Below are 72,089 nucleotides of genomic sequence, written 5' to 3' on the forward strand. Positions count from 1 at the left end.
TTTTCTCACTTCTCATCCTTTGAATTGGATCTCGGCTTAAATATTACCTTCTCAGTGACTCATTCTCACCACTGTTGCTTATTTCTTTCCCAGCATTTATTAAAAATTATAATAATTTAATTTTATTGTCTGTTGATTTGCCTTTTGTCTTCTCTTCTAGAATGCAAGATCCATGAGGACAGGAACCACATTTTGTTTCTTCTCCCTTATAGCTTTAGTGCCAAGTGTGGGTCTGGCACATCATAGGTGCTCAGTAAACACATGTGTGAATAAATGAATGAATAAAAGAAAATTCAGATTAATAATCTGAATAGTTTTGCAAAATACACTGCTAATCTGTAGTTAAACTCAACTAAGAGCATATCCTCTGCAAGTAAGACAAAGCTAGTATCAGGGTGAGGCCTACTCGATCCTATGGTGTTTTGTAATTCTACTTAAATTTAAAACTCAGGAAGACAGAATAAAATAACTACCTAAGACTTTTACAACAAATTTTTATATATTGTTTGATATATACTTAAGAGTATATGATATGTACTTCAGAGTATATGTAAATATGTGAAGCATACTAATAAAATATGTATTATACGCTGAGTGGCCAGATTATTATGACCGGCCAGATTATTATGACCACCCCATCAGTACTTCATTGACACTTCCAAAAATACTGAATATTGAAAACTTCCTAAGCAAATATTCTCAAGGTTTTATTATTATTATTATTTGCATAATTAATTCACTTCATTGAACTGATGAGGTGGTCATAATAATCTGGACGGTCATTAAATCTGGCCACTCAGTGTATATATCTTAAAATTGTATATTATTGAATCTTAATTTGCATTTCCCTGATGACTAATGAAGTTGAGCATTTTTCCCATCTTTTTATTGGTTATTTGTGTTTCTTTGTGAAATGCTTTTGTATTTCATTTGCTTATTTTTTCTTTGGTTGTCTTTTTCTGTATTGTAGGCTTGGAGTCTATGTATTCTGTATAAAAATCCATTGTTATAAGTGTTGCAAATATTTTCTCACATTTATGATTTTTTGAAATGATGCCTTTGGATGTGCAGAAGTCTTTAATTTTAACATTGTTTAATGCAATTTTTATAATTAGCACTTTAAAAGATCCCCTTCTGTCTGGAAATCATGACAGTATTCTATTAAAAGTTTTAAAGGTTTACTTTCATATTTAAGTCTTTACTTGATCTGAAATTGATTTTTATGTATGGTGGGAGATAGGAATCCAGTGTTTTTTCATGTGGCTAATCAGTTTTTCCAGTATCATCTATGTGCCCAAGAGTTACTTATATTTGCAGTACAAGAGTGGAGGACATAATCTCATACTAGTTCCTTTTTTGATCTTGTACTGTTTCTATTTTACAGGTTCTTTTTGTAATTTTGAGTAAACTTCCAGCAGGAGTATGAAAGATTATGATGAGCTTCTCAAATACTATGAAATATATGAAACTATTGGGACAGGTAATTGTTATTTTTTCTTGGGGAGAGATGATAGAGCAACTATTTGAGAGCCTAGTGTGTTTGGGCAGTCATGAGCTTTCTAGTCTAAATTACGTTGTTTTAAAATTCTTCAACCTACTTTAGTTAGAAAAAGTGGAGCAAAGGAGAGGAAAATAGTAGGAGAGGCCTTGTAAGTCATTTTATTTAGAATAAAAGTCATTTGGAGAGTGATCTGATCTTTGTTTCTAAGGGTCACCCTCTCTGCTTGGTTGTAAAGAGATTGGGTAGAAAAGGGCCAGGGCAGAAGCAGAGAGATGTTAGGAGGTTATTGCAGTAATTCAGTTGAGCAGTGCTAGAGATGATGGTGACTTCATCATCTGATAGTAGTGAATGAAGGTCGTGAAAGGGGTGGAATTCTGTATACAGACATACACATGTGTGTGTGTGTGTGTGTATTTTGATTTATTGAGGTATTACACAGTCAAAAATGCAAAGTGCACCAATCTTGATGGACTTTTACATACATATATATGCCTATGTTTCCTGATCAGATCAAGACATAGAGAGCATTTCCAGTCAGACCCTTTCTTTTAACCTCAAGGTAACTACCATTGATATAGTTTGAAGATATAGGCAATGGGATTTGTTGATGGGTTGGATATGGGGTAGGGGACAAAAGAGAAGGACTAAAGATGGCCCACCCTTTGGTTTTTGGCCCAAGCACCTGGGAAATGGAGTTGCTGTTTACTGAGATGGGGAAGGTCATGGAGGGACTATTAGAAGCTTCTTCTTAGAAATGTGAAGTTGTCACTTTCTTTTAGATACTTAAGTGTAGAAATTTTCCCACTTTTGATACAGTTTTAAAACATAATTGTTCATATTCCCAGTTTTAAAACTGAATGGAAGTTTCATATTACTTGACTTTTGTCTCAGCAACTTTACATTGTGTTCTAGCAATATTAATTATAAAGCAAATTTTATTGCAGTGTTAATTATAAAGCATATTTCTAAAGGATGAATTCTGTTTGTTCATTAAAAAATTAAAAATATACTATCATGGTAAAAAAAGATCTTCAGCTATTCATTGGATTGAGGAGAGGGTAAGGTCATGGCTAACACCTTGGAAGCAACAGGAAGAAAGAGCCATAAACTTATAGGAAAGTAGGGATTGATAGAGCCTTTTGAAAGCATATGGAACAGTGTTTGTGCCTGAGTCCTCAGTTTGCTCTGCTATTGATATTTGGGTTAGTCTTGCTTATCTCTTCATAATTTTCCTACACTTAGGTGGCTTTGCAAAGGTCAAACTTGCCTGCCATATCCTTACTGGAGAAATGGTAGCTATAAAAATCATGGATAAAAATGCACTGGGGGTAAGTTTAAAATTATTTTAAAAATATTTATACATCGGTTTTGTGAATTGAAACCCAAATTTGTTCTAATGTTCTAGAATAATATTATTAGAATAATATTTCTCTAGCATTGTAAATTGCCAGTTCTGTGTAACTAGCAGGTTTTAAAAAGCAATCTGAGGGAAAGGGTTACTTTGTCCTTAATTGTAATGCAAGGCAATGGCATATGTATGAAACCTGAAGGATCCATTTGTCTGCAGTTGTTTCATGGTCTTGAAGATGTTTCTTGGTATTCAAATACTCTAACTCAGTGTTACCTATTTTATGGTATAGGTAGGTCTTTCGTCCTAGAATTTTACCCAAAATGACCTTAGTAGTTCTCTAATGAAATCCTCCTTTTCTTGATCAGCCTTTTTTTCCAGGATTGAGATGCTCATTACCTCCTAATGCAGCTCATTCAATTTGTGATCTTGGTTATAATGTACATAAAGTTTTTTGTTTTTATACTGAGGGAAAATCTGTCTCTTTTGATGATCTTTATGGGTCTATTATACCCTATCCCAGTGATGGCAAACCTATGACACGCGTGTCAGAGGTGACACGCGAACTCATTTTTTTGGTTGATTTTTCTTTGTTAAATGGCATTTAAATATATAAAATAAATATCAAAAATATAAGTCTTGGTTTTACTATGGTTGCAAATATCAAAAAATTTCTATATGTGACACGGCACCAGAGTTAAGTTAGGGTTTTTCAAAATGCTGACACGCCGAGCTAAAAAGGTTCGCCATCACTGCCCTATCCAGTATTTGTACTCACCCTGAATGGTCTTTTTTTTCTAATTCAATGTATCATCCTTCATATGGTTTAGTTTCAACTGATAATTCAGGCTCTTCTTCAATATTTTTGTTTATTGAGCTCAATAATATATTCACTAAGCAAATAAAAGGCATTAAAAACATTTTTTATTGAGCCCTCATGAATGAAATCAGTGATTATAAATCTGATTAAATTAATTTCCTTAAGCAATGTAAACTTCAGTTGCAACTTTAGTATGACTTATTCACATGAACACTACAAATACTTAAATAGCAAACAAAATGTGTATTGTTATTACAAAGTGTATTACCAAACTGATACTCAAAATTTATTCTAAAGCATCAGTGTGATAACATTAATTCATTAATTTATTTTTTCTAATTTTGTTTTTATATTTTCTGTTGTTAATGCTTATTTTAATTACTTCCTAGCACTTTAATAATATTTTGATTACTTCCAGGGTTTTAGTTATCTGACTCCCACTCTCCCCAAAAGAGAAAAAAAAAAGATTATCATATTAAAATAGTCAAAGTTACAATTGATTCTTTGTCAAGACCTGACATCTGGTTGCATGGTTCTAGATAATTGGATCTTAAGCCACAGATCATTAGATTGAGTCCCTTTTTATAATAAAGTTTTACATGTTATTTCATGGATATCTATATTTTTGTCTTTAATATGGACTTTGAAATTCTTTCAGCTTGGCTTATCCTCCTTCCCAACCAGCTTTTTATTTTGAAACATTTCAAGCCCCTAGAAAAATTGGAAAACTGAGACAGTGAATATCTTCATACCTTTCACCTACATTCTTATGGAACATTACTAAGAATAAAAGTGGTAGCTCAGGCATGCACACTAAGTAGTTTCTGTCATTTTCTTTGTTTGGAATGCAAACCTTCTAAGGGAATTGAGATTTAAAAATTTTCAGGACTTTGGCTATCAATCCACATTAAGTTTGTCTTTCATAAAACCCTCAAGGCCTTTTGTATGCACATACAAATAAGTTTTGTTATATTTTTCTGTATTGTGGAACACTGTTTTGAGGCTGTTGATTGCTTTTGCTACTTAGTATTAATCTTTTTATATTGATTCTTGAAACACTTCCCAAATTGGTTTATTGCACATTAAATACAATATTTTGCCACAGAGTGATTTGCCCCGGGTCAAAACAGAGATTGATGCCTTGAAGAACCTGAGACATCAGCATATATGTCAACTCTACCATGTGTTGGAGACAACCAACAAAATATTCATGGTTCTTGAGGTTTGTAGTACATTACAGAGACCTAACTGTGTTTGTTCACTGTTTTAATCTGTTTGAGCTGCTATAACAAGTATCACAGACTGGGAAGCTTATGAACAACAGACATTTATTTCTCACCATCTGGCGGCTAGGAATTCCAAGATCAAGGCACCAGTATGGTTGGGTGAAGGCTCTCTTCCAGGTTCTGAGCGGGCACCTTCTCACTATGTCCTTACATGGTAGAAGGGCCAAGGGATCTCCCTGGAGCCTCTTTTTTTTTTTTTTTTTTAATTGAATTTATTGGAGTGACACAGGTTAATAAAATCATATAGGTTTCAGGTGTACAGTTCTATAATACATCATTTGTATTTTGCATTGTGTGTTCACCACCCCAAGTCAAGTCTCCTTCCATCACTGTTTATTCCTCCTTTACCCTCTCTGATCTCCCGGCCGCCCGCCCCCCCCCCCCCCCCCCCACTCTAGAGCCTCTTCTAAGAGCACTGATTTCATTCATAAGGGCTTCACCCTAATGTGCTAATCACTTCCCAAAGGCCACCTCCTAATACATCTTTGTGGGTTTAGGATTTCAACATATGAATATTTGGTGGGAACAAACATTCATACCATTTCCATTCACTTTATCAATTGTTAAAAGTACGTTTCACCTGAAATATTAGAATAAATGTTAAGGCTTTACCTGTTTGAGTTCTGTCTATAACAATTTAGATCAAATAGACATCTATTATAAATTGGAGATTCATTGTAAATGTACCCTTTCTAATACACTCCTAATGGGGAGGTGCGGTTTAATAGACAGAACATGTTAGAATTTGTCCCTAGGCAGTGGTCGGCAAACTCATTAGTCAATAGAGCCAAATATCATCAGTACATCGATTGAAATTTCTTTTGAAAGCTAAATTTTTTAAACTTAAACTATATAGGTAGGTACATTTTTATTAACTTAATTAGGATACTCCTAAGGCTTAGGAAGAGCCACACTCAAGAGGCCAAAGAGCCGCATGTGGCTCGTGAGCCGCAGTTTGCCGACCACTGCCCTAGGGGGAAGGATTCACTTTAGTTTATATGATGTGTATGGTAACAAATTACCACCAACTTGGTGGTTTAAAACAACAGAAATTTATTGTCTCACAGTTCTGGAGGCTAGAAATCTGAAATCAAAGTGTGGGCAAGGTTCATTCTGGAGAATCTGTTCTTTGCCTCTTTCCTAATTTCTCATGGTTGCTGGTAATCCTGGGCATTCCTTGGCTTACAGATGCATCACTCCATTCTCTGCCTCTGTCTTCAAATGGTCCACCCTAATCCAATATGATGTTATTTGATTTGATCAGATCTACAAAGAACTTATTTACAAATAAGGTCACGTTTACTGGTACCGGGTGTTAGGACTTCCAACTTATCTTTTTTGGAGAACTCAATTCAACCCACAAGCCTTCAGCATATGTATTATGCAAACCAAACTCGTTTAAGTTTTCCCCTGCCCTTTATGGCTTGAAGCTTACTTAAAGCCTTTAGAACTTGCATCATTCATCTCTCTTTTTTTTTTTTTTAATATATTTTATTGATTTTTTACAGAGAGGAAGGGAGAGAGACAGAGAGCCAGAAACATCGATGAGAGAGAAACATCGATCAGCCGCCCCCTGCACATCCCCCACTGGGGATATGCCCGCAACCCAGGCACACGCCCCTGACCGGAATCGAACCCGGGACCTCCCAGTCCGCAGGCCAACGCTCCATCCACTGAGCCAAACCGGTTTCGGCCATCATTCATCTCTTGTTTCATTTTCCTTAGTCTCAGCCAAATAATTTGTAACTGCACATCATTTTCACAGATTAGCTCTGTTTTAAAAGCACATTTTAAAATTCATAATGCTGAAAGTTTTGGACCTAGAACCATTTTCTTTTTATTACACCGTAGATCCACCCACATGGTCAATAGTGGTGATTTTAAAGTCTTTTTAAAATGCTGATTTCCTTGTCCAAATTAAATACTTAAACACACACACACACACACATACACAAAACCACCACTAACAAAAAACCCTTCCATGAACCTAGGGCAAAATTGAAAAGGTATAAGAGAGTATATATTAAAAAGTAAAATTCTCTCTCTTCTGTATCCCTGTCATCCAGTTTCTTTCCCCCTGAGTAAATAACTTATGTTTCTTGTATTTCCTATAGATTTTCCATGTACTTACAAATGCCTATTTATATTTTATACATATGTATGTGTGTATAGCTTATTGGTTTCTGCCACACAAATGGTCACATATTATTCTGTACCTTGTATTTTTCTCCTTAACATTTTAGCTTGGAAACTGTCTATGTGCATTTATAGAGATTTTTGATGTTTTTGTTTTGCTTTACTTCGTATTTCTTTATCTGAAAATGTAAAGTAGGCTTTTTAATGTAAATCTTATTGGATAGCAGTGAAAAAGATTGATTATTGTGGTATAATTTATATATGATAAAATGCACATGTTAGGTATACAGTTTGAAAAAGGTACACACCCATGTACTTCCTACCCCAGTCAAGGTATAAAGCATTTTCATCACATAGGAAAAGTTTGATGTTAATCCCTGTAACCTCATCCACCCACTGCTCTTCTCAACGACCACTGATTTGATTTCTGTCACCACATATTAGTTTTATCTATTCTAGAACTTTATACAAAGAGCATCATATGGACTGTACTCTTGTGTTTAGCTTCTTTTGTTCAGCAGAATGCTTTTTGCAAGTCACAATATCAATATATACTCTTGTACCTTGCTTTTTCACTTAATAGGGGAGATTGTTTCATTTCAGTTCATGAAGAGCTTTTTTTTAAATTATGTTTTTGAGAGAGGAAGGGAGAGGGAGAGAGAAAGAAACATCAATGAGAGAATATCCATTGCTGCCTCCTGCACGCCCCCTACTGAGTATTGAGCCCACAACTGAACCCATAACCTGGGCATATGCCCTGATTGGGACTCGAACCAGCAACCTGTTGTTGTATGGGACAACTAACTGAGCTACACTCTCCAGGGCAAGACTTCTTTTTTATGGCTGCATAGAATTCCATTTTATACCTGTGCCATAATTTACATAGTGTGAACATATTTGAATTGTTGCCAGCCTTTTGTTGTTACAAACAGTGCTACTGTAGTGAATGATCTTGAACATGTGTTGTTTTTGTTGTGAGAGTATATCTGTAGGAACAATTTCTAAACATGGAACTATGAGGTCAGAGGCTATATACTATGATAGTATAATTTTAATTGCTAATATAAAATGAAGCCTCAAATGGAAATCCCAGTTTGCAGAAACATGGAGCTGCTCTGGAGAAGAAGGGATGGAAAGCCTAAAGCTTTGTGCTCTGGTGTCCATTCTCCACAACCTCTAAAGAGCCTCTGTAGAGCTGGGTTCCACGTACAGACTTAAAATCACCTGTCTTCGAGATGGAGAAGCAGTAATTGCTGCTGGGTTTTTTGGTTTCAGATAACTACACTAAATGTACGTGCCTTAAGATGAGAAGGGGTTTTAGTACTTTGCCATAAAAATATAAAACCCCGAATGAACTTAAAAATTAATGGTAGTTGGTTCTACTTCTACTTACTGGTAATAAAAGCTTGAGATCAAGAGCTATTGTTCTTTTCTGGAATAATTGTTGATTTGTTTGATCCTGAGAGTGTATTTTTTAATATGCCTCACTCAGTTCCCTTGCCTATTAGTTTAATTACTATCTCTAAGTGAAGTATGTTTTTAAAAAGATTTTTTAAAATTGATTTCAGAGAGGAAGGGAGAAGGAGAGAGATAGAAACATCAATGATGAGAGGGAATCATTGATTGGCTGCCTCCTGCACGCCCCCTACTGGGGTTCGAGCTGCAACCCAGGCATGGTCCCTTGACCGGAATTGAACCCGGGACCCTTCAGCCCACAGGCCACCGCTCTATCCACTGAGCCAAACCAGTTAGGGCTGAAGTATGTTTTTTATTTTCAATTCCTCGGACGCGAGTTTTGTAAGTGGTAACGATATCTGTGTGATTCTGTTGCTGTTAAGTATTGCCCTGGGGGAGAGCTGTTCGACTACATAATCTCCCAGGATCGCCTGTCGGAGGAGGAGACCCGTGTTGTCTTCCGTCAGATCGTTTCTGCAGTTGCTTACATGCACAGCCAAGGCTATGCTCACAGGGACCTCAAACCGGTAAGTGACTGTCACAGTGAGATGTCACCTGAGAGTTCAGCATTATTTACTTGTTGTGACTAGGTTCTTCCTGTTTAGAATCTATCTTTGCTCCCCCCATCCCCCGCTATAATATATCACTCCCTCCCTCCTTTTGACTTCTGGTAGGGTTTTTTCAATGGACTTATTATTGACATTCTGTTTATCTGCCAGTTGGGTGTGACATTATAAATGTCTTTGTAGTCAGCCATGGAATATAAACTTCAGAATTTTATCTCTAGGAAAAAAGAGTTTTAAGTACTTTCTTTGAGTATATTGTCATTTAATATTTTCCATCCAGTTCTCTTCCTAACCCCATCTTCCTTTAATTTTCATTCCATTATGCCTCAGACAGGAACAGTTCAGTGTATGGGCAGACTACTTTTCAAGGACAGAATAAAAATGTGAATACTCTTAAGACTGCAGGCTCTGACTAATGTGAATGGTGGTGAACATGGATATTAATGTTGCTTGGTACTAGGGTCAGGGACCTAGAAACGGCCCAACAAAATATGGCAGTGTTACTATCCTTTTCCTGTTGTTTATACTCAACCCTAAGATTGGAGCTCACTCTTTTGTTTAAATTTGCCTTTAGCATACATTGTTTGCTTGTAGTTGAACCTCAGAGCACTAAGGAGAAAATGGTTTATGCTAATGTGTCTTGAGGGGAAGTGGGATATAGTTATCAACATTCTCCTCTCTCCCTTTCTATACTTCTTGTCATTTCATTCTTTTTAAAAATGATTTTCACTCTATTATACCCAGGTTTTTAAATATAAAAACCTTAAATTGTTTTTAGAAATGGCTAGAGGTGGGATGTGTTATAAGGAAGTCATTATAGTTATGAAAAGATCTTTGTTTTTCCAGGAAAATTTGTTGTTTGATGAATATCATAAAATAAAGCTGATTGACTTTGGTCTCTGTGCGAAACCCAAGGTAAGTGCAGAAATAAAAATTCACCTATTTTTTTTTTGTAAATGCACACTAAGGTGTGTTATCTTGCACTGACTTCCACTAAGTATTTATTGAGCCTGGTTGCATCCATTGAGAAGGATGTTAAATTTCATCCCTTTATGAGTTCTCTAAATGGCTCTGACATATAACCAAGATAGAGAACCACCAGGTCCAGGGTTGGTCATGCTAAAGACCCCATGGGTATGCTGAGAGAATTTGCAGTGTTATGAGGCCATCACAGCATGAATGCTGAATTGATCATGTGTTTGCAGTTTGAGTATGTTGCCACTAGATGATGCCTTTGTTTACAGGAATTTGGGGAATTTATTGCAAATCTATTCTTTGTTATCCAAAATGGTTATATAACTAACAGTTAGTTACATTTTGAGAGATGGTCCCCTTTCCTTATAAAAGAAGGAAAAAGTCCATATGGGCTTTTAAATTTATACTGTTATGTGTTTTCTTAATTTGCACTCCACAATTGAGACTGGCATTTTCTAGCGTGCCTTCTCTCTGAGGTGACTTTGAACTTTCCACTTCTGCTGTCTGCAGCAGAGCTCCTGTGTGGCTGCCTGTTGGAGGCTGCCTCCTGAGTTCTCTAATGATGGCTCTCACAGTCTCTGCAGTGAGCTGTCTGCACTCATTAAGAATGCTGGAATTGCAGACCTATCTGAGCCCTTTGTAGCCCACGGTTATTTCCTGCCCCAATCAGAATTAGCTCGGTGCACAGGGAATCAGATTTTGCCCCTCCGGCTGAATGTCTGATTCTTTCTGATTTTTCTCTCCTTCCCTCGGTACTTCAGAAATTTGTCAGTGGAGCCTTGTGTCTTGACACCAGATGATAGAAGGCTTTTTTTTGATTGACAGGTATATAAAGATAAAACATACTTTGAGCAGATAAACTGGTTTAAGCCATGTTCTCCACAGGAGGCAGTGGAGAATGTTTGTGACAGACTCCATTAGCCTTTGCTTGTGGCTGCCACAGATTTGACACACAGACACCATCTGAAAAAGCAGTGGTGGGCAGAGAAAGGATTGTCTCAGCTTTCTGCTGAAGAGCTCATTTCTGGGCATGTTGTTACAGTTGTGAATGCAGCCTCACAATTTCACAAATCCTTTGCCAGTTGTAGAACTGTATGGCAAGTGTGGGGCAGTAGTGTCATTTTCACTGTGCCTTGATATTTCTGTGGGAGAGCGGAGGAGGCTGAGCAGATTCCTCATTTCCTGGATCTGGAAGCTCAGGTCGTGATTGGTGTTACAACTGAGACTAGAAACCAGACGCCCAAAGCAATGTTCTGTGTAACATATTGCTCTCTTCCCTCTAAGGAAAAAGAAAGCTCTTCTGTATTTACAGGAAAGGTTTGATATTGGAGATAGCATCCAGTAAAGAAATAATCTTTTTTCCTTGAGTACTTAGGGGTGGGAAGACATGGATGCTTGGAAGTATGCTAAGCTGATTATTATGCAAATGGATGTCTAGGGAAGTATGAACTGACTTGGCTGCACTCAGGGGAAAAGGATTTTGTTCGTGCCAGGCTGTGATGGTATTGGAAATCCAGAGAAGGTGAAACCACACATGCATGCATATAGGCAGAGAATATTGGGTTGGCCCCAGAAGTTTTTTATTATTTGGGGTAATTCTTCATCTAGCTTCTCTTTGCTTGTGCTGAAAGAATGATTATCAAGGTTTTAATTCTCTGGAGAGCTATAATTAATAAGTGTTTCATTTTTATCTTATCGGCAGGGTAACAAGGACTACCATCTACAGACATGCTGTGGGAGTCTTGCTTATGCAGCACCCGAATTAATACAAGGCAGATCGTATTTGGGATCAGAGGTAATTATTCATTGGTTAATTCAATATACACTTTTGGTGACCTATAGTGAGTCAGGCACTGTACATTGGGGATATAGTGATGAGGTAATCCTTGTGTTCAGAGAATGAGTATATAAAGTAATAAATAAAATGAACAAGTTGCAATAAATATAATACATAGTACACTTACAAAGCAAGGAGCTACGGTGTTTCTGAACTCCTTCTTGTGGTTGCTTTTGTGTTAAACAGCTCCATAGTTCCGACTGGTTAGTCCAGCCAGGTAGAGAGCACAAGGCCAGGGTGCAGGGTCAGTTTTCAGAGATGCTGGTTAGCACAGAGAAATCTATACTTTGTCCATAGCTAACTATTCAAGGCCAGCAATGTCGGAGGCCCAGCTCAGAAAGCCTGGTCATTCCCTGCTTTACCACTAGCTGCCTCAAGCTAGTTAGCCCCTTCCATTCTCTGGAATACTAACTTTGCTGATATTAATATTGTAAGAAATGTTTAGTCATCAAAAACTCAGGAAATGCTTGCTGGGATAAACAGTTTTCTTTAGTTCAGGACATCTACAAATCTGTATATGTTCTTGTACGGTCCGATCCTTTGGGAGGGGGCAATCACAGATAGCAGCTAGTTTCAATTTTACTTGCCTACAGAATCCACTTTTTATGTGGAGTACCTTTTGGAGCTAGTGTTAAAACTTTGAAATATGCCAGTTTACTTTATTTGTAACGCTAAGATGGGAGCTTGTTTTTGGTGACTTTTTATTTGGATATAATCTCAAACTTAAAGAATAGTTGCAAGTATGGAATGAGAAACTTCTGTATATATTTGGTCAAATTTACAGTTATTTATATCTTTTCCTATTTGCCTTATCATCTATCTTTCTCTTCATATATATATATACACACACACACACACACACACACACACACACACTGTTTTTTGAACCAATTGAGAGTGAGTTGGACATACCCCTTTATCATTAAATGCTATATATATGTTTTCTAAAAGCAAGGGTCTTCTCTTTTTATAACTGTACTTTAGTTGTCAAAATCAGGAGATTTAACATTGATACAGTTTATTTAGTTCACAATTCATATTCAAATGGTGTCAATTGCACCAATAATATCCTTTATAGCTATATTTTCCCTTCAGTCCAGGATTCAGTTCAGACTCATGTATTGCATTTATTTTTTTATTTTTAAATGTTTTTTTAAAAAATTGATTTCAGAGAGAGGAAGAGAGGGATAGAAACATCAATGATGAGAGAGAATCATTGATCAGCTGCCTTCTGCACACCCCACACTGGGGATCGAATCTGCAACCCAGGCATATGCTTCTACCGGGAATCAAACTGTGACATCCTGGTTCATAGGTTGATGCTCAACCACTGAGCAACACCAGCCGGGCCCATGCATTGTATTTAATTGTCTTGTTTCTTTGGTCTTCTTTAAACTGGAAGAGTTCCTTAGACTCTCTTTATCTTCCGTGATCTGGACATTTTTGAGGAAGTCAGTTATTTCGTAGACTATTCCTCAGTTTGAATTTATCTGATGCTTCCTTATGATTAATTCAGGTTAAGCATTTTTGGCAGAAATACCACAGAAGTGTTATCACCTTCTCAGAGCATTGTAGGAAAGGGAAAAAACTTTTACTGAGCATGTATCATAATTCTGGAATCATGCTAGATCTTCTCCCCCCAATTGTGGTAAAAAATACACATAACATAAAATCTTAACCATTTTTTTTATTAATCTTTATATTAATCTTGACATTCTTATAGATGTCCCTCTTTTTTCCCCCCATAGCTCCCCTCCACCTGGTTCCCACCCCACCCCAGGCCCCTGCCACCCTATTGTCTGTGTCCATAGGTAATACATACATGCATATAAGATCTTTGTCTAACCTCTTCCTGCACCCCCCCATCCCCTTCCTTCTGAGAACCATCAGTCTGTTCCATTTCCATGCCCCTTACATTCACCAGTTTATTCTGTTCATCAGATTTTTTATTCATTTGATTTTTAGATTCACTTGTTGATAGATATGTATTTGTTGTCACTTTTTTGTTCATATTTTTTATCTTTATCTTTTTCTTCTTCTTCCTCTTCTTAAAGAATACCCTTCAGCATTTCATATAATATTAGTTTGGTGATGAACTCCTTTAGCTTTTTCTTGTCTGTGAAGCTCTTTATCTGACCTTCAATTCTAAATGATAGCTTTGCTGGATAAAGTAATCTTGGTTGTAAATTCTTGCTATTCATTATTTTGAATATTTCTTGCCACTCCCTTCTAGCCTGCATAGTTTCTGTTGAGAAATCAGCTGACAGTTGTAAGGGCACTTCCTTGTAGGTAACTAACTGTTTTTCTCTTGCTGCTTTTAAGATTCTCTCTTTGTCTTTTGCCCTTGGCATTTTAATTATGATGTGTCTTGGTGTGGTCCTCTTTGGATTCCTCTTGTTTGGGGTTCTGTGTGCTTCCTGGACTTGGTAAGTCTATTTCTTTCACCAGGTAGGGGAAGTTTTCTGTCATTATTTGTTTAAATAGGTTTTCAATATCTTGCGCTCTCTCTTCTTCTGGCACCCCCATAATTTGGATGTTAGTACACTTGAAGTTGTCCCAGAGGCTCCTTACACAATCTTCATATTTTTGGATTCTTTTTCTTTTTGCTCTTCTGGTTGGGTGTTTTTTGCTTCCTCATATTTCAAATCGTTGATTTGATTCTCGGGATCCTTTAGTCTACTGTTGAATCCCTGTATATTCTTCTTTCAGTCAGTGTATGCTTAATTTCTGACTGGTCCTTTTCCATTTTTTTTTTTTTTTTTGGCATTCTCACTAAGATCGTTGAAAGTCTCATTAAGTTCCTCAGAGGTTTCTAGAAGATTTTTGAGTAACCTTATAACTGTGGTTTTGAACACTATATCCACTAGTTTGCTTTCTTCCATTTCTTTCATTTGTGAGATGTTTCTTTGTCTCTGCATTTTGGCTGCTTCCCTGTGTTTGTTCTATGTATTGGGTAGCTGCTAAGTCTCCTTAAGTTGATAGAGTGGCTTTGTGTAATAGGTGTCCTATAGGGCCCAGTGGCTCAGCCTCCCCAGTCACCTGAGGTGGACACTCTTGGTGCACCCCTTTGTGGACTGTGTGCACAGTTTTGTTGTAATTGAGCCTTGATTGCTGTTGGTATCACTGGGAGGAATTGACCTCCAGGCCAATTGGCTGTGGGGACCAGCTGCGACTACAGTGGGAGAGCTGCTGTGCACGAGACACCCTTATGGGGCAGGTCTTGCTTCAGTGGGGCTTTGGTGCTCACTGAGTCTGCCCCTTGAGTGTGTCACTTATGGATGTGAAGAGTTGTAATCTGGTATGGTCTCACACTAACCACTGGGTATACTGCCTCTTAGGTCTCCAGGAAGGTGCAAAGTCAGCCACTGCCTGGGGCCATCCAACAGGAGCTACAGAAATATCTAAATATTCCTCCTCTTTGTATTGGGTTTAGAAGTGCCCAGATGAGGCCCAGCTGTGAAGCAAGGCAGGCTGGTGCTGATGCTGGGTCTTGATAGGTTTGGGGCTCCCTGACCCAGCTGCAGCTTGTTTGACAGATTTTCAGCCTGAGAAAGGACAGACCATTCATATGCAAAAACAGCTGCACACAGCTTGGGTAAGGTAAATTGGGTGGGGCAGGGTCTCTGGGAATCACCAGGGCGGAGCAAACAGAAATGGCTGCCAGTAAGTTCTGCACTGGGGAGGTCCCAGCATGGGAACAATGAACAATGACCACTGGGAGCACCTCCGCCTGGAAGAAAGCCCCCCCTGAGTTCCTGCCCTGATGCCAGACAGTCCAGTTTCTCTCCATATGTGTCTGGGTCCCCAGAGCCTCGCTCAGCACTGGAGCTCAGAGGAAGTGGGAGCTTGTAAATTCAGTTCTCAGTGCAGGCCTTTTAAGAGGAGCAGCTGGGTTTCCAGCAGCCTGTGTGCCACTCAGCCCCAGTCTGCACTGGTTTTTACAGCCTGTAGTTCTTACTGCCCGTAGGGACTTCTTTCCCCAGCTCTGGAACCCTGGGCTGGGGTCTGGTGTGGGGCTGGGACCCCTCACTCCTCTGGGCTGCCTCCGTAGAGGCGATCTCCCTCCCCATTAAAAAAGCGGCACACCTGGGTGCCGGACCAGCCCGTTCTGTGCCTCCGCACCTCCTACCAGTCTCAATGCGCTTTCTTTACTTCTCTTGTAATGCGTCCACTCGGCCAGCTTTCCCGTGGTTCTGGGTGGTAGTTGTTCTGTATTTCAGTTGTAATTTTTTTTTTTTAAATATATTTTATTGATTTTTTACAGAGAGGAAAGGAGAGAGATAGAGAGTTAGAAACATCGATGAGAGAGAAACATCGATCAGCTGCCTCCTGCACACCTCCTACTGGGGATGTGCCCGCAACCCTGGTACATGCCCTTGACCGGAATCGAACCTGGGACCTTTCAGTCCGCAGGCCGACGCTCTATCCACTGAGCCAAACCGGTTTCGGCTCAGTTGTAATTTTGATGTGGTTGTGGGAGGCAGTGAATATAGGTGTTTACCTATGTTGCCGTCTTGGTTCTCTCTCCTTAACCATTTATTTAATCCTCACCTGAGAATATGTTTATTGATTTTAGAGAGAGATGAAGGGAGGGAAAGAGAGAGAAACATTGACATGAGAAAGAAAAAGTGATTGGTTGCCTCCTGTACACACCCCGACCAGGGATCAAATCTGCAGCCTAGGTCTGTGCCCTGATTGGGAATTGAATCCAAAACCTTTTAGTGTACGAGACGACACTCTAGTCGACTGAGCTACCCAGCTGGGCTTTTCTTGTCCATTTTAGTTTGATTTTCTATCCTTTTTTTGCTCTTTTTACCTCTTAAAATTTTCCTAAGGCTCAAAGGAGGGTGGGAGCTGTGACTTAGCCAACAGTGCTGTCATTATTGACAAAGACCAAATTCCGCTTGTATAAGTAGTTAGTGCTTAGGACTCATGGGACACCTGGATATCTTATATAAAGGTTAAGCTCCTTTCTGGGATTTTGAGATTTGTAGAGCTGTTTGTGCTGGCAGGCTCATTTCTGCCCTCTATATTTGAAAAATCAATTGTTGAACTTTATTAAGGTTTCTGTATATAGAGAGGACTTTGCAGAGCAGCTTATCACATTTGCAGATTATCAGTAGTAAATTTTAAGACTTGTTTTGACATCCTCATGTGTGTTTACATAACCCTCATATGTTATAAACCTTCAGTAGCATTGTAGAATTATCTTTCAGAATCAGAGACCTGCAGATTCCTCCTCCTTTTCCTTATTGTGCCTAATCCAGCCCAGTCAATTGGAAATTATCTATAATAATAAAAGTGTAATATGCTAATTATTGGACAGTCGAACGACCTTCTGGACAAAGCCATGGTGGCGGGGGCCAAGGCAAAGGTGGTTAGGGGTAATCAGGCAGGCAGGCAGAGGGGTTAGGGGTGATCAGGCAGTCAGGCAGTCAGGCAGGCAAGCAAGCGGTTAGGAGTCAGCGGTTCCGGATTGTGAGAGGGTGCAGGCTGGGCTGAGGGACCCCTCCCCACCCATGCACAAATTTCATGCACCGGGCCTCTAGTTTTCTATAAAGCATTAGAGTCCAGTATTAAAAGAGAGTGCACTGAATTGGATGTCAGGTGGCCCAGGTGACTTTGGATAAGTATTCCTTTCTGGGCTTTAGGTCCCCTGTCTGTAGAATAAGCAGGTTTAATTGGATGATCTGTGAAGATTCTGTAATTCTATTATGTGTACTGCCATTCTCAAATATGTTTTAAATTTTCTTTTTGGAATTATTTATTATTTTCTCCCTCTCAGGCAGATGTTTGGAGCATGGGCATACTCTTATATGTACTTATGTGTGGCTTTCTACCATTTGATGATGATAATGTTATGGTTTTGTACAAGAAGATTATGGTGAGTACTCCAAGGTATAAATTTCATTGTAAAAGTTTTCTATACTGCATATTAAATACTTCTACTTGTGAAAGTACAAAAACAGGCAAAAGTAATGTATGCTGTTAGAAGTCAAGGTAATGGTTACTCTTTGGAGGTGAAAGTGCCTGGAAGAGGGGCATGGGGCTTCGGTTTTGCCTTGATCTGGGTGCTGGTTATACTTGTGTATTCAGTTTTTGAAAATTTATCAAAGTATACCCTAATATGTACTTTTCTATATATTTATTATAGTTCTTCAATAAAAAGCTTAACAAAACAAAAAATTAAGGGAAAGTAAACATGTAAGATGATTTTCCTGGTAAGAGTTTTTGTTTTGTATCCTGAAATGATACTTTAGTTAGTTGCTGTGTTAAAATAAAATTTTCCTATAAAATAAGAAAAACTTTCTTTTTGAAGGTAAAATATTTGGTTATAAGGGATAATAAAACCAAGCTTTGTTAAATCATACGTGCTAGAGATAGAAAGTAGATTTGTGGTTATGGGGTTGGGGGAAAGGTGGAGTGGCAGTGGGGAGTGAATGCTGATGAGTATGGGATTTCTCTTTGGGGTGATGATACATTCTGTCTGGAATTAGTTATGATGGTTGCACAACTTTGTGAATGTACTAAAAACCACTGACTTGTATACTTAAAAGGGTGGATTTTATGTTGTGTGAATTATACCATTCAATTAAAAAAATTTCCCTAACTGGTTTCGCTCAGTGGATAGAGCATCGACCTGCGGACTGAAGGGTCTCAAGTTTGATTCCGGTCAAGGGCACGTGCCCAGGTTGCGGGCTCAATCCCCAGTAGGGGCGTGCAGGAGGCAGCTGATCAGTGATTCTCCGTCATCTCTGATGTGTCTATCTCTTCCTCTCCCTTCCTGTCTGAAATCAATAAAAATATATTTTAAAAAACCACCCCAAAATCAGATATAGCAAGGAAAATGGTAAAAGTCTTTTTAAAGAGTTAATATTTAAAATGTTTTTTTAATGCCCGGCCAGCATGGCTCAGTGGTTGAGCGTCAACCTATGAACCAGGAGGTCATGGTTCCATTCCCAATTCTATCCCTGGAGGGATAGAAACATCAATGATGAGAGAGAATCATTCATTGGTTGCCTGCTGCATGCCCCTACTGGGGATTGAGCCCTTAACCTGCGCATGTGCCCTGACTGGGAATTGAACTGTGACATCCTGGTTCATAGGTCGACGCTAAACCACTGAACCACGCCAGCTGGACAAAGAGTTAATATTTAAGGCAAGCTAGCAAAAGAAGATAGGCAAAGGTGAAGAAAGGGCACCATACTGAGTCTGTAGCAAACCAGGGTCAGACCAGCAGAGCAGTGTCTCTGAGTGCGTCTTGAATTCAGTTCTGTTGAACAAATGTTTCCTGAAGGTCTTCTTTGTGTGAGATGCTGAAAGGTTGTGAACAAAGATCTATGAAACTTGATCATTGTTCACCAGGACTTGCTTTCTTTTTTTTTTTTTTAAATATATTTTATTGATTTTTCTACAGAGAGAAAGGGAGAGAGACAGAGAGCTAGAAACATCGATGAGAGAGAAACATCGATCAGCTGCCTCCTGCACACCCCCCACCGGGGATGTGCCCGCAACCCAGATACATGCCCCTGACCGGAATCGAACCCAGGACCCTTCAGTCCGCAGGCCGACGCTCTATCCACTGAGCCAAACCGGTTTTGGCAGGACTTGCTTTCTTGTTGGAGACAGAGCCAAGGCTATCTATCTCAAAAGGGCAAGAGGTCAGGGATGCCATATTATAACAGGGATAAATGAAGGTAATACAGGAGTCGACATGGGATTTGAAAGGAAGTGAGGTTTGAGCAGGCTTTAAAAGAAGGGTAAAAGTGTTTCCGAAACGGATGTGGGACAGAGCATGCCTGGTGGAGTAGACATAGAGACATTAGATGGGAGAAGCATTAAGAGAAACGGTGAGAGGTTTACTGGTATGTGGCTGGACTATTGGGTTTGTAACACCATTTAGGTAGGACACCACCTAAATCAACTGTCATTTCTGGGAAGGTGTACAAGTTGAGAGTCCCAGGAAGCCCATTGCATATGTGATAGAAGTCTAAGGACACTAAGTTCAATCTTCAATTTTAAAATTTATTTGACTATGTAGTTTTCCCTATATCCCACCCTGGGAATTGCAGTAAAAAATTTCTAATATTCATGTAACCGTCATGATCATGGTCACTAGTGTTAACCTAAAAATAAAAGGCCAAAGTGAAAGGTAACAAGCATTTGAGATAAAAAAAAGAAGTTATTTGGGAAGCACTGATTCAGGTAGAAACCCAAATAGTGTTCTGACTATGAGGCAAAGGAAAGGGGTATTTATGAGAAAGGTAAGGGGAACAATTACATCAGTAGAGGAAAGCATTTCTTTTGGTGCAGATAGCTAACATAGTGGCACTAATTCAAAACATGTTTTTAATTTTAAGCCTGGTAGTCATCAGTCCAGTAGTTATAATATCTGCTTTCTTGTTATACTTGCAAATATAACTGATGGATGGGATGAGGGGAGTAACCTGAGCAACTAGGAAGTTGGAGTTGCTATCATCTGGGATGGGAAAGACTCTTGGTAGAGCAGGGGTGATCAGGAATTCAGAATTGGACATAATGTGTCCCTTTTGTCTAATTTTTCAAATTTATTGGCATGAGGTTATTTACCTAGTGACAGTGTATACCAGATTTTATGTATTTTTTTCAGATTAGTATATATATGGAATCATATTTTATCTCCTTATACCACTCCTTCCTTACTGAAATTGAACTACATTATATCCATGGTTTTCCTCATTTACTGACTGAAATCCAAACTTTGCTGGTTTTTTTAACCTATCCAGACCTAAACTTCTGTGCTGTTCATTTGCCTTCATTTGCTGGTACTGCAAGTTCGTTCACATTCATATGGCAGCCATGGAATTAATGCTCTTAATTATAAATTTATTGTTTCACCAATACAAGGTGAATGTACTAACATGCAAACTTCAGTATCCTCTACTTTTATTTTTTATTTGAGTGTACTACTGGATCCTGTATTAATCCTCCGGGAGGAGGAGAATTACCTTAAGATAATATAAAAGTGTTACATCCTAATAGTAGATATTGATATTTTTGGTAAATCAAGTACTTCTGCAGTGGATTGAATATGGTACAAAATGTCTAATTCCTGTTCAGTGGAGATTTAGCCTTCCTAATTAATATTATTTACTAATACTGTATATTCTTTGTTTCTCCTCTGAATTTCATTTTTTAGTTTTTCATGTGTTTGCAAGTTGAAAATTGATTCAAATTAGGACTTTTATGTATTATTGTGGAATTTAATTTCACACATTATAGATTTTGAAATTTATTGTAATCTTGGCTCAGAACTATTGTTCCGAGTCGCAGTGTAATAGTCTGCTGGTTGAATCTAATTAAGGTGTCGTATCACTTGCATGCAGTATGTATTTTTGCCTAGAATGTTCTAAAATTCCTCACTGGGGAATAACACTTCCCTCAGTTCTTGGTTTGATTTAAATACCCAGCAATATTTGACATACTGTATGTAACTCTTGTTTAAGAGGCAGACTTTGTTTGCTGTTTGCATTTGTTGACTATTTTAACCAAAATGCTCAACTGCAATTTCCAGCATGATTACTGATAGATTATTAATCTTAGTAATGTCACCTATATTCATTTGCCATCACTACATTCAAAGACAAGCATGACTGTCCTCTAGTTCTGGGTACACAAATATTAGGGGAGTATAAATAATTTAGTAAATGAAAGTTGAATAGCTTGAAAGTAAAATAGCTTTCTAACAAGTAAAATTTATAATTTTAAAGAAAATGAGCAAATTATCTTTTAATGAGATTATATTTTATAATTACAGAGCTGACTACAGTGCTGTGATTATGTATGTGTTGGAGCAATTGCCTACTTTCTTAGCACCATGTGAAAAATGAACAATTTCAAGCCCATTAGAATTCCCAGGATTATTTTATTAGCCCACAGATCTTTTTTCCTCTCCCACTTGGATTTTCTCTGCATTACCTGTTTCTTGCTCTCTTTTTCAAGGTAATCATCCCTTAAGTAAATAAAAATTCTCCAAAGACTGAGCTTAAGCCAGGGTGGAGGGGCACAGTCAAGGCTGTCACAGGGCCTTTTCTAGAGTTACTCTTCCCTAGCACAATTGTTCCTGTCAAGATCTTTTCTGTCTGATCCTTAGATATATGCTTTCAGTATTTAAATGAGGAGCCTTTCTTCCTGGCTACCCTTAGGCTTCCTTAGACCTTCCAGCAGAGTACAGTAGAAAAAGTACTGTATCTCTCTTCTAGTCCTATCTATATATACCCCTTTTTCCTCTATAACAATCTTTCTCAGCTTTGACACTATTGACACTTTATTTTATTTTATTTTCAGTCCTCACCCAGGACATGTTTTTATTGGTTTTTACAGAGAGAGTAAGGGAGAGGATAAGGGAAGGAGGGAGGAAGAGAGAGAAACATCGATGTGAGAGAGAAACATTGATGTGAGAGCGAAACATTGATTGGTTGCCTTCTATATGCTTCCCGACCAGGGATCCAACCCATAAAACCTTTTGATGTACGGGACGACACTCCAGCCAACTGAGCCATCTGGCCAGGGCACTATTGACATTTTGGACTAGATAATTCTTTGTTGTGGGAGCTGTCCTGCATATTGTAGGATGTTTAGCAGCATCCCTGGCTTCCACCCACTCTGCCCATAGTAGCCCCAAGTCATGACAATCAAAAATGTCTCCAGACACTGCCTGATGTTCCCTGGAGGACAAAAGCACATCCCCAGTTGAGAACCATTGCATTATAATACTGAACAAGCATTTGCTATCCTTGACTGAGATGTAGTTTCCTCATCTGTGCAATGTGGTTAATAATCCCTGCCTACTGCACAGGATAAAAACATTTGTACAAATGCCCTGTGTGTTTTAAAGTACTGTGTACAAATAAGTTGTTGGATTAAGCTGGCAGCAGAACTCAGCTCTGGACTTTATTTCTGCCAGTATTTCAGTGCAGAGTCTGAGCTGAGCATGTCAGTCATGGGGATGGGTCACCGGCCTTATGACTTGTGGAAGGTACTCTACTGAGTCTTTATTCAGTTAATTTTGTCTTACATTAATTTGGGGGGCCCTGTGAAGTTTGCCGTATCAGACTATATTCCTTAGTTCCCAAAGGTACCGTAAACAATTCTGCGCTGAATGTTCCTATCCATAAGTTTTTGCATACCACATTATTTGTTGAGGATAAATTGCTAGGAGTGAAATTGCTGGATCAAGGACATGCAATTTTGAATGTGTTTTATACATATGTATTTCTAAATTACTCTTCATAAAAAAAGTTTATATCCTCTAGTTGTATATATAGCCACTCTTGTCCCTGAACTCTTACTGAGTGATTTTTTTAAAGTTTGTCAGTTTGATAGAGAACAGATGGTATCATATTTTTGTTTAAATTAATTATTTTCATTACTAGATTAGTTTACCATTTCACGTTTATTGGCCATTTACAAGTTCTTGTTTTGGGCATTACCTGTGACTCTTCTTTGCCCATTTTCTTTTGAAATGCATACCTTTTTATCCCATTCCTTCATTTATTATTGAGCACCTTTTATATGCTAGGGCCAGACAGTCTATGGACAGCACAGACAAAATCCCTGTGATTAAAGAGCTTATATTCTAATGTAGTGAGGTGGAAAAGAAGTAAATATGTCATTTGACAAGTGGGGATGGGACTATAAAGAAAAGTAGCCATGAAAAGGAGGTAGATAATGATGGGGTAGAGGAGGGAAGGGATGCTGTTTATAAAGGTGGTCAGAGGAGCCCTCACTGATAACAATGAATTTAAGTGGAGATTTGAAGAAGATTAAGGCACAGTCACTGTAGATATTGGGGAAAGTATTATAGGCGGAGGGAACATAGTGCAAAGGCCCGAAGGCAGGACTGTTTATGAGTGAGGGGGACAGTTAGGAGGTGAATTTGAGAGGCAACAAGGAGTGGGGGAGTGGGCTGGATGGGGAAATACAAACCAGGCAGGGCCTTAGAGCCAGAGTAAGGAATTTGGATTTCATTCTGAGCAAGATGGGGAGATAGTAGAGAGTTTGGAGTAATGAAGTGACATGACCAGACTCTATGTATTTTTCAAGATCTATTTGGCTTTATTAAGTAATTCATGGATTGGGCAGCATCCCATCTACCAACTAGAAGGGTACGCCCAGGTCAGATGTTTTAAAAGAACATTGGTGGTGGTAGTGGAGACTAGACTGTGGGGGACAGTGGTGAAATCTGGAAGACCAGTTAGGAGCCCCTTGCAGCATGCCAGGTGAGAATTTAGTGATGTGGAGGCAGTGATAGGTGATTCTGGATATACTTTGAACATAGAAGCAGTAGATTTTGCTGATGAGTTGGATGTCAAGTGTGAGAGAAAGAGGAACTAAAGTTGATGCCAAGTGTTTGGCCTGAGCACCTGGTAATGTAGTTGCCATTTGCTGAGATGGGGGAGTAGGGGTATGTGGGAAAAACAGGTTTGGTGGTGGTGAAATCTTAATGATTTGTGAGAGTTTTTTAATCTGATGAAATATATTAATCTTTTGTCATTTAGGTAGAAATGGTTTCTCCCACCCCCGATTTGCTGTTAATTAACCTTGTTAGTGGTGTTTCACTGTATAGAAATGCCAGTTTTTTATTTTGTCATAGTTTTTGGTTTTGCTGTCATGTCTAGAAAAACTCTAAAAATAATCACCCATGCTTTCTTTATATACTCTTATTGTCCTGTATTTGCATACTCTTTATATACTCTTATGGTCCTCTTTAATCTGGGTGGAATTAATTTTGGTATAGACTGTGAATTACAGTTCAATCTTAATTTTGCTCAAATAATTAACCTGTTATCCTGGCAGCATTAAATAATTTGTTATCTGCTAAGAGAAATGATTATATCATTTCCTCTGAATTGGGGTGTGTGGCAGGTTGTTTAGAAATATTCTGTTACGTGTTAGTGTTTCTCAAGCCCCTGGTCTTATTTTCAGTTGATGACTCGGTGATTATAGGTTCTGAGTATACTAGATTATAAACATTTGTCTTCTGAGTCTCTTCCATTCCCAAAAGAGGTACTTGCTTTAGAAGTTGGCTTTCATCGGTTTCCCTCAGTGACTATAAATTCTGCCTTGTGGATGATATGTGACCTGTTTTTAACCACAGCCTATGTCCTGCCACCAAATATGCCTTTTCTAAAAATTATCTCATTTTGTCAACTGATAATTGTTCCTAGATTGTAAACTAAAATTTGCCTCAGCAACACAAAATTGAGTACAGTGCATATTACAGATTCCAAAGCCCTATAACCTTTATGTTTTCCACTTTTACGGTCTCTGTACTCTAGTCCTTCTCTGATATGTGGATTATTTAGAGGTGATAATAGTATTTAATTTGCTGGATTTTTTTTTTCTTTAAGGCAAGAAATGGATTTCTTTTTTTAAAATATATTTTTATTCCATAACCAGTTTGGCTCAGTGGATAGAGCGTCGGCCTGCGGACTGAAGGGTCCCAGGTTCGATTCCGGTCAAGGGCATGTACCTTGGTTGCGGGCACATCCCCAGTGGGGAGTGTGCAAGAGGCAGCTGATGGATGTTTCTTTCTCATTGATGTTTCTAACTCTCTATCCCTCTTCCTTCCTCTCTGTAAAAAAATTAATAAAATATATATATTTAAAAAAATATATATTTTTTTATTGATTTCAAAGAGGGAGAGGGAGAGAGAGATAGAAACATCAATGATGAGAGAGGATCAGTGATCGGCTGCCTCCTGCATGCCCCACAGGGGGATCGAGCCCACAACCCAGTCATGTGCCCTTGACCGCGAATCGAACCTGGGACCTTTCAGTCCTCAGGCCGATGCTCTATCCACTGAGCCAAGCCAGCTAGGGCAAGAAGTGGATTTCTTATGTTAATAATGTTTATAAAATTTTATAGTTGGGTGAAGTCTTCAAGCTTGTTTACCTTAGAAATTTGTGTCAAGGCTGATTGAACCTAACTTTCTTAAATGTTTTCTTTTTTTGCAGAAAGGGAAATATGAGGTTCCTAAGTGGCTCTCTCCCAGTAGCATTCTGCTTCTTCAACAAATGCTACAGGTAAACTTTGTTACTTAGTATTTTTAAATAATAGAAGTCTATTGGAATGGTTTGACTCAACTGTAATATGTCTGTGGTGCTACTACTATACTTGGAGGACAGCAAATTTAACTGTTAGCTTAAAAATTGCATTTATTATGTCTACCGTACAAACATTCTCTACTAGATGCTTTCTTAATTCTGTTGCAAATGCATTTTTTAGACCTCTGTTGCATGTCTTTGCTGATGTGGTTTTTCCTCCTTTTTCTTGAGCATTGTCTGTTTTCTGTAACCAACTCTTGCTCCACTCTCTTCTGTTTCCTTGCCCCCCACTCTTGTACATTAGATATGTAGTAGATACTTAATATAAGCTTGAGTGAGCTGATGTACAGTTGGGTGGACCCCATGATCTACTTAGTGTAGTGGTTCTCAAATGTTAGCATGTGTCGCAACTGTCAGATGGGCTTGTTAAAACACCTATCGCTGGGCACCACCCTGAGGGTGTCTGATTCAATAGATCTGGGGCAAGACTAAGAATTTGTACTTCTTACAAGCTCCCAGCTGACACTGAGGCTGCTGGGACACACTTTGAGAACCACTGATTTAGAAAAATGGCCTCTGAGTGAAAGTCAGGAATGCTGAGGTCTAAGTATCCACCCTCCCAATAATATGCATGCCACCTACTCTAGTTCTGATCTATAAAAGGGCGATTCTGGGCCTGGCCTCTCTGCTGTGTATTGTTATGACGATAACATGAGATTAATAGGAAACACTTGGAAAATATGAATACCTTATTAGTGCAGTTTTTTTTTATTATTATTATGTATTCAGAATATCTCCCAGCTTTGCCATCTATTAAGTGCCTTCTCCACTTTTTATTCAAAATTTACCTCAGGCTCACTCACCTTGATTAAGTAGGGCCAGACCACCAAATCTCTATAACGAGATTGAAAACACCTCGTCCTTTCTTTTAAATGCCAAAAAACTTAATCTTTGTTGATTAATTTTCCTCTCCTCGTATTTGAAAATTACAAATGGAAAAGAAAGGTGTGCTTTTCAACTTGTTCTATGTGATTGTAAGCTCCTCGGGAGGTAGAGATTGCATATTCAGTATGAATGCCCTGCATTGTGGCTGCTTGAATATTAAATTGGTGAATACTTCCTGTGAATAGGTTTTCCAGCAAAAGACTATTACATCATACAATAGATTGGCTGAACTTCATGAATAATGTCCATACCAATGAAGTTCGTGTTTGTTAAACATTTATCTCCTAAGCCTATGTTGGTTGCTATAGTTTTCTTGCTTCTATTGCCTTTCTAAAAGAATTTATTCCAAGGCCATTTTAAGGTCTTTGACAGCATTTTTGTGATGATAAAGTTTACATCTGTTCTGATGAATTTTGAGTTCTCAGGAGGAAAAGAGTTGTTCTATGTCCTTCGTTTGGAATGCTAATCTCTAGATACTTATCCATGGCCACTAGGTGGACCCAAAGAAACGGATTTCTGTGAAAAATCTATTGAACCATCCCTGGATCATGCAAGATTACAACTGTCCTGTTGAGTGGCAAAGCAAGAATCCTGTAAGTAAAATGAAATCCAGTAGAAATTTAAAAAAAAAAAAAATTGTGTAAATTCAGAATCTGCAATGATGTAGTCTAAATATAAAAGAAAGTGTCCTTAATAGACTTATTTGTCAGATTGGCATTTGGGAGACTTGCAACCTGATTATGTACATTAGCCTGTTTCTCTCTAGGAGAGTGGTTATTAACCCAGACTGCATGAGAATCACTGGAACCTTTAAAACGATGCCTTTGCCCCATCTCAGAACAATCTATGGATATTGTTAAAGCTCCCAGGTATTTCTCATGTGTAGTCAGGATTGTGACCAGTGCTCTGGGAATCACGGGAAAGTTATTTAACATTATCAAAGCTATTTATTTGTCTGTAAAAACGTAGGTTAAACCAGTTCTGTCTACTTTCCAGAGTACTTATGAGCATATCCTAGTAGTCCTTTATGCTCTTAATATTTATTTACTGATTTATTTAAAAATAGTAAACCTATTACATTTTATCACAAGTACATATTTTTATGAAAAATAACAAAAAATAAATTTAGTAAGAAGAGTAGCATCATACATTTTTGAAAATTTCTTTAAAGTCTAGCTTAATAGAAGACACTGGGATCTGATGTGCATTTCTGACCACTCATTGGCTAAGCTTGTGGTACTTGCAGCGTTCTTGGTAACTTGGGTAATAAAAATCCAAGAAGGTGATCTAGGGTTTTTCCACCTCACTCCTGGAGAAAAAAACAGAGGTCTGCTGCTGGAGGGGCTAAGAAATGTCATATCCTGCCCTCGCCAGTTTGGCTCAGTGGATAGAGCCTCGGCCTACAGACCGCAGGGTCCTGGTTGGATTCAGATCAAGGGCAAGTACCTAGGTTGCAGGCTCCTAGTTGTTATTTTTATGGTTGATGCTATTGCAGGTGTCTTTATTTTTTCCCACCTTTGCCTACCTCCGCCCTGAGCCCCCCACCCCCTTCCCTCTGGCCATCACCACATTGTTGTCTGTATCTATGATACATATACTAGAGGCCAGGTACATGAAAATTCGTGCACTTGGTGGGGGCGGGGGGGGTGGGTCCCTCAGCCAGGCCTGACCCCTATCACAGTCCGGGCGCCCTCAGGGGATGTCCTACTGACAGCTTAGGCCCGTTCCTTGTGGGGAATGGGCCTAAGCCACAGTCTGGCCTCCCTCTGAGGTAGGCGACCGGAATGATCAGGGGAAGGCGCCGCCCCCATCACCCTGCTGCTACTGCCACTGCCTGCCGCCATGGCTGCCACCCTCGGCCCTCGCAGCCGCTGCAGTGTCTTCATCAACAGGGATTCCAGTCCCTTCACCACGAATAAATGAAAACTTTCTTTAGACATTTTCAAGATGTCTCTTTACAGGATATGACATTTCTTTCTTTTTTACCCTCACCTGAGGATATGTTTCCATTGATTTTTAGAGAGTGTGGAAGAGAGAGGGAAAGACAGAGAGAAACTTCAATGTGAGAGGGACACATTGATTGGTTGCCTCCTACATGAGCCCTGACCTGGGCCCGGGCCAGGGAGGAGCCTGCAACCTAGGTACTTGCCCTTGATCTGAATCCAACCGGGACCCTGCGGTCTGTAGGCCGAGGCTCTATCCACTGAGCAAAACCGGCGAGGGCAGGATATGACATTTCTTAGCCCCTCTAGCAGCGGACCTCTGTTTTTTTCTCCAGGAGTGAAGTGGAAAAACCCTAGATCACCTTGGATTTTTATTACCCAAGTTACCAAGAACGCTGCAAGTACCAAAAGCTTAGCCAATGAGTGGTCAGAAAAGGTGTTTCCTGTGCAGCTCGCGTGCAGAGGTGGGATTTCTGGTGCGCCGTGGCTGCTGGCCCGGTCCGGCCCTCACAGCCACTGTGGCTGGCTGCCGGGCCTTCTCTGGCCCTTGCAGCCACTGCTGCTTTGTCCGGAAGGACTCCAGAAGACATCCGGTCTAATTAGCATATTACCCTTTTATTAGTATAGATGTTCTTTGGCTAATCTCTTACCATTCTTTTCATCCAGTCCGAACCACCCCCTTTCCCTCTGACAGCTGTATCCATGCCTCTGTTTCTGTTTTGTTCAACAGTATATTTTGTTCATTAGATTCCACTTATAAGTGAGATCATATGGTATTTGCCTTTCTCTTATTCAGATTTGATTGAATCATGTGAAAAAAATGTAGCCTCACGTAGAAATGTAGAAGGAAAATGGAGAAGTATTTTAATAGCTTTTTCAGACAATTTGGGATAGTCTTTGGTATTTCATTAAAACTTGACAAGTGGTAGTTTCTTAAAGGTTATTTGCATGTGGAATCTGATGCCACATCAGTGATCTTTTTGTACTCTTAAATTAAATATCCTGATTTGTCCATTGGATCTTTTCCCCATGTAACATTATGCATTGGTCATTTGGAAAATATCGGTTTACTTAGTTATGCAGATCTTCCAAATGTTAAACCTTTCATTATACAATATTAAAAAGCACAAATTTCTTAAAGTTGTTATTGATCTCATCAGAAAAGTCTTTAATAATTGGAAAGCTGTCAAGCTCATGGTGGCAGATGTAAATTTCCCAAAAAGTTTTGCTTAAAAACCCAAATTAATGGCAACAAATACTTGTCAGTTGTTTTCCTTGAAGTGACAAGTTCACTTTATTTTTGAGAAAATGTCTGCCAGATATCCAAGTCTAAATAAACTTAACAACTTTTACTGCTTTGTCAATGATAAATGAAACTGGGTTGTTGTTTTGTTTTGTTTTTTAACTGTGAGTGCACTACAAAGAATACAGTGTGTTAGTACAAAAAGTGCTATGCAAGTTTAAGCAGTCATTTAAATAATTATTCCTACATTAATGTGTAATTTTTTTTTTTTTTTTTTACAAATGGCAACTTGGTAAAATGTGAACATTACTAAAGGATATATATATACGTATATATATATATATATGTATATATATAGATATATATAATTTATATATTAATCAACTATTGCTGTTTAAAAACCACCCCAAAATTTAGTGACTTAAAGCAATAATAATGTACAGTTCCGTGGATTAGCAGTTTGGGCTGACTCAGCCAGGCAGTGCTTGTGTGGGTCTTAACCTGGGGTTGCTCATGTGACTGCAGTCATCTGGTGACTCAGCTGTGGCTGTATGGTCTATGAGTCACTCAGAAGACCAGCGTATTATGTTCAGTCGGCTAGCCCAGGCTTCTTGATATAGTGGCTGGATTCCAAAAGAAGCAAGAAAGTGGACAAGCTCTACTACTCATTTTTCAAGCCTCTGCTTGTATCATGCTTACTAATGTCCCTTTCTCCAAAGCAAGCCACATGTCAAAGCCCAGAGCCACTGTGGAAGGTGTACCCTTCAAGATTGGAGAATTCTTATCCCCTATTGATAAATAAGGAAATTGAGAAATGAAAAATAACTATTTAATAAATAAATGTAGTGAAAAGAGTGGCATTGCTTTACGTTTTTGTAATTTTTTTCTAAATCTGGCTTTAATAGAAGACACTTGGATACTCATCTGCTTTTGCATTCAGTCTGTTTTGATTGAAGCATATGAAGAAAATGTAGCCTCACAGATATGTAGTTAGAAAAGTACTTTAATACTTTAAAGGAGAAGAATTTTAATAGCCTTCCAGGTAATTGGGGATGTTCTCTGAAAACCCACTAACACTTATGCAATGAAGTGGGATATGTGCATGTGTCAACAGAATAGCTTAGAGGCGCGTCTCAGACATGCCACAGTGTAGACTTGGTAGAGCTGTGAGATATTTGCTTTCCAGAATAATCACACCAATAAATATAAATACTCTTCCCTATGGCCAACTGGTCTTGGAAAAATAGACAGTGCTTTTTTAAGTCCCTTCACATTACTCTGCACACTGTTTTGGTCACGCAGCCTGGGCTGAACTCCCTCCTGATTCTCCTATGACTGTCAACTCCTAATGTTTCTTTTCTCCATCTTCCCTTCGGTCCTCCATGACATTATTAGTATCTACTGAGCAAGTACAATTAGCTTTGCAACTTAGTTCTAACAGCTGTCAACATTGAGAGGCTAAGAACGGCAGAGTGTGCAGATGTCCGAGCAGAGCAGCAGGGACGTGCCCCTTGTGAAGTGGAGAGTAGGCGGTACAAATGCCTGTGTTCAGCCATCGGGGGTCATCATTTCTCCATATGTGGGAGGACTTTGCCTGTCTTCCTGGCCACGATTCTAATAGGATAGGATGCACTATGGTTTGCAATAGAACAGATGCCAAAATGAACAAAGTCTCTGATTTCCATAACAAAAATTATTTTAAATTGAGGTGCAGTATAATGTAAAATGCATAGCTTTGGGTATTCCAAAAGAGTATATAATTTTTCTCACATCTTAGTATATTAATTACTAATATTAATTGAATATTTACTATATAGAGTAGTGTGCTAATATAGCAAGAACTCTCTGTATATTATACTACAGTATAGTATAGGTAGAGCCCTTAGGAGTATACCTTTAAGAGTCAAGTGCTAGTCTATGGGCTTTATGTTTTTAACTCTTGTAACTCATTTAACCCTCATACCATCCCTCTGAAGTAGCAACTTATTATTCCCATTTGGCAGATGAAGCAACATAGGTCAAGATCAAAGAACTAGTAAGCATAGACCCAAGATTTAAACCCAGACAAAAGAGCTCCAGAATGTAATGAATCACATAGGTCAACTGGTTCAACCTCAGGACCTATTCTCTTCAGATATTGGACTAGGCACTCCACACATGTTACATATGTCATCTCTTTTACATATGATGAAACTGAGGCTCAGAGAGACATAGAAACATGCTCAAGGTCACACAGTTATTTAATGGTGTTACAATTAAAACCAAGGTCTATCTAATTCCAAAGCCTGTTATGTCAGGTTGTATTGACTCACAGTGGATAGGGATCACAGGGAGACATACCTTAGGGTGCAGGAGGGAGGTCCCATCATGCAAGGATCAGAATACTTGGATGATATCTATCTTTAAGCAAAGTAAAGTTTGTATTGAGGCTGTCTCACTTATTGTTAATATTGTGTTTTGCCAGTACCTTCAGCATAATGATCACTGTGCAACATCCATGGTAACATCATAAGGGCTTCTTGGATTGTGCTAACCCCAAACATATCTGGAGGAACAATATGCTACAATTCTGAGCCATTCTTTCTCCAGTCAATTGTACAGTCACTGATTTGGATCCCCAGGTGACTGTTCTTTGATGAAACTGCCAGTGTAGCTCCAGTGGTAGAGATGGAGTATATAGTCCCTTGGTTGCATAACAGAATTTTAGCAATTGATCTAATGATATTGGGGCTATGAAGGCTGGGGGAAAGCTCATCTTCTTGAGTTATTGTCATCTGCTTATATCTTTAAAAATTATGGAGAATGTTTATTCTTACCCAAGAGTTTTACAAACTTGTGTTGCTTTTATATATTGGTGTTTGGTTTTATAAGGTAATTATGGTAATTTTAAAATTTCAAAACAAATGCAGGATGGGGCAAATGTAGGTTTATAGTTGTTTGTATAGAAAATAACACAATAATTAATAAATAATAATACAAGAATAAGCTCTGTTTTATGTACTCATAACTGTAAACCTACTTTTGCCCTGTATTTTATAATTTTTTATTAATAAAGTTTATAATTTTTTTTTAGCTTATTCACCTTGATGAAGATTGTATAACGGAACTTTCTGTACATCATAAAAACAACAGGCAAACAATGGAGGATTTAATTTCATTGGTAAGAAATATAGCATGAATTTGAGAGTAATACCATTTATTTCATTGCTCTTAATGTTATCACTATATTAAAAATAGGGTAGCATTGTCAGACCTATGATTTTATCATGGGTGTAGCTGTTGCACTTATTATTATTATTTTCAGAGAGAGGAAGGAGGGGAGAGAGACATCCATGTGAGAGAGAAACATTGATCAGGTGCCTCCCATCTGTGCCCTGACTGGGGATGGAACCTGCAACCTAGATATGTGCCCTGACCACTGCATCCTTTTGGTGGAGAGGACAATGTTTCAACCAACTGAGCCACCTGGCCAGGGATATTGCACTTATTTTATATTCATGTATGATTTCTACTCAGCTCTTTCTTAATGTCTGCTGGACAGCCTTTTAAAAAATGACATTGGTTAAAGAGAATTATAGTGGGGGAAAATTAAGAAACCGAACAAACTAGTCCAGGGCATTGACAGAATTCTGATTCTGACTACTTTGAATTCTCTAACATGGAATTATGATTCCGCTGTAAAAATTAAGGTAAACACAAAACAGTTTCCTTCTTAGCTAAAAGCAACCCTGTAGCATCATATCACCCCTAAGCTTATTAACCAAATACTGTGAAATTATTATCATGATTTCTGGTGTTGGATCATTTTAGCTCTTTCAGATACTTAAATCCAGATTACGTATTTCCTAGAGGTAGAGCCACTCAGAGCTGTCTCTGAGTATAATATAAATGCTGGGCTGGGCTTGCACCCTAATTTTCTCTTGTTCATTCTGTGTCTTTTCATCACCTATGCTTTGTATGTTTTTTTTCTTTTTTCTGTTTTCTAACTTGCAAGGTAAAGGCCTTAAGAATTTTTTTTTTTTTAAACTAAACAAAACTTTGCTAAGGCACAGTTCTTTTAAGTGAGGAGGTGATAGAAAAAAAGGAATTCTTTTGAATGACATAATAAGCAAAGGCTCTGGAGTATGTCTGGAAAACAGAATGATAATTTACTTTTTCGTGGAATGAAAAGGAATGGCAAGAATTGGGAACTGCTGCAAGATATGTAGGTCCTTAGTCTTTTACAATAAAATGTGAAGTTTTCATATAAGCAACTTAAAAAACTGCATGATTTTTTCTTTGGGATGATCTTTAATAGAAGTCTGTTTTTCAAATACATAAAATTTCTTTTTAAAGTTTTATTATAGAAGATCTCAAACACCTATAAAAGTGGAGAGAATAGTATAATAACAGTGATCTTCCATGTACTCATCATCCAGTTTCAACAGCTGTTAAAATTTTGCTAATTTCATCTTTCTCCCTCCCTCCCTCATCTGCACTTTCAGCTGGGTATTTCAAAGAAAATCCCATACAACATGTCATTTTATCCAGAAAAAATTTCGTATGAGATTTATAAAATTTTAAAATTTGGATCTTAAAAGTAACATACTCAGAATTTCAAGAATCATTGAAAAAAAGTCTTTAAAATAGTATCCTTTATGTGGTCTCTAAATACAATTTTGAAACTTAGAAGTGAAATGGAACTAGGAATTGTCTTCTTTACATCTGACACAGAAAACAGAATAGATAATATTATTCCTCACCTGAGGATATTTTTCCACTGACTTTTAGAGAGTGGCAGGGAGAGGGAGAGACAGAGAGAGAGAAACATTGATATGAGGAAGACTACATCGATTGGTTGCCTCCCACACGCACCCTGACCAGGGCCAGGGATCAAGCCTGCAACCAAGGTACATGCCCTTGACCAGAAATCGAACCCGGGACCCTTCAGTCGACGCTTTATCCACTGAGCCAAACCAGTGAGGGCCATAAGCACTCTTAAATTGCTTTTTTCATATATGTAGAAGTCAGAGTTTCATATGTCTTATGATTTTGAGCTATCTCATTGAGATTCCCAGCAGCAGTGCTAGAGCTTTTACTTCATTGCTTTCCTTACTTTCCCCCAGTTCTTCCAGCTGTGAGTGGTTCTGATTGTGGGAGCTTCCAGTCATCTGGTTGGGGAACTTCACTGAGGGCCACATGTGCATATGAGAACCGATTCAGACCGAGGCACCCCTTTACCCCACTCCTGCAATGCAAATACCCATGTATTCTGGTGCGGGCAGTTTAAAGACGGAAGGCCTTGGGAGCAAGGTCAGGGGAATGATAGTGGACTACTCAATTTTTCAAACCCCCTGTACCAATAGCTGTCTTTCCTCAGCACAGGTGCCCGTGCAGTTCTTTAAGATTTGGTCTGTCTGAACAGTGATGGGATTTTAAAATGTTTTTAGTTTTCTAGAAATGGTACTTTCTTTCTAACAGGTAAAGCTATTGCTTTACCTTCAAACATTTGACTTTCAAAAGAGGGAACTGTCTAAAAGATAAGGGAGACATTGGTTGTGTTAGACCTGAGGATTGACATCACCTGAAAGCGTAACTAAGGTGTTGATTTATCTGGTATTCAACACAGAACTCCCCTGTGCACCTTATCATAATGAGTACTATGCAGAGGCTATGGCAAAAAAGTTATAAAAGGATGCTTTCTATGCCTCGGAGGAAAAGAGGGCTTAGAGGATGGTTGTAAAACTCCTAGGCATGCTTAGAAAACACCATTTAAAACGCTAGCACCGTCCAGGTGTTGTTGGCAATGCCTGGCTTATGCCATTATTGATAAGCAAGTGGCAACCTGTTTCTTAGCCATGTCCTCTAATTGGTTTATGGCATCTTTTTCAAAAAGGTGGCTGTCATAGATGAGACCATAGGTGTGGGAGGTGGGAAAAAATCTTCAGTGTAGTTTTTGGAAAATGGAGAGTGATTCTAACTACATAGTTTTCACTTGGTTCCCAAGTACTTTCTCCATGAAACCGTTCCCCCTGCCCTGTCTGGGTTAAAGGAAATGTTCTGTGATAATTTATCACAATAGTGTATACTTCTTCCACTAGATGGATAGATCCATTGTATAAATTTCAAAGCATATACTATGATTGTGGCCATCTGAAATATTAACTGATAAAATTTACTAATAAAAACAACTGGTAGTAGACCTCTTTGGATCATGTACTGCGAGGAGATACATAGCATTTAAATATTACTCAGTGTTATTGAAATGGTACACTCTTGGGCAGAGAGTCTCATAGTCTTATGGGTACATTATAGAGAAACTTTCAGTTAAGTACAGTGGATTGAATAAATATGTTTGCAACCAACATTTTCTAAAACCTCACAAAAATAACAAAGGGAGAAAAGGGCATAGCGTTTTGGAGAAAGTGAGAGCCCAAGTGCCTGCCGTGGGAAAGGGCAGTCAGCCACCTGATTGGAGTGCTGGAGCCCCAGTAAGGCTTGGGGGTCAGGGTTCTGGGAGCCTCTGAAATCAGGGAAGTGAGCGGCTGGAAACCAGGAAGGTCGGTTTTAAAGTCTGTATTGGAAGCATTTAGAACCCGAGTCCCTTTTTCTACCGGTGCCTCATGGCAGCCACCTCTTCCCCACCCCAGCAGAAGATTGGGGACATTGAACCAGAGGCACTCTTGTACCAGGGATAGCTCAGGTGGGGGCCATGAGCTGTTTGAAAAGGATGCATGGACACACACAATCCTCATATTGAATGGCGAGTCACTGCATCTAACCCCCTTCACTGTTCCACTCAGAATGCAGGAGCTAGGATTTTGTCCTGTTTGCAGTGGGGGTGGGGGAACATTGGAAGGTTCCTCTCTAGGGGAAAGCCAGGAGGAAAAGCCTACTTGCTGTAGCAATGGTTGGGAGTTCAGTTTTCTTGTGTGTTTACCTTAGAGCTGTGATTTTCAACCTTTTTCATCTCACAGCACCCATAAACTAATGACTAAAATTCTGCAGCACACCGAAAATATATTTTTTGCAGTCTGACAAAAACATAGGTGTAATTTTGATTCATTCACACCTGATGGCTATTGTAACGTTGGCTGTTGTCATTTTTTTATTTGACAATCTAAGGGAAATGAGGTCAGTGCCCCTGACTAAATAGGCAGGTATTGCATGATTTAAAAATTCTTGTGGTACAGCAGTTGAAATCACTGCCTTAGAGAAAAGTCCCCAAGGTGTTAAGCAGCCCCAGACTACACATAGAGCCTTTAATTAGCTGTGTTATTATAATTCTTCACTTTTAAATAGAGACAGCCAAAGATCACCAGATATTTGAGGAAAGCCTCTAACATGAAAGCCACAGGTCAAAATAAATGACGTGGGGTTGGCCAGAAGGAAGAAAAAGTAAAGATACTCGGGGGGGGGGGGAAGATAACAGGAAGTGGGAAAAAATGGCTAAGAAATGATAACTAACATTCTTAGAGATAAGAGAAGCTATTTCTTTTTTGAAATAGGAATAAGATGACTAAAAAGAACATTTCAAGAAATAGCTGTTGGAAATTTAAAATATGACCAAAAAAAAAAAAAATGAGAAAAGCTCAGTAGAAATGTTCGGAAAATGAGTTAATGTGAAACCTTCTGAAAGTAGAACCTAAAGACAAAGAGATGCACAAATAGAAGAGAGGGGTAAAAGAGGTCCTACATACAAATAATATAAGTTACAGAAAGATAAAACAGAGGAAAGAAGGGAAGAAACCACTGAAGAAATATTCCAGAAAAGAGTTTCTAAGAACAAAGGGGCTTAACCAGGGCTTAGCAAAATGATGAAAAGAGATCCACACACGGGTCTTCCGGAGGGAAATTTCAGAAAACTGGGGAAAGGAAGATTCAAAAAATGTCAGGGACAAAAACCAAAAAGGATCATACACAAAGTCTTGGGAATCAGAAAGACTTTAGATTTTTCCATAGCTATACTAGAAGTGAGAAGATCATGGATCTATGTCTTCAAAACTGAAAATTATTGTCAACCTAGAATTCTATACTTTGCTAAACTAGAATCAAATGTGTGGATAGAATGCAGTCATTTGTCAGACAAGCAAGCTCTCAAAAAATTTACCTACCATTCATCTACCCTCAGGAAGTTATTGGAGATGTTTCCACCAGAACAAGAAAGTAAACCAAGAAAGAGGAATACTTAGGCCCTTGCTAGTGTGTCTAGTTGGTTGGAGCATCATTCCGTACACCAGAAGGTGACGGGTTTGATTCCCTGCCAGGGCACATCCCTGGGTTGTGGCTTCGATCCCTGTCTGGGTGCGTGCAGAAGGCAACCAATGGATATTTCTCTCTTACATTGATGTTCCTCCCTCCCTTCTTTCCTTCCTTCCTCCTTCTCTCTAAGATGAATAAAAGAAAAAGAAAGAAAGAAAGAAAGAGAGAGAGAAAGAGAGAGAGAAGGAGAGAAAGAAAGGAAAAAGAAAGAGGGGTACTTAGGATCTAGGGAATTGTGGATACGTTGTAGGATAGAGGTGAAGGGAATCCCAAGATTAACAGTTGAGTTGCAGGCTGAGAAAGAAGCCAATCCAGAGTGGAGTATGAAATGCAGATATCAGGAGGAATGTCTCCAAAAGGGAGACAGAGAAGGAGACAGATTAGTTGGTATGTGTGAACATGTTGGGAGGAGGTGAAGGGTGTTGGAGACTGTGGAGTTGAATTAGTAAGATAAATAACTGCCTTTAAAGATTTAACATTAGGAAAAAACAAGTTGTAAAAAAAAGGAAATGCAAGGATAGCAACATGTGTGGTTTAACCGCAGAGCTAATACTCAGCCAGTGTGGCCATACTGGTTGTAAGATACTAATGTTTATACACTGACTGGTAAATAACTGCTACCCAGAGTGCCCTCCCTGTTGCCTCCCTTGGGCCCTAGGCACCTCCCTGTAGGCCAGCTGTGGGCAAACTATGGCCCGCGGGCCGGATCTGGCCCGTTTGAAATGAATAAAACTAAAAAAAAAAAGGACCGTACCCTTTTATGTAATGATGTTTGCTTTGAATTTATATTAGTTCACACAAACACTCCATCCATGCTTTTGTTCCGGCCCTCCAGTCCAGTTTAAGAACCCATTGTGGCCCTCGAGTCAAAAAGTTTGCCCATCCCTGCTCTAGGCCCACCTCAAATCCATCATTAAAAGGACAATAATCGGGCCAAAACCGGTTTGGCTCAGTGGATAGAGCGTCGGCCTGCGGACTGAAGGGTCCCAGGTTCGATTCCGGTCAAGGGTATGTACCTGGGTTGCGGGCACATCCCCAGTAGGAGATGTGCAGGAGGCAGCTGATCGATGCTTCTCTCTCATCGATGTTTCTAACTCTCTATCTCTCTCCCTTCCTCTCTGTAAAAAATCAATAAAATATATTAAAAAAAAAAAAAAGGGACAATAATCGGCATCACAGGGGCCTCCAGAATTCTACACCTCTTGGCCTCTGTTCTGATTGGTTGGTGTACTAATTAAATATTTGAACATTACCCTTACTTAGTTGTGAATACCATGTATTTACATAGTAATAACATAAATATTGATTTACTAAAATTACAACAAAATTATAACAGGAGGATGCAGGGAGGAGATGTGTGGGGAAGGAAGGAAGGAATTATAGTAGAGCTAAATTCTACACAGTAGGAAATCTAAAAATGATATTTGAAGCTGAAGAAAAAATTAAAGCTATATAAACAGTTAATTTAGGAATATAGAAAAATAGCTAAATGTGTTTAAAAGTAGTTCTTTCTGGGGAGTAGAAATGGGTGTGTGTGGTGTGGTGTAGAGGATTGCTGTTTTTCATTATATGCCTTGTAAAGCTAAAAAATTTTTAAAAATTCTGAATGTCTATTACATCCAGGAAAATATTTAATTTAAAATAGAACATTATTTCAAAAAGCACATTTAATCTTCTAAACAACTTGATTTTCTTTTCTTCCAGTGGCAATATGATCACCTCACAGCTACCTATCTTCTGCTTCTAGCCAAGAAGGCTCGGGGGAAACCAGTTCGTTTAAGGCTTCCTCCTTTTTCCTGGGGACAAGTCAGTGGTACCCCATTCACAAACGTCAAGGTAAATGTTGGAACCTTTTTAAAAATATATGTTTTTATTGATTTCAGAAAGAGGAAAGGAGAGGGTGAGAGAGATAGAAACATTGATGAGAGAGAGACATGGATCCGCTGCCTCCTGCATGCCCCCTACAGGGGGTCAAGCCTGCAACCTAGGCATGTGCCCTGACTGAGAATTGAACTGTGACCTCCTGGTTCATAGGTCAATGCTCAACTACTGACTGAGCCATGCCAGCTGGACTAGATCTCTCTTTTTGTCACTTGTCACTCATGTGCTGCAGATATAGTGGGTCTTATGTCCATGCCAGACCTAACTTGTCTCTCTTCTTCTCTCCCCAGTTTGTCTTTGACCAAACTAAGAACTAAAAAGTGTGAGTGCAAGTTGTCTGTCATGTAAAGAAATCTCTGAAGTGAGATAATCTTATTCCTGGGATAGTTTTCTGGCCTGTTCTTGGAGAGATTTGTTGGCTGGTGAATACCCCATGCCCAGACAGATCTTTTATCCATGGGCTTTATGATCAGCCCATTGGCATACTGTCCACATCACCAAACCCTTTAAACAAACTCTCAGATTCAAGTTAACACCTTTGGGTATAGGAGGACACCAAAGCATGAACTTTGCTTCTGATCGAGGTCATCTCAGAAAGACAATAGATACTGTGTACTTAGAATAAACGCTTCAGCTAAAGTTTTAAATTCATGATGCCTCAGGTAAGAGGTCTGAAACATTTTCCTAAGCCATTGGATGGGCCTCAATTCATGTGCTTGTGTGATTCATTAAGTATCCAGGTGGAAAAGATCTGGGAAGATATTTACTCTTAACTTCTATCTAATGAGCATTTACCTAATAATTTAATTATTTGGGCATTTAATTCATGTTATTGAATCAATGTTTATACCAGATAGTCATTTTAATGACAAGAAATGAAGTAGAAATCAAATTTTGGGTCCTTTTCTGATCTTTATGCAAATTATTGGGATTTGAATCAAGCCACATAAGTCTTTTTGTACTATTTCCCCTTTTGATCAAATCACCCTTTTCCTTTGGGGTGTTGTTTATAAGAAAGTAAGTAATAGTTAACGAATAGATGAAACTTTCAATTTAACAATAATACCATCTGATTCAGGAATCACAAAAGATCACATCATCATCAACATTAGCATTTTCAGTCCCCATGTTAGACAAATCTCTATGAAGTGTGGTACTTGGTTTCTAACAGTTGTGTTATACCACATCATAGTAGAGCAGCCATTTTCATCTCATGGCACACAGAAACTAAGTATTAAAATACTTTGGCACACCAAAAATATATTTTTTGTTGATCTGACAAAAAAAATAGGTATAATTTTGATTCAGTCACACTAGATGGCTATTGATGTGTTGGCTATTATCATTTTTTTATTTGATAGTCTAAGGGAAAAGAGGTCAGTGCCCCTGACTAAATAGTCAGGTATTGCATGTTTTAAAAATTCTTGTTGCACATCAATGGAAAATCATTGTAGTAGATGATTAGTGCCAGATAAGGGGCTAGAGGTGTGTTCTAGGGCCTTTTTTTTTTTTTAAATATATTTTATTGATTTTTTACAGAGAGGAAGGGAGAGAGATAGAGTTAGAAACATCGATGAGAGAGAAACATTGATCAGCTGCCTTCTGCACAACCCCTACTGGGGATGTGCCCGCAACCCAGGTACATGCCCTTGACCGGAATCGAACCTGGGACCTTTCAGTCTGCAGGCCGACGCTCTATCCACTGAGCCAAACCGGTTTCGGCTTCTAGGGCCTTTAGAGGATGGGCATGATCACCATGGGTGATGCAAACTGGACCCACAGTCAAGTTTAGAAAAATGGAAAAGAAAGAGCACAGTGTTCAGGGCAAGATGAATGTAATTAGCAATAGCTCGGACACCTAAATGTGAGCTTGATATATTATATTGACAGTGACTAGATCTGTTTAGCAAAATGAAGAGTTCAAGTAGGGGGGAAGTGAGAGAGGAAGGGAGAGCGCTTGTGAGCTGGAAGGGTGGATGAGAGATTATAGAGAACCTTGAAATCCCACCTGAGAGGTGTTAGACTTTATGCTCTCAGTAATGGGAACCATGGATTTTTGAGCAAGACATGACATATCACTTCTATGACTGTAATTTTTAATAATTCATCCAGTGGTGTATAGAATTGTCTAGTCAGATATGTGTGTGTGCTGTTACTGTCTACTTTAATACCCATGACAGCCGTCATTCACACAACACTGTACCTTTTTTCTCCACTGAGCCTAGACTTCACTTTAGTATTTTTCTCAGCCTAGCACTCCATGCAGCTAGGTCTAGTTGATGGTAATTGGCGGTCCTGGAGAACTCTGTCATTCCTGGTTGAGAGGGTGGAAAGACTGGTCACAGAGACCATATTATCTGTTTGAATAGTTCAGGTCTGAGAAGATTTGTCCTTGAATTAGAACAGTGGCAGTGGGACTGGAAAAGAAAAGGGTGAGGTGTAAGAAATTCAAGTAGCCGAAACCGGTTTGGCTCAGTGGATAGAGCGTCAGCCTGCGGACTGAAGGGTCCCAGGTTCGATTCCGGGCATATCCCCAATGGGAGATGTGCAGGAGGCAGCTGATCGATGTTTCTCTCTCATCGATGTTTCTAACTCTCTATCTCTCTCCCTTCCTCTCTGTAAAAAATCAATAAAATATATTAAAAAAAAAGAAAAAACAAAGAAAAAAAGAAATTCAAGTAATATTGGCTGGCCAGGTTAACTAGATGTTGAGGGAAAGGGAAGGGCGGAGAAATAAAAAATCCAATTGTGTTCCATTGTTTTAGAATTTAGGAAGTATCTGGTATAGCCTTAGCTTATAGAGGGGAAGAATGAGGGAAAATAAATGACTCTGGCGGTATTAGTAGGTCAGGACCTCAAGAATCCTGCCCCCAGGACATCTTCCATAAGGCTAATTTATTCCTAGTATAAATTGTTAACTACTCTGTATGTTATTACAACTAAGCAGCCCATGTTTCAAAGTTGTTTCTCTTCCATCTTCTACTTTGTCAGAGCTTTTTATTTTTAGATTTGCAGAGGAGTTATTTGTCTGGCATTAGTGATTACCTGCTAATGACAAGCTAAGTAGTATGCTATAAACGTAAGAATGTTTTAAGACATATTGTTTGAGAGTCAGAGATTCTCCCATCTAATCATCTGAATTAAAATTTTTTTAAATTCCTGTTTGCTGTAATGAATGGTAAGCTTCTTTAATATACTATCTCTCATTTGTTTCTGCTTCCAGGGCATTGCCCTGCACTGGGTATATGCTATTTTAAAAACTGAATCATGATCCTTCTATTTTTGAATAGTCAAAGAACCTGAGTTTAGAAGATATGACCACAAGTGATGCAAATTATGTGGCTGGATTAATAGACTATGAATGGTATGACGACAATTCATCAACAGGTGTGGCTACTCCCCAAACACCACAGGTTGGTAAATTTTATTATTATTTAAAGCAGATTATGTTGTCTCAATTATACAAATATCTAGGCCCTAACATGTATCTAGTATGTGCTTGCAAGCTTAATGAATTCTTTTTTATTTTTAATATATTTTTATTTATGTTTAGAGAGGAAGGGAGAGGGAGAGAGAGATAGAAATATCAATGATGAGAAAGAATCACTGATGTCTGCCTCCTACATGCCCCCTACTAGGGATCAAGCCCGCAACCCGGGCATGTGCCCTTGAGCAGAATCAAATCCGGGACGCTCAGTCCTCAGGCTGACTATCCACTGAGCCAAACCGACTAGGGTCTTAATGAATTCTTAAACTATTGAAAACATTAATGAGAGCCCTGGCCAGGTAGCTCAGGTGGTTAGAGTGTCATCCTGCCACACCAAAGTTGTAGGCTCGAACCTGGTCAGAGCACATACAAGAATCAATCAGTGAATGCATAAGTAAGTGGGACAACAAATTGAGGTTTTTCTCTCTCTCTTTCACTCTCTCTCCGTCCACTCCACCCACCTCCCCTCCCTCCCTCCCCCTTCCTCTCTCTCAAATCAATAAAAGAAAGGAAACATTAATGAGAGATTGTTGGAATAGAATGAAAGGGATGCCAATTTATTTCCAAGTTGAAGGAAGCCAAGATTCCATTTTGGAGCACTTTATTGCTTCTCTCTCTCTCTCTCTCTCTCTCTCTCTCTCTCTCTCTCTCTCTCTTAATGAGGTATAATTTACATGTAGTTAAATACACTATTTTAGTGTACAATTCTGTGTTTTGACAAATGCATACAGTCACGTAACCACCACCAAAATCAAGAATAGTTCTGTTGCCCCCCCAAATTCCCTCATGCCCCTTTATAGTCAACACTCTCCCCCCCCAACTCAGCACCTACTAAGTAAGGATTGAGAGCTTGCGTTGTGTTGGAGTGAAGCTTTTCTTTTAGATAGGAGTTGTGTTTGCTTCTACCATACTCCTGGAACACAAACAATTTAGGACTACTTTAAATTAAATTCCAGGCTTTCGATTCCAGGGACCATGCACATATGAAGTTGGACTTGAAGCCTATGTGAAGACTGTCCTGTGGTTACTTACAAATTATTAAAGGAAACTTTTCTTTCTCCTCCAGAGCTCAGGACAAGATAAACACATTTTCTTGCAGACTTCTTTGCAGGCATATTTATATTTAATTCCCTTTTAAAATTTTAGATATAGCCTTTCCTGGCTCTTCATGGGAGCTTTGGGTCTAAGCCTTGCATAGGTGTAAGGCTTCCACAGTATTAAAACCTATGCTGTAGGGTATCCAGGATAGTAGGTAGATGCCCTTCGGACAGTGCGGAGTCTCATCCTTGGTTACATTTCTGGATTCATGCTCCTGTTTTTAGTTTGACCTCTGAGGACTTTCCTTACTATTTAGCAAGCTCAACCATAAATTCAAAAGGATTAAAAAATATTTTCTATCCAACATTTCTGTTAGAGTATTTTAACATGGTTTTTCTGCACAATTATCCACTAAACTTTTATTTTGGTACATATTAAGAGACAAAGCATGACAATCTAGGTATAGGAAGCAATTTTAAAGGATTTATTTGTGGCCATTCTCAATATCGCCTAGGCCTGGGGTATATTTGAGTGAAAACTTGGCCTGAAACATGTTGAAAATTACCCGTCAATAGAACAGACTGAAGTGATCGACACTTACTAAAGAGAATGGAATGTACATTTTCAAATTTCTTGGTATCGTTAATAATACCCTTTTGATAGTATTTCATTTTAGTAAAAATGCTACAAGGTAATCTACAAATGATGAAAGCATGTTGTAAAGAAATTGACTTTTCTTCACTGTACTTTATCTAGTGATTTTTTTTTTCCAGTTTGCCAAGCATTGGACAGAATCAAACGGTTTGGAATCTAAATCATTAACTCCAGTTTCATGCAAAGCATCTGCCAATAAATTAAAGAACAAAGAGAATATATATACTCCCAAGTCTGCTGTAAAGAATGAAGATGGCTTTGTACTTCCAGAGCCAAAGACTCCAGTTAATAAGAACCAGCATAAAAGAGAAATACTCACTACACCAAATCATTACACTACACCCTCGAAAGGTATTTGCTGAAACACCTTTAAAGTCCATTCTTCTTACCATGCTGCGTGAATGCATAGCAGGTCAGACATGACTAGCACTGCTCTCAGGAGTCTCTAGGCGAAGTCTGCCTGCTTTTTTATTATGTGTTATTTTGATTAGCTGAAATGAAAGCATATTAGTCAACTTCTAATTTTCCTCAACTTTATACAGATAAAGTTGAATCATAGCATCATAGAATATCAAAGCTGAAAGGCAAGTTAGAGCTCATTTAATCCACGGCCCTTCTCATAGCTGAGGAACCTGAGAGTCAGATGAGTGAAGGAGTTGCCCAAGGCCATCCAGGTTTAGATCCTGCTTGCCCCAGCCCTTTGCTCTCACTTACAATGACTAAACCTAAGTCTCTGCGGAGCTCTTCTTATGCATCTGGACCTCCAGTTCTGGTGTCTGATCCTGCTCTGCGTTGTGCTACCCCCATGCTCCAGCAGACAGAGGAAAGCTGCAGTGTCCTTCCAGATATCTGTGTCCACACATTGCAACTCTCACTTCCCTTGGTTTCCTCTCCTCAGCATTATCATCACAGTTATTTAAGCTGTTTCCTTTATGACACCTCAGCGCTTTTATTGCTGACCTCATCTAAACATATTCTATTTTGTCAGTGTGCCTCTTAAAACTGCCTGGAACTGAACCTAGTCTGCTAGTACTGGGTCTCACCGGGATAAGATAGTGTCATGAGAGTAGAGACTGCCTGCTGTCTGTATTGCAGCATGGCATAGTACATAGGAGGGGCTGTGTTCACTGTCTAGTACATAGTAGGTGCTTAATACCTGGTATATAATGGGGGCCATATCTGTTGAATGAAGGAATGAATAAATTAAAGGCTAAAGGGATTTTATTTACTATGATTTAGTCTATGTCACTTTTAAAATGACACCTAAACTTTATTAGCCTTTTCCCAGCAATTGTGACCTAATATTGTTATGTTAACATCCTAATGAAACCAAACTCTGAAACACTGCCATGGAACTGCTGCCAACTCACATCCTGTCATTGTGCTTCTAGTTTGCCAGTGGGGCTGATAGCCAGTTCCAGAGGTCTACTTACATGTAAAGATACGAAGAGCTTTGTCAGAATATTTGCTGGAAGTCCTGTTAATTGAATTCTCTAATTCATTAACTCAACGTTTCCTCCAACTTATGAGGCTAGTTTGCAGTGATGATGAGATGAGTGTGTGGCTGCCTGTATGAGGTTTCAGTGAGACAACATTTGCACATAGTAGGACCCCAGTAGTATTTGCTATTGAATTTTTTCCAGTGAGGCGGGGTCTCTTCTGTTATTTCTCTTAACAAGGGTCTAACATCTTTTGTGAGTGGCTTGGGCAGGGAGGTAAGATGGACTTTCAGTTATTCGGGGCATTTTTAGAAAGAGTCTTTGATGCTTACTGTCCCTTCTATCATTGATATTTTCTGCTTTTTATGTATTTCTGAAGGCTTTAAAATATAGATAGTTGAGAATTTATAATCATAAAGTTTACATGACTTGTCCCTGTGAGAAACATTTTTCTGATCAAAAACTGTAATTGGCTGCTTTTCTTTAAACATAAGAGCTGCCTATGGGAGCGAGTGTCTGAGCCCCAATTGATAGGTTCCATTAGCGCTTTGCATTTTGCTCTTGCTCTGAGTCACTTTTGACATAAACATTAATTTAATTTCTCTGGATCCTGTATAATCCAGTCAGTGACAACTTGTTGAAGGATAACTATGTATGGTAGTAGATACTCTCAGTGTACAAAGATGAAAACTGTTTTTCATAGATGTTGATTGATCTTATTTTCCTGTTCTTGTAGAACCAGTGAGAATAGTGCTGAATAGTCATAAACAAAACCAAACCTCTGATCTCTTTTTAAAAATTCGGTATCATATTTTATAAAGTGAATATTATTATCTCTAAAGGGTTACAAGGTTTATATCATGAACAAAAAGTGAACTAATCACTGGCAACCAGATTTGTTAATGCATATTTGTCACAAACTATCATGGGATACAAATACCCTATTAGCATAAAACAAAATTCTGGAATAAGAAATATAAAAATAGCCACAGCTCACTCCTCTTTAATAACTTTTGTCATACTTTCACTGGGACACTTCTCTGTGCCGCAAGAATTTTAAAAACTTGCAATACCTGACTAGTTAGGGACACTGATCTCTTTTCCCTTGCCTTGTCAAAAAAAAAAAAAGACAACAGCCAATACAACAATAGTCATTCAATGTGAATGCTTTGTCTTGAACCATAAATATATAGGTCATATAATAGAGTCGCATCTTATTGGTCACATCCCATAATAAGGTTGCATCTGATTGGTTAGTTTTTGATATCAGAAATCCTTATATACAAGTGTAGGCACCTGAGTTTTTAAAGTCACCTTGGAGCAAAAAAGTTTAGGTAATTACTATTATTTTTTAAAATCAATCAAAATTATACCTATTTTTTTGTCAGGTAGGCAAAAATATTTTTTGGTGTGCCACAGAATTTTAGTAGTTTATGTGTGCCACAAGATGAAAAAGGCTGAAAATCACTGGCCTAACAGGCTGAGTTGAGCGGTGAATTGAATTAATACCTCTCAGTACTATATCGATTAAAGACATAAATTGGGTCCTTGTGTAAACACAGATTGACTTTCATTTATAGAAAGGAGAATCATTAATCACAAAATCTGTATTTATATGATCTGTTTAGCTCTGTCATGATATTTATAATAAAATAAGCAGTGAAGAGAAAGGAGAGCCACACATGCAAAGCAAAACGATTTTGTTTTTATTATAAATCACATGGAAACGTTTATTTACAGAATTGTAGCTTTAGCATCGCTAGTGAAGTGATTACATTTCTGAGTCACGGAATGGGGTGATGTATGCCTTTTTGATAGAAATTTTGAAACCACAGTATGTCAACTCTGGTTTGTGTTTGTGTTTGTTGTTTTTCTAATAGTTAGAAACCAGTGCCTGGAGGAAACCCCAATTAAAATGCCAGTAAATTCCGCAGGAACAGAGAAGTTAATGACAGGTGTCATTAGCCCTGAAAGGCGGTGAGTGTTTTTTAGACTTCTTTGATCTTTAGTATGTGTAACCAGATTTCCTTTTTTCATATATGATAAACCTGGTTAAGGCAAACCATCATGAAGATTCTGTCCGACGGTAGGAATGTCTGTCTGAGGATGGTCTTTGGCCATTACTGAAGCCATTGTCCTGCTTTCCTCATGGGGCAGAATTGTGAAACTCCTCAGCGGAAGGACTGGCACCTTAACCTAGAATACAGCAGGCTGGGAAGACAGCAGCCTCGGCCCCAGCCACGTAGTTTTTTTCTCTGAGGCTCACCTTTCTCTATACTTTTGCCAATAGAGCATAGACATTCACTAACAGATAGCAGTTGCTCAAAATAGTAAAGATACTAAAAAGTGTTTCAAAGAAAACCCATTCTTGTTGAGTGATTCTGTAGCATAGATGACCTTTCATTGTCTTTTATAGTTATTTTTTCGAGCAGGATCAATTTTGAGGACAATTGAAAAAATTAGAATTTGAACTAGGTATTAGAAGATACTATGACATTATTAATTTTCTTGATGTCATAATGGTATTGTGGCTATGTAGGAAATGCCCTTATTTATTGGCAATGCTTGAGGAAGTGTTTCAGAGTGAATATCATGTCTTCAGATGGGTTACTTTCAGATGGCTCGGCAGAGTTGTACATATACTAGTATTTAATGTATTTATTATCTATCTATATGCATAGAGAAAGCACATGTGACAGAATATTAACAATTGTTCATTGTACTACTCAACTTTTGTGTATATTTGACATTTTTTTTTAAAAGGTAGGGGAAAAATAGTTCTGCCAAGTGGCATTTGGCTGGGGGGAAGGGTGGGCGCTAAATTCCAGTAGGAGATGACTTTTGTGTTCCCTGAGCAATGAGGTGGGCTGGCCCTGGGATACCCAAATGAGGCCTACCTAGCCCACCTCAGGTACAGCCTGTGAGGGCCCCAGAGGGCAGGAGGCCTAGCTCTACTCGGGGGTGGTTTTGTGTTTTGTTTCTTTAAGGTGTCGCTCAGTGGAACTGGATCTCAACCAAGCACATGTAGAGGATACTCCAAAAAGAAAAGGAACCAAAGTGTTTGGGAGCCTTGAAAGGGGCTTGGATAAGGTTATTACTGTGTTTACCAGGAGCAAAAGGAAGGGCTGTGCCAAAGATGGACCGAGAAGATTAAAGGTAAGTGGACTCAGTCTTTAATGTGGATTTCAGAAGGTGACTCCTAGCTGGACTCCTTTTTTTAAAAAAAATCAAAGTACTGAATGAATGGATTAGTATTTTTTAATTTATTTACTCATTTAGCATTTAGTTAATATATATATATATATATCCACATATATATATTACATAATTATTTCTTTTTAAAAAATATATTTTTATTGATCTCAGAGAGGAAGGGAGAGGGAGAGAGAGAAAAACATCAATGATGAGAGAGAATCACTGATCAGTTGCCTTCTGCACGCCCCCCACTGGGGATCGAGCCAGCAACCCGGGCATGCGCCCTTGACAGGAATCGAACCTGGGACCCTTCAGTCCACAGGCCGACACTCTATCCACTGAGCCAAACTGGCGAGGGCTAGTTAATATTTTTGAGACTCTAAAATATGCATATTACTATGCAATGGGTTTTGAGACTGCAGAGGTAAATTAGATATGGCCGCCCCTTTCAAGGAGCGAGTAACTAGAATTCAAATGTTCAAGTTGGGGTAGAGGGATTCATCACTGAGGCAGCATGGAGTGCGGAAGCATGGGACATAAGAGCAACTGCCTTAAGGATCCCTGAAGGATGGGGACTTGAGCTCAGTTGTCTGGCACCACAGAAGAGTCCCTGACACATGGATAACTTTTTAAGCCCTCGTAGAATATTTGAATATTTGAATTCGTTTGAACTTTGAGTGTGGTGTGTGTGAAGAAAATAGTGAGCAATAGGCTGGGAAGGTGGGCTGGCCAAGGGGTTTGGATCGCATTTAATAGACACACTATGCTTTAAACAGTGGTTCTCCACCTTCTGGCCCTTTAAATGCAGTTCCTCATGTTGTGACCCAACCATAAAATTATTTTCGTTGCTACTTCATAACTGTAATGTTGCTACTGTTATGAATCGTAATGTAAATATCTGATATGCAGGATGGTCTTAGGCGACCCCTGTGAAAGGGTCGTTCGACCGCCAAAGGGGTCGCAACCCAAAGGTTGAGAACCGCTGCTTTAAAAGGTTGAATGTGTCAGTGAGGTGGGCGCTATATTGGGTGGGAAAGGAAAAGTAAAATAGGTTACTAGTAGGTATAAAATACTTCTTACTCTCTTGGATTCTCTCCGAGCTTTCATTCAAACATCTAATGAATGACATTTCTGTTTGGGGAAGTAAGGGGTAAGGGATGAATAAGACACAGCCCACGTCCGTGTGAGACTCAGAGTGGCCGTGGAAGCAGGCAGGGGTGTTACTGCTCTGACAAAGCTCAGTGCTGTCATAAAGCATGTTCCAGAACGGTGTGGGCCCACAGGAGGGCGGGGAAAATGCAAGTGTTCCCTATGATTTGGGGACTGGGTCTGTGTTTAGTTTTGGCACTGAGAGTCTCATTTTGAGCAAATCTGGGTAGGTTTGAGGGAAGGAAAATGCTGAACTGTTGGGGGGAAGGGTGCTTCAGAGGAGAATGTTCTGAGATCCCATATATGTCTTGTCTTGAAGTAGAAGAAGAAAGGACTTATCCATTAGTATTGTTGCCTTGTTGAACTTCTATAATACACTAAAAACGTTTATGTTACATATGACTGGCTGTTTATTAGGTATATTTTATCCTTTTATTCTGAGATTTCTCTGGTTGGAGAGTATTGTAAAGTATTCCAAACCCTGACATGGGGATTAAGAAAACCATAGTGCCATTTTCCTGAACAACTTTAAATAAAGAAAATTAAGGAAATTTGTCCAATTGTATATTATGAGAAGCTAAGCAATTATCAAATGCTAATGGATAAAGTAGGATTAATTACTTTACAAAAGGAATCACTTAAATTGTAATTTGAAAGTGTTCAGTGTATTGTTACCTGAACAAAGGTGGTTTAGTTGGTGGAAGAGCCCTGGGACCCAGGAGATAGAGGGTCCCATTGTAGCTGTGCCACTTGTTCCTTTTATAACTAAAGCTGAGGTTCCCAGCTTCAGTCATGAAGCACCGCCTTCATCTCAGCATCTCATCTCCCCTATTATTTATCTGGTTTTTTCTTTATATTGACTCTTTTCTTAAGAAAAAGATTTATACAGGTATAATCGACATATAGTAAACTACACATCTTAAAAATGTACAGTTAACATACTTTTAGCAATATATGTGCACCTATGAAACCATCAAGATGATTGACTTTTTTTAATTAAAAAATTTAAAATTTTTATTTTTATTGATTTCAGAGAGGAAGGGAGAGGGGAAAAGAGATAGAGACATCAGTGATTAGAGAGAATCATTGATTGGCTGCCTCCTGCATGCTCCCACAACCCAGGCATGTGCCCTGACCAGGAATTGATGCTCCCACAACCCGGGCATGTGCCCTGACCAGGAATTGATGCTCCCACAACCCGGGCATGTGCCCTGACCAGGAATTGATGCTCAAACATTGAGCCACACCAGCCAGGCAAGATGACTGACTTTTAAAAAACATTTATTTAAAAGGAAACTAACCCTGGGATTCTATAATATTTTTAAAATACTCAAGAAAGAGTTAAGGAAACATATCCAACTATATACAAATGGAAATATCGAGGGCATTTGTTTCATCTTCCCTCAGTTTACATTTCAGGACTGTAAATGTCGCTGTCATAGTGTAGGAAGGGAGAAACAGGTAAAGTTTAAACAAATAGACATTATTTAATATTTATTTCTTTAAAAAGATTGGTAGGAGAGGAAGATAAAAGTATTAGAAGGATGATACATAAATAGTTACTAATAAACATGATTTCTCCAAGCTTTCCCAGTGCCATCTTAATCCAGTTTACCAAGAGTGTGTTGTAAATTCTTTCAGTATTTTTTTTGAAATATTTTCATTTGAAATGGTACTACATGGAGGAGTTTTGGTTCTTTAAATCAGGCAGGATAGTCTTTCTATTGATGTAAAGATTGACTTCTCACTCCTTTTTCTTTTTTAAGCTTCACTATAATGTGACTACAACCAGATTGGTGAATCCAGATCAGCTCTTGAATGAAATAATGTCTATTCTTCCAAAGAAGCACGTTGACTTTGTGCGGAAGGGGTAAGAAGCAACCTGATAGGCTGTTGGGTTTATTACTTGATGTCTTTTGAGCTTTGAGAAAACATGGTTGATTCTGTTCTTCCCTTTAAAAAAATAGATATATTTCTCCCACCTCACTTCAAAAAGCTTTTGTGATAGTGTCATTGTTCATAATTTATTCTCTTCTGTTTTACATGAGCTATTGACATATTTAAAGTACCCATTCTGCCATTACTTTAAAAATTAGACTTCTCAAAATAGGAAAATCTGAACAACTTCCAGTTTTCTTTTACATCCTATTTTTTTCTTTCATGGTCTACTTTTCAATAATATGTATGAATTGTAATCTAAATTTATGAGCTGCCTCAGACAAATCAAGGCTTTATATAGACGCCTTCTCTGTATGACTTGCTGTGTTACAGGATTGGGCTTTCAGTGCTTTGGGAAGTCATTTCACCTTAAGACTTTCCCACTGTTGAGTGCTCTGCCCTCAAAGCTTCGGTGGTTGTGATCTCATGGTCTAAACAGCCTGGCCCTCTCTCTTACCTAAGATGTTCCTATTTCCAAGCCTTTCCACTCAGTTATGTCTCTTTAAAATGTTACTTTTAACACAGCTAAGAAGATCCACTAATATTGAATAAAAACATTTAAATAGGCCAATCGAGAGATGAGATTTTAAGAATCGATATTTTGCAAAAGTAATTTTACTTTTCACTCTGTACTCATTGGCTGGCGAGCACTCATGTGAACTTTGACTTTCCTCCTTAGGTGTCATTAGAACACATCTAACTCACTCTGACCTGTCCTTCGTGCTTGGGGTTTAGCAATGGTTTCAGAACCGCTAGCCAGATCTATATCAGAGACTTTCAATGATCTTTCCTTCATCATCATCTGAGCTTCAGCAGATCTCTAACTGGCTGTTAACCAATAATTTGTTCTTCTAACTTCCCGATCAACCAGAAGGTCTTTGCCTTGATCCTCTTCTTTTTACCTTCTTTGTTTTTCAGTGATATTTTCATTAGATACTACCAATTTCAGTTACAGTCCATATTATTCCAATCAGAAGAATTGCTTTTCCTCTTTCCTATGACTAAATGCTTCATTTTCCTATCAGGAACCAAAGCTGTACTCCTTTAGGCATTTCTGATATTGACTGCTTATTTTTAAGAGATAAAGCCCCAAAACACATAACTAAGTTAGTAAGAAAAATAATGATATTCTGTGAAACCTCATAATACATAACAGATACAAGTAATAAATATCTCCACACTTCTGCAAACCAGCTCCTAATTGTGTGCCCCTAAATATTTAGGGACCTAAAATTTAAAATCAATCCTACTGGATACTGTTTGTGTTTATTGAAGATCAGTAAGACAATTAAATAAAATTAAAATATAATGTAAGCTAATAAAAAACAGATTTCCATGAATTCAATTTATGCAGCTTTTCAGGAACGTACCTGTTTCTTAAGCTGTGTTTAAGGCTTCATTTAGTCTGGCCTTTCCATTGTCAGAGATGGTCACATGCAGTTCTGATTATGTATGCCGAACGTTTCAGCCATGGGAGTATACCACCTCTTTGGGCTTTCTTTTATAACCCTGCCATAAAGTGTGGTGACAATCGTAACTTCTTCTTACTATTGGAGAAACCTCAAAAACATGTGTCCTCTGACAGGTTGGTGGCTTCAGCCTTATTTATATGAAAGACAGAAGATTCTGATGAGGTGCATGCAAAAAAATATTCTTAATCTTCCCTGAGCTTTGCTTTGTTGTGAACATTGTGGAATTGGCCTAATGTTCACGGATTACACTGTTGAAAGAGTTGCATAAAAGGGTGCCAGAAGATTTCTTGAGCGTGAATGGCATGTCTAGCTATGAAAGAAGGGCTTTTCTTCGGAGCAATGGAGAATTCTGCTAAAGCCTTTTCATCTTTATTCTTTCTTCAGATCCTAGTTCAGCTTCTGGGAAAACACCAGTCGTACTCCATCACAAACGCATAGCTAGGCCATTTGGAAGCTGTAAGCAGTAATATATTGCTTAATAGGAAATAATGGTCTATTTTCTCCACTGGCCTCCAGGAGGCTTAGAAATCTCTTGTATTATACAGAATATTCATGGTTCTCCTACTAACTGGCTTCTTATCTTGTTTTTCACAGCTATACACTGAAGTGTCAAACACAGTCAGATTTTGGCAAAGTGACAATGCAGTTTGAACTAGAAGTATGCCAGCTTCAGAAACCCGATGTGGTGGGTATCAGGAGGCAGCGGCTTAAGGGTGATGCCTGGGTTTACAAGAGATTAGTGGAAGACATCCTGTCTAGCTGTAAGGTGTAACTGATGGATGGTTTCAATGCTGCTGGACGAGGATGGGTGTGCTACAGAGACTGGTGTGATTGGTTTGATTTTCAAAGTCCATTGGAATGAGAAACTCCTTTCCAAAGAGCTATCTTAAAGACCAATATATTTTTGTTTTTAAACAAAAGATATTATTTTGTGGATGAATCTAAGGCTAGCCCATCTGTCATTATCTGTTCTGTCTTTTTTAATCATATGGCTTTGTGTATTAGCAACTGTTGACTTTCCTAGATTCACTTCCATATGTGAATGTAGGCTCTTAACGATGTCTCCTTTTAATGTGTAATTTCTTTCTGAAATAAAACTATTTGTGACTGTCGCAGGCTTCTCCTCTTCTTTGTTCTTGATTTTGATTCAAATAAAACCTCAAATGGCTTCCTGACTATTAAGTAGAGACTATTTGGAGTATGTTTTATCTGTTATCAAATATGCCTTGGGCAGAAAAACAGATAAGAATTCATTTGCATAATTTTTTCCTGTCTCTGATTTAAGTAGGATTTATTGAGATCGTTAACTAAGTCACAGCTGTGGTTACCAGAGTTAAACAACACATTTAATATGTTGAATAAAAGAGTATTGACTTCAGTAAGTGTGTTCGGTCAACAATGATAAGTATCTGAACTATGAACCTCCATGAAATGTTACTTTATGGTAATTTTTCTTAAGTCTTAATGTTGGCCTCAAATTTGTATTTTTATTTCATTTTATTGGTCTCTGAAGGCCAGCACTCAAGTTATATTTGTATGGATTTTTACCAATTAAACTAGTTGGAGAAAAAACAGCACTGTTTCTAGCCAATACTCAGGGAGTGCTTTGTTCAGTAAACATTTACTAAGCGCTTACAAGCAGTAGGTCCTGGGGCTGAAGATTACACTGTCCAGTAAACTCAAGGAGTATTCGCAGGGGCAGATGCATAAGCCATGTTGACAGCATAGAGGGGATGCTCAACTTTGCCTGGAGGAGAAAGGGATGATTTCTTGGAGGAAACAGCATTTGGTCCTGAAGGAAATATGAGTCAACAGAAAGGGAAGAGGGAGTATGGCATTCTCAACAGCAAGCATAGTTGTGTGAAGGCATGCCTGGTGTGTTTAGCGGGGGAGGCAGGAGGTGGTGCCAGGGGGAAGTAGCAGGAGGTGAGGGTGGAAAGTTTACCAGGAAATAAGTGATGAAAGATTGGAAGGATCTTGAATGTTCCACGGAACTATTTTGGCAAAGCAGAGCTGGCAAGGGTTCTTTCACCTTAAAGAGAAAGCCTGCACCATTAGTGGTTGTTCCCAATTCCCCGTCTGACAGCCCTAGGCAACCACGAGTGAGGAAGTGTTAGTGCCACCACCACCCACATTGGTGGGAGTGTGTCCTTAAGTGGAAGAGAACTCAGAGTGGTTAGCAGATTTTTTAAAATTTAAGGTGTTTGAAATGGCAGTTATTAGAAAAGTTCTGTTACATCCTACCAGGGAGACCTTGAGCCATTGCTTGGCTTCTAAAAGCTTCAGGTTCTCAACTGTAAAACGGAAAAACTATGCCCTCCTCAGAGAGTGGTTATAAGAATTGTCAGAATATGTATGCAGCTCATAGCACAGGCTCTCCCCAGAAGATGAGCTCCACAGTATTCTAACCGGTCTGTACCTGGAGTCATCTTGTCGAAGCAAATCTGATACCTGATAGGTACCCCTGCCCACTCCCAGATTATCCAGTTGACCCAATGCCGTTGGATGAATATTTATTCATTCTTGTCTCACTTTTAACTTCATTGAGTTCGGTTACTCAGTCAACATTTACTGAATTTGAACTTCATAGTTGGTGCTAGGTGGGATATGGGTAAGAATACATGTATGATCCTGCCATCAAGGTGTTAAGGCCTTCAACCAGAAACACACTGGCCGGCACCAAGATGTCTAGAAGTTTACCCTGGGTGTTTGTTTTTTTTGGTGGGGGTGGCTATCTCCTTTCTCCAAGTCAACTTTGCAAGAGTCACCTGGTTTTCATAGCATCTGAGGGGATGGGTCCAGGGTAGGACCTCTTAATCCTAGTTGGAGGCACTGTAAAGATGTCCTTAAGACCAGCTATGCCATTTTGTGTCACTGTCAGTGAGACTATGCATTTTAGTAGAAAGAGCACTGGGTTCTGGGACCCAGACACTTGGACTCAAGACCTGGTCCTGCTGTCTGACCTTGGGTAAGTCACTGCCTGTCTCCAGGTTTGTTTCTATAAATGTGACACACATGCGAACACATGCAAACCTTGTTTAGGGTCCCTTCTAGCTGACACCACAAATGACATCAAAGTTTGATGTGTAATTTGGTTGATGGATTCACGTTTCAGCCAAGATAAGTAGCTCCAACATTGTAGCTACAAACACCTCATCATGTAACATAAGTGTACACCCAAAATACAACACTCCTCCAAGGACACCCTGGCCTGGGAACACACTTCTTCTGTATTTAGATGTCCATTCTGCTGACCTGCTTGGTGTTTTAAATTTCCACTGGTTTAAATACTCTGAAAAGCCTCAGGCATTTGTTTGATGGAGAGAAATAGTATTTTGAATTACCAAGCACAGAGTTATCAAGCAGAAAGATGTAATTCTACAGGAGACTTTCAAAGAGGTTTGGTGGCTGATGGGAAATTTCTTACATTTGCCCTAAGAGATGTAAACCGTTCAGAAGGCCAGTGTGTACCCAGAGGCAAGAGTGGTGTACTTTGATATTTTAGAGTCAGGGGAAGAAAAAAGGGTCTTTGGGGAAGGGAGTGTCTCTCATGATTTCACATTTGTATTTTATTTTTATTTATTTTTAAAAATATATTTTTATTGATTTCAGAGAAGAAGAGAGAGATAGAAACATCAATGATGAGAGGGAATTATTGATTGGCTGCCTCCTGTACGTTGCACCGAGCCCGCAACCCAGGCATGTGCCCTTGACCGGAATCAAACGTGGGACCCTTCGGTTCGCAGGCCGACGCTTTATCCGCTGAGCCAAACCAGCTAGGGCTGTATTTTGTTTCTATATTTTAATGTATTTTTAATGTAAAATTTGATTTTGTTTGGGGCTAGATATTAGAATTAGGAAACATTGATTTGTAGAGTTTCAGAGTCAAAAGGGGCCCTTGAGATAAAAGTCTACTTCCCTTCTCCCCACCCCACCCCCACCCCATCCCTGCTATGTCCTTAGCTGAGAGGAGGATCTTTTTTTAGAGAGAGAGAGAGAGATGGAAAGAAATCATAGGGGACAAGTCCAGGGTGACAAGATCCACCATCCATCATGGCTCCTGACTACGAACAGTTGGAGCCTTTCTCTTTACTCTGTGGGTTTTTTTTTTAATTAACCTTTTTTCATTTTTCCTACTTTAGAATTTCACATTATAGTCCTTTGTTCATTCTCCCCTTTTCTCTCGATAATGAAAATGGATATAATATGAACTTAAACTCACTTGCCCTGGGTCATTGCCAGTGCTTAATAAAAGTGTATTAGTATTTGTAGTAATGATAATAACCCGCAGATAATGATGTCGCTAAAGACCAAAGGGTCCCCTTGCAAGAGAAGCCCCCCCGCCCCCATCCCTCCAGTTGCCTAGCTTTGCTGGATTTAACGGAGACCTTGACTGCTTCAGATAGTCATTGTCCCTTTTAAATTATCAAGGTTTCATGGAGACAAGCATTCTTCACTTAAGGGTTTTCCAGACTGTCTGATGTGCTGGGCTCTGGATAACCTTGTTCCTATGTCATCATATGTCATGCTGCCTCTCGGAAATTGTTTCCTGATGTTTGCAAAAATGAACTACTTAAAGGAAAACTAAAAGAAATTCCCTTTGTTCATTTCACACACACACACACACACACACACACACACACACACACACTTCACTATTGTAAATGGTTACACTCAAATAAGGTCAAGGTCATGAGGGGATTTGAAGCTGTGTGGTGTGAGGAGCGGTGGAAGGAATGGAGGTGACCAGACTTTCCAGAGCTGAGACGAGGGAGGAGAGGTGGCAGGCATCTTAAAAAGTCTGAAGAACGTGGGAGAGGGATTTGATCTTTTTTTGGAGGACCCTTGGGGTATAAGGAAAACTGAATAAGAAGGGGAATAAGAAGCTGGATGTGGTTTGATATGAGGTAGGACTTTCTTCTCAGATGTCTGGGAAGGGACGATGCTTGTCCAGGAAGTGGCCAGTTCCTTGTCCCCAGAGTGGTCCAGCAGAGGCAGGAGAGTCCCTCAGCAGGGGCCACTGGGGAGTGGTTATGAGGATTAGGTGAGGTTTGAATTGAATCACATGAGGTTCCCTTCTAATCCTGTAAGCAATCGTTCTATCAGGTTCTTGACATGAGAATCTAGGATCTGAATTTTGCCTTGTAGAGTGGAAGCCCCAGGGGTTTCTTGATAGAAAATTCAAGTGTAGCATCTGGCTTTAGAAAGAGGGAAATGGCCTGGTCAGTGTGGCTCAGTGGCTGAGCATCGACCTATGAACCAGGAGGTCACGGTTTGATTCCCAGTCAGGGCACATGCCTGGATAACGGGCTCCATCCCCATTCTTGCTTGCAGGAGGCAGCCAATCAATGATTCTCTCTCATCATTGATGTTTCTATCTCTCCCTCTCCCTTCCTCTCTGAAATCAATAATAATAATAATAATAATAATAATAATAATAATAATAAATATATATATATTTTAAAAAGAAAGGGGAAAATGGGCTCAATATCTCTCCTCGCCCCAGAGTTGTATGACGAGATCTAAGCTGCAGCTGGACCCAGCCACTGTCAACCACGTCTCTGAAGAATAGATGAAGGAGCTGAAGAGAGATTGGAGAGGGAACAATAAGTCACCAAAGTCAAGAGAGGAGACCTTTGGAAAAGGGATAGACAGCAGTACTGGATGCTGCAGAGAGGACAGGGAGGCTAAGGAAGGAGGAGAGAGCATTGGCTCTCAGGAAGACAAGGGAATTGTTGAGAAGTGGAGGCAAGAAGTTCAGAACACATCCTCATGGATTTGGCTGCAAGAATGATTGGGGGCAAGTTAGGCAGGACCATGAAGGTGAAGATTGAAGGCAGAGGGAAGGAGAGGGAAGATGAGGAGAAATGTCAGATGTTGGACGCAGAAAAGATGTGGGTAGGGAGACAGAGAGAACTTCAGTATGGTATTTATAGTTTGCAAAGTGCTTAGCATCCATGATGCTGTTTGATCCTTTAAACAGTATTCTGTAGTCTTCAGAGAGCATCTCCATTTTTCAGATTCACAAGTAGACTCTGTGGAGATGGGGCCAGGTTTAAGGGGAAGGTGAGAAATCTTTTGGTCTAAAGGGGAAATTGGAGTACGGCTATGGAGGACACTGCCCGGAGCTAAAGGGCACCTCTGACTTGCTTGTTGCTGCATTCGGCGACTTCATCATCTCTTCCTGGCCTCTGACTGCTGACTGCTTCCTCCATTGGTAACTCCCCCTGCTTTTGACTTTATTCTCTTCTGAATTTCCTACCACTTCTGCTCAGTCTACTTTTCAGCCTCTTCCTCTGTCTGTCCCTTCAATGTTTTCTTCTTACACTTCACATTTCTCTAGATGTCCTCATCCTTCCTATGGCTCATGATGGCTCCCAAGTCTGTATCTCTGGCCCAGATCTCTCTCCTCAGCTCCAACCCCTGTGTCTACCTTTCTACTATAGAGCTTATTTAGATGTTCCATAGGTTCCTAAGAGACAAGATTTCTAGACCCAAATTACTTTCTCCTATAGTTCCCTCCTTTATGATGACTTATACACTCCATGTTGCCTGAAATAGCCTCAGTTTAAGCCTATTGTGCCAGTATAATTATTAATAATTTGTCCTTTTACTCTAAAAAACTTCCTTGTTTGAATGATACATTACATGGTCATTTTATCCATTTTGGACAATGGCATGACCACTCACTTAAATGCCCATGTTAGAAACTTCATATTTATCCTAACCCTTAGGTTAGTCGTATTCCACTCCCACAGTCTGTATTGCTCATCTCCAGTAGACTCTGAACCCCTGGAGGGCAGGGACAGTATATACATATTTTTTAATTGATTTCAGGGAGAGGAAGGGAGAAGGAGAGAAAGATAGAAACATTAATGATGACAGAGAATCGTTGATTGGCTGCCTCCTGCATGCTCCCTGCTGGAGATTAAACCCAAAACCCGGGGCATGTGTCCTGACCAGGAATAGAACCATGCCCTCCTGGTTCATAGACTGGCACTCAACCACTGAGCCACACTAGCTGGGCAGGGACAGTATCTTTTTTATTCACCTGATATTCCCAGTGCCAACCACAAAGTCTGGCCTATACAAGATGTGCAATAAATGTCAAGTGAAGAATATGAAGATGGAATTAATGGATGGAATTAGAAGCCAAAAAATATTAGGGCTGGAAGGGTGGGTCCTTAGGCTTATTTTCTCATTTTCCAGATAAGGACATTGAAGCCTAGTGTGGTGAGTGGACTTGATGAAAGTCCTATGGACAGTTAGTGCAGGTTCAGGAGTAGACCAGAGATTTGCCAGAATCTGTCGAAGATTGTTTTCTAGGTGATTTAAATCTTCATTAAGTAGAATAGCTCAGCAGTCAGCCTTCATTAAGCCCTTACTGTGTGTGTGTGTGTGTGTGTGTGTGTGTGTGTTTATCCTGGGGGTTTTGGGGTGTGGCATGAAGGAGAAGATTAGATATTCCTGCTTCCAACAATGTTCAAAGATGCTGAGCAGACTTTTGAAGGCTTATTTGAGAGGCATTACACCAGTTTTCTATTGGAGACAGTCTCGCCTTCTTAACATTGCCAGATCAGGTTAAAATACAAGCTGATTTGACAGTAGCTCAGGTGTTGTTTTGTTTTTAGCTTAAGGATCAGATGCTGGGATACACATCCTCAGCCCTGCAGGAGGCGATGACATCATTTATTGCTCGTTCTGACACCATGTTGGTGGACACGGGGATTCTGGAAAAGAGGGTGTCTGGCTGCCTTTAGTAGAATCCTCCCCCTCTTATTTTTTTTTAAAATATATTTTATTGATTTTTTACAGAGCGGAAGGGAGAGAGCTAGAGAGTTAGAAACATCGATGAGAGAGAAACATCGATCAGCCGCCTCCTGCACACCTCCCATCGGGATGTGCCCGCAACCAAGGTACATGCCCTTGACCGGAATCGAACCTGGGACCTTTCAGTCCGCAGGCCGACGCTCTATCCACTGAGCCAAACCGGCTACAGCCCCCCTCTTCTGTTAGTTCACTTTGGAGTCTTCTCTTAGCCTGATCTTGGCTAATAACATCATTTGATTTTGAAAAAATCATTCCATTTTCTGAACTTTGTGTTCCTCATTTGTAAAATGAATAGGTTAGACTAGAGCAGTGGTTCTCAACCTGTGGGTCGTGACCCCTTTGGCAGTCGAACGACCCTTTCACAGGGGTCGCCTAAGACAATCCTGTATATCAGATATTTACAATACGATTCATAACAGTAGCAACATTACAGTTATGAAGTAGCAACGAAAATAATTTTATGGTTGGGTCACAACATGAGGAACTGCATTTAAAGGGCCAGAAGGTTGAGAACCACTGGACTAGAGCCTCTCAGAGCGGCAGCCAGCCCTGATTTCCAGCATGTTGAAGGCTCCTCTGCCTGTTGCTTTCACATCTACCATATATATCAAAATCTATGTCTCTGCCTTGTTCGTGGCCAGGCTGAGTATCTCTCCTATTCTTACACTTGATACTTAAATTCATCATTCCTTACATGTCTAATTCTCTTTCTTTTCTAAACACTCTAATAAGCTTATTATTTCAACCATTTATATTTAACATTAAAGTTTAATTACAAAGTTGTTAACCATAGAAAATTATTAAATAAGTGAGTTTGGGATGAGCATGGAACAGCTGAAACACAATGAGTGACTATTTCAGAATGAGCACTTTGGAAAAGAAATTTATGCATAGAAAACAATGGAGAATTACAATTAAGAGCTCTGGGGATCTCACACTGATTTGTCCAGCTATTACATAGTCATTTCAATTTAAATTAAAATTGTAACTATTTTCTAGTCTACTCAAAATATGAGGTGTCACATTAAGAGTTTTAATGGTGCGTTCTGTGGGGAATGCAAAAATGCGAGGTTGTAGCACATAAATAACTATATAGCGAAGAGTGAATAAATTCTCTGCCAAAACAGAATATGATAAAAACAGAAATGACAGTGGATTATTTTATTCCCTCTAGTGAAGCGCAGCTCACATATTAGAGCAAAGAAACAGTTCACAGGGTGTCTAATTCCATATCACTTTGTCGGAGTTGATGAAAAGAACAACACAAAAAATTTTAACTGGTTGATGAACTCTTGCATCAATGAAGCCACATATTTTGTTCCCAAAGTAAAAAATATTTTTTTTTTAGCCACAGAAAGTTGGTTGATATTAAGATTTGATAGCCCCAATTCATAGAAAATTGGATTAGTCAAGGTTTTAACCACTGAAGAACATGTTTAAGGCAATCAAATTTCTGGGGGCAGGGAAAGATTAAGTCAAAAGCAGGAGATGTGGCTTCCAGGAGTAGGCTAAACCTGGCGGGGGGGGCGCGTTGTCATGTATACTAGAATGATTTGGTCAGAGTGGGTAAAGGGTCTGATGATAGCACACAAAGATTTGGATTTTTATTGTAATACAAGTGAATTAAGATTTTATAAAAGCAGCATCTGGACGTCTGAAGAAATAAAAGAATTAATTGAGTAAGTACCAGGCACAGGAGGGTTACTATAACTAATCGGCTGAGCTTCCTGGTAGCCAAGAAGAAAAGGAAACTCGTAGTAGATTTCATAATTCTTGGACATATCAATGTTTCTCCTACTCCTAAGTTCTTGGAGGAATTTATTGTTCAGAGAAGTGGTCTCAAACTTGAGTACACTTATGAATTATCTGGGGAGCCCTAGCCAGTTTGGCTCAGTGGATAGAGCATTGGCCTGTGGACTGAAGGGTCCTGGATCTGGGTTCAATTCCAGTCAAGGGCACATACCCAGATTGCAGGCTTGATCCCTGGTGGGGGCCATGCAGGAGGCAGCTGATCAATGAGTCTCTCTCCTCATTGGTGTTTCTATCTCTCTCTTCCTCTCCCTTTCTCTCTGAAATAAATAAAAATATATATTAAAAAAAGGATTATCTGGGGAGTTTAAAAAATACTGATGCATGAATCCTGCCTCTAGAGAGTCTCTTGAATTTGTCTGAGGTAGGACATACACATCTATATTATTTTATTTTACTTTATTTTATTATATATTTTTATTGATTTCAGAGAGGAAGGGAGGGAGAGAGAGAAACATCAATGATGAGAGAGAATCATCAATCAGCTGCCTCCTGCCCAAAACCCAGGCATGTGCCCTGACCGGGAATGGACCTGTGACCTCCTAGTTCATAGGTCCATGCTCAACCACTGAGCCACACTCGCTGGGCTACATCTATATATTTTAAAACCGCAGGTGGGTTTGATGCACAGCCAGGCTTGTGGCTCAGTGGTATAGAACCTTATGGGAAACAAATGAGTAATTATTGCTTTCCAGAAGATGGAAAAACCCTTTATACAACCAATTATATTGGTTCTTAAAACAAGAAGAGTATTGATTTGTAGATTAGTGAAGGCATTTCTAAAACAATTTAAGTTCAGTTTTTCTGCCACATAAAGTTATAGGCATCTGTACTTTCAGTAATCAATTCCTGGCATTTTACACGAATAGTAACTGGGAGCCAATTTTCCATTCTTTTATTTTTTAAAATATACTTCTTTATTGATTTCAGAGAGGAAGGAAGAGGGGGAGAGAGAGAAACATCAGTGATGAGAGAAAATTATTGATTGGCTGCCTCCTGCATGCCCCATTGGGAACCGAGCCCGCAACCCAGGCATTGTGCCCTTGGCCAGAATCGAACCTGGGACCCTTCAGTCCACAGGCCGATGCTCTATCCACTGAGCCAAACTGACTAGGGCAATTTTCCATTCTTTTAATAGAAAAAATACTTCACTGTGTTACATGTCAACCCCAAACCCTCAACCAAATCTTACTAAAACATAAGCAAAGCTAAATGCCTTTTATTTAAGTTACAAGTTATCATAATAGCATGTAAAAAGGCTTACAACATTCTTTCCTGTCATTAAACAATAAATAGGTTTTTAACAGTTGTTTGTACACAGTGACAGCTTCTTTTAGTGTCAGTCCCACCGGAGACACGCCTCCCTATAGTTACTTGGTGTGCCTTTCTGATTTTTCCATGTGATGCTGATGGTTTACCAATTGTAGTTGCATCCAGTGTTCTACAGAACTCTTCAGGAAACACAGCTATTAGATCGACATTTCTTGAAAACAGGGTCTTCCTCTTTATATTTCCCAGAGTTCTCAGTAGAGTTTCCAAATAACTGTTATTCATCCTTCAGTCATAGCTTCAAACTCACTTCTTCAGGGAAGACATCTGATCCCCCCAAACCACATCAGAGGATACACATATATCTTGCCCTCCTCCCTTATAACACCCCAATTGCAATAAATTACAGAGTATAATTATATATTGCCTATCTTGCCAGATAGTTTTCAAACTCCCTGAGAATGGGGTATGTCTTGTTTCAGTGCCTATCACAGTGGCTAACACATGGTAGGGGCTCAATACATGTTTTGAATGAATGAGTGCCTCACACATGACAGAGTACAGAGGCATTTGTGTAATGGACACCTCGTGTTTAGTTTCCCAGCACTAATCCCCTAACTATCTTCTAGGATTGCCCTCTCCCCTCCATTCTACTCATATGGTGGTTCCAACTAGTCCAGGAGTAGTGGGTACCTGGGCCAGTAAGCCCCTCTTGAGGTTTTTAAAATTCAGGCTAGAAGGAAGGCCAGATTTCTTTATATATGTGTATTTCCTTCTCTTTGAACCAGAGAACTGGAGAAGGCTGATCTGGGAAGAGAGAGAGAGAGAATCACAGGAACCCAGCCAGAGAAGGAGGTGAAGAGTGTGGTCATCAAGACAGCTCCTAGGTTGTGCACTTAGGACCCAGCCATATTCCTGTTCATGGGTTTCATGATTCTCTTTGATCCTTACAATAATTTCCTCTTTCTTGCTTAAGGTCATTTGAGTTGCTTTTCTGCTTCTTGTGAATCCTAACTAATACAATTTGCTAAAAGAATTAATTATTGAGCACGAGTCAGATGGAAAAAGAAAGGGAACATAGGGCATTTGGGTTCATAATTGTATGTAAAACAGTGAGCAGAGGGGCTGGGTTGTATTCAGACTTGGTGAATTAGGACACAAGCAGAGTGTGCCAGGCTCAAATGGAAGCAAACAGTTAATCTATTTATGTGCAAAGCGGTTTTGAGGATCAAATGAGTTAAGAAGTGTAACTGTGCTTTAAAAACTGAAATAGAAGGAACCTTTTCGGTAAACCCCAAATATGCATTCTGGTGGAGTAAAAGAATACAAAAATCCTAAACCACGAGCATTACCATGAAGCTTGCAGCCACCATCCTCCCCTCTAACACTCAGACCTCTCCTGCCTTCCCGCAAAGAGCACTCAGCCCCACGCTGCCACAGCACCTGGCTCATCACACGCTGTAGGTGTGTTCAAAGTCATTCCGCGTCTTGTTCCTTGTCTGCCCTACCTGGAGGCATTCTCAGACTGTGTGAAGGACACCATCAGGGCCACTGTAGGGTGACTCTAGTGACTGAATAATGCATGAAACCAGCAGTGGCCAAGGAGGAGACTCCTTAAGTGGGTGGTGGGTTGAGGACAGGTTCTGGTCTCCATCTGTGGGGACCTGACTTTCCCATCCATGGGGCCTTTCAGATTGATGGCTCAGTCCATATGGATGAGGTGCCTTTCGTAGGATTCCTGACATGTTTCTTAGCTGAGCTGGAAGCAGGTATGGCTTGACAAATTAGGTGACAGTGCTTAACAGTTTACAAAGGATGCTCACATCCCATTCATCTCACTTGGGCCTCACAATAGCTCTAAGAGGTAGAGAGGGGTCAGGAGTTGGTCTGTCAGCCAGTGAAACAGATCACAAGAAAGCATGACTTACCCAAGGATGATCAGTCTTCTGGGATGACTTAAAAAAAATACTTCTAGATTAACTGAATGCATAAGATTTTCTGTTCTTAAGGCAAATGGAATATCAGAATGATTTCTCTAGAAAAAGTGTGAAATTCTGGTTCCCAGAATAAACTAAGGAGATTAAAAAAAAAAAATGCTGGGCTCCACTTTCAAGAGATTCTGATTTAATCAGATTGGGGCAGGCTCTGGAAGCTGTAGGGATAGAAATCTCCCCAGGTGTTTCTGACGAGCAAGCAGCAAGTTGTGGGAACCACTGGTAGGTTGAGGGAAGGCAGGGTGTGCGGATCAGTCTTCAATGTTCTAATCTTGGCTTCACCACTCACTCTTTGGTGGCCTTGGGCCTTACCTTCCGTACAATAAAGGGATTGGCTTAGAACAGATGAACTCAAAAGTCTTTTCCAGTCCTTACCTTCTACATGTCCTTTAAAAATTGCCCACAAAGGGCTGGGCTTGCTAGAGTTCTGGCCCCTAGTAGCTGTAGAATGAAGAGAAACTTGTTAAAAGTGTGAGATCAGATGTTGGTTCCATTCCCCACATCTGCTTCTCCTCTTGTCTAACGAACTTCCAATTTCATTCAGATAACCCTTCCTGCAGCATGGAGCCACGTGCTTGGGGGGAAATGGACTCACGTTGGTTATGTAAATCAATCAGAATAACTCCATTCCCCGGTCATGGTGATTGCTCATGGGCATGTGACCCATTCCTGACCAATGAAACATGAAGGGAGGTTTGCTAGGGGATTCTGGGAAAGGAGGGTGCACGTCATTCTTAGAGAGCTTCTGGAAGTGGCCCGCTCTTTCCCAACGGATGTAAAAAAGGAAGCAAACACCCCTGATTCGCTTGGCATCCATCTTTCATCCAGCCTTAGGATGAAGCTCACTACTGACTGCTGAGCAGACTAACAGGGTAATTATCATTAGCTATTAAATAAACAACCCCCCACATCTCAGTGCCTTAACACAACAGAAATTTATTTCTTGATCATGTAAACTTCTATCAGCTTCTGGAAATGGCCTTTCACGTGGTGTTATGGGCTTAATTGTGTCCCCCCTCCCTCAATTCATTCATTGAAACCTTAACCCCCAATACATCAGAATGTAAATGTTATTTGGTGATAGGACCTTTAAAGAGATGATTAAGTTAAAATGAGCCCGTTAGGGTGAGTCCTATCCAATCTGACTGGTATTCTTCTAAGGAATTTGGATACACAGAGACACCAGGGTGTGAGTGCTCAAGGGAAAGCCCATGTGGGAACACAGAGAAGGTGGTCATCTGCAAGACAAGGAGAGAAGCCTCAGGAGAAACCACACTTGCTGACAGCTTCATCTTGGACTTCCAGCCTCCAGACTGAGAAAATAAATCTCTGTTGTTTAAGCCCCTCATTTTGTGATATCTTGTGATGTCAGCCCTTTAAAACTAATGCATATGGTGATTCAAGGACTCACGCTCCTTCCTCCAGGTGCTGCTGCCAGGCCCTCGGACCTCCGGGTCCTCCCGTTCTGGTTGGCAGATGAGAAGACACACAATGGAGAATTGTGCGTGGGAGGTTTCTATGCTCCAGGCTTGGAGGTGGTCACATACTTGCACCCACATTCTATTGGCTAGAAGTCATTCAGATGGCCACACCCAACTGCAAGGGAGGCTGGGAAATATCGTCTATATTGGACACTCTGTGTGCTCTGGAAAAAGAGAAAATGAGTCAGTGAGCATTTAGTCTCTACTACAGACAGAAAGGTCTTGGATATGTGATGGCATGGGCAACCCTCCAAATCAGCCAATCCAGGAGTTTGTTCTACCTCTGACTTTGTTGTGTGTGCCAACCCATTTCCTTATTGTGTGGGCTAACTTGAGCCAGTCTTCCTGTTCATTGCTGCTGAAAGCATCCTAACTGCTGCTGTGCCCACCTTCTCTTTCCTCCTCCTCCCTGCTGGCCAGGGTTGGTTTTGTTGGGGGTAGAGGGGTAGGGGTAAGGGTACAGGGAGGGCTTTCACTTGGAGTGAAAAGCAGAAGTTAGCTTTCAAGGCAAAGTGGCCCTGGGCCTTTCTTTCCCAATGGCGTTGGGGGACAGGATGTGGTGTCTTATAGAATGATTCCTAAATCTGATATTATAAAGCCAAGTACAGCAGAAATTATTGACAAATTAAAATTTTAATTTTCTATACCTACATCTCTCTTCCACAGATCCCAGTATCTAGTATATCATAATAATTAACAAATATTTGTAGAATGAATGAACAACAAATGAATGAAGGCTTTCCTTGACTACCTCCAACCTCATTTTCCACTTTATCTTCCATTACTTCCCTTCACGTACCCTCCTCTCCAGCTAAGTAGGTAGGTGTGTCCTGTGTCCTTCCCATTGTCTATATTCTTTCCTCTGCCTGGAGAACCTTCACTGTATGTCCTTCTGGCCAAATCTTGCCTGTTCTCTGCTCCCCAGCTCAAGGGCTTTTCTATGACCCGTGTCATTGCCTCTCTATTGGGTCCCATCTCTCCTTCCGCGGGATGCCGAGGACACCTGGCTCCTCTCTTCCCACTTCCCAAATTCTGCTGGTCTTTGTGCATGTGTCTGTCCCCTCCAGTGGGATGAAATCTCTCTGAGGGCCAGGACAGCCTGGTTTGTGTACATGCTACTGGGCCTAGGACTTTGTTCTACGCAGAGGAGGGCTGGTGGCTGCTTCTTGGCATTGAAGGGAGCAGATGGATTGGAAAACCTTACCTTGCAGGAAAAAATCAAACACCTCCTTCCTGCTGAATGCAGTTTTGCCATTTGAGCAGATTCTGAATGTTTTGCTTGCTCTATTTAAAATTAAAAAATAAATTGTGATAAAATATACATAACATAAAATTTACCATTTTAACCATTTTTAAGTGTACAATTCAATGGCTGAAGTACATTCACAATGTTGTACAACCATCACCTCTATCTAATCCTAGAACTTTTTCATTATCCCACATAGAAACTCTTTAAAGTAAACAATAACTCCCTATTCCCCTCTCCCTCCAGTCCCTGGTAGCCACCATTCTACTTTCTGTCTGTACAAATTTACCTATTCTAAGTACTTCATACAAATGGAATCATTCAATATTTGCCCTTTTGTGTCTAGCTTATTTGTCTTAGCATAATGTCCTCAAAGTTCATCCCTGTGTAAGAATATCCTTCCTTTTTAAGGTCGCAAGATATTCTATTGCATGTGTATATCACATTTTGTTTATCCATTCATCCACTGATGGACACCTGGGTTGCTTCCGCTTTGGGGCTATTGTGAATAATGCTTCTATGAATATTGGTGTATAAGTATCTGTTTGAGTCTCCACTTTCAATCCTTTTGGGTATCTACCCAGGGGTGGAATTGCTGGATCATGTAGCAATTCTATGTTTAACCTTTGGAGGAACCACCGTACTGTTTTTCACAGCAGCTATAACATGTTACATTCCCACCATCCCTTTCTATTTTTAAGCTGAGATTCATCCTCTGCCACAGCTCTCCGGCATCTCCCACTCATCTTCGCTTCCCAAACATCCACCCTGTGTACAAAGTGGATGTGCCTGTCTCACTTATTAGAGGGGGAAAAAAAAGTTGCATTAATAGTTAAAAGTATGGTATTACGGCCGGGAATGGCAGTAGGTGATTGATGGCCTCCATTACACCCCATTAGATATTTTATTCTTGTTAAATGAAGAGCAGCCAACTTTGTCAAGTATTTTTAGTTCCCTCTGGTCTTATTGGTCCGAGCTATTCTTCAGGACGGCCTGCAAGTGGCCACATATGGCTGAGTGTCTGCAGGACGGATGGCCGTGCAGCTGGCGTTCATTGGCCACCAATTTACCTCGGCCCCCTTCATTGTGAGCCTGACAGCGCCGGGGAGCCTTGTAGATCTAACCAAATATATCTATTTTCTAATTGTCTATTTATCACCTTCTGGGGATTTGTGGGCCTCCTATCTGACGGCAAAGGGGGGATGGCCTTGAACAATGATCCTTGTCAAGGCTCTCGCTCGCTCTAAATTAGGGCCTAGTTGCTAAATAACTAATTTAGTCCTGCTATCAAGCTGAAAAAGTGGGTATTCAGCGCAAAGTGCCAGCTGGGGAATTGATTATGTCTTCTCTCAGCGAGTGTGATAAACCTGCCGCCACGCCACTGCGGAAGGCTGGGGACGGCTCCCCGGGGGCGGTGGCATTTCATCACGGAGAATTGGCAGAGGTGCCAGGTCCACTCCCCGCGTGGCAGCTGAAGTCTGGGGGCACCGGGCCTGCCCACTGTGGTGCCCACAGGGAGTCTGGCCTTTGCGACACCCTCCTGGTCTGTGTCTTCTGCTTGGAATGGTGGGGACATTGCATCTGTCAGACATAGGATCAAGTTGAGAATCAGGGAGAGGAGAGGAAGGTCAGTCTGACAGCCCCAATTTCCAATTAGAGTGAGATTATTGAAGGTATCTCAGGCCTGGGGTGGGGGAGGTGGTAGGAAATAAATAAATGGGAACAGGAGGTTCTTAGGAAAATGTATTAATAACGACTACCAGATTTTGAGTAGAGAAGAGGGCCAGGTAGCTGAAAATAGAGAGTTACGGTTTACTGCTTGAG

General features: G+C 39.7%; 1 protein-coding gene across 1 annotated transcript; it reads left to right on the top strand.

Annotated features, from left to right (window-relative positions):
* Positions 1-1,422: 1,422 nt before the first annotated feature.
* Positions 1,423-55,749, top strand: MELK (maternal embryonic leucine zipper kinase; the record flags this gene model as incomplete). Its single annotated transcript, XM_081102841.1, has 17 exons — positions 1,423-1,480; positions 2,744-2,829; positions 4,775-4,891; positions 8,930-9,073; positions 9,959-10,027; positions 11,790-11,882; positions 17,710-17,808; positions 25,922-25,990; positions 27,451-27,549; positions 33,216-33,302; positions 40,088-40,219; positions 43,555-43,677; positions 45,563-45,794; positions 48,763-48,859; positions 49,870-50,038; positions 52,993-53,096; positions 55,231-55,749. 17 exons carry the CDS (start codon positions 1,423-1,425, stop codon positions 55,406-55,408), a joined length of 1,956 nt encoding a protein of 651 aa, XP_080958967.1. The 3' UTR covers positions 55,409-55,749.
* Positions 55,750-72,089: the final 16,340 nt, after the last annotated feature.

The sequence above is a fragment of the Myotis nattereri genome, assembly GCF_964212035.1.
Source record: "Myotis nattereri genome assembly, chromosome: 12".
Taxonomy (NCBI): Eukaryota; Metazoa; Chordata; class Mammalia; order Chiroptera; family Vespertilionidae; genus Myotis; species Myotis nattereri.